Here is a 67,786-nt window from a genome sequence, read left to right on the forward strand (position 1 = left end):
TTTTCTTAATGTATTGTTGGATATGGTTTGCTAATATTTTGCTAAGGATTTTTACATTTATTTTCATCAGAGATATTGGCCTCTAGTTCTTTTTTTTGTAGTGTCTTTATCTGGTATCATGATAATGCTGGCCTCATAGAATGAATTTGTATGTTTTCCTTCCTCTTCTATTTTTTGGGATAGTTTGAGAAAAGTAGGTATTAACTGTTCTTTAAATGTCTGGTAGAATTCACCCCTGAAACTGTGGTCTTAGACTTCTCTTTATTGGGAGTTTCCTGATTACTGTCTCAATTTCATTGCTAGTAATTGGTTTGATCAAATATTCTATTTCTTCCAGATTCAGTCTGGGAGGTTAGATGTTTCTAGGAACTTATCCATTTCCTCTAGATTGTCCAATTCATTGGCATATAGCTTTTTATAATATTCTCTTGTAATCCTTTGTATTTCTGTGGTATCAGTTGTTATTTCTCTTCTTTCATTTCTGATATTACTTATTTGAGTTATCTCCATTTTTTCCATGAGTCTAGCTAGACATTTTTCAAGTTTGTTGATCTTTTCAAGGAACCAGTTCCTAGTTTCTTGATCTATTCTTTTTTTAGTTTCTATTTCATTTATTTCTGTTCTAATCTTTATTATTTACTTCCTTCTATTCTCTTTGGGTTTTGTTTGTTTTATTTTTCTAGCACCGTTGTGTGTAAGGTATGTTGTTTATTTGAAATTCTTTTTTCTTGCTTCTTGAGGTAGGCTTGTATTGCTATAACTTCCCTCTAAGGACAGCTTCTCCTACATCCTAAATACTTTAACTGTTGTGTTTTCATTTTCCTTTGTTTCCATGTATTTTTTTTTTTTATCTATTCATGAGAGACACACAGAGAGAGAAAGAGAAAGGCAGAGACACAGGCAGAGGGAGAAGCAGGCTCCATGCAGGAAGCCCAACGTGGGACTCCATCCTGGGTCTCCAGGATCACACCCTGGGCTGAAGGTGGTGCTAAACTGCTGAGCCACCAGGGCTGCCCTCCATGTATTTTTTTATTTCTTCTTTGATTTCCTGGTTTCATTGTTAGCAAAATGTTACTTCACTTCCATATATTTGTGTTCTTTCCAGATTTTTTTCTTATGATTGTTATCATAGTATTGTCGTCATAAATGATGCATGGTATGACTTAGATCTTTTTGAAGTTGTTGAGACTTGTTTTGTGGCCTAATATGTACTTTATTCTGGAGAATGTTCCATATGCATTTGAAAAGAATGTGTATTTGCTGTTTTAGGGTGAACATTCTGAATATATCTGTCAGATGACTCACCTGATCCAATGTAATTGGATCTACTGAAAGCCATTCTTTTCTTGTTTATCTGGATTTATATCTGTTTGGATGATATATCCATTGATGTCAGTGCGGTGTTAAAGTCCCCTACTATTATTGTATTGCTATCAATTCACTCCTTTATGTTTGTTATTAAATATTTTATATATATATGGGTGCTCCCATGTTGGGTACATAAATATTTACAACTGTTATATCTTCCATTTGTACAATAAATGCTTTTCCATCCCTTCACTTTCAATCTATATGTGTCTTTAGGTCTGAAATTAGTCTCTTGTTGATGACAGATAGATGTAACTTGCATTTTTATCCATTCATTCACTCTATGTCTTTTGATTGGAGTGTTTAGTCCATTTACTTTCAAAGTAATTGTTGATAGTAATGTACTTATTGCCATTGTATTATTTGTTTTATGGTTGTTTTTGTAGTTCTCTGTTCCTTTCTCCTCTTGTTCTCTTTCATGGTTTGGTGGGTTTCTCTAGTGATATACCTGGATTCCTTTCTCTTTACTTTTTGCATGTCTATTACTGGTTTTTGACTTGTGGTTATCTTTAGGTTTGTTTATAACGTCTTCTACATATAGCAGTCTATATCAAGTTGATGGTTGCCTAAGTTTAAACCCAATCTTTACTCTTCTCCCCCTAATATTTTAGGTGTATGGTGTCATACTTTACATTTTATTTTGAGAATCTCTTGATGGATTCTACACATAAACTTATTTTTACTACTTTTGTGCTTCCAACTTTCCTTATTCCTACTTAGGATCTTTCCTTTCTACTCAGTCCCCTTTAACATTTCTTGTAGGACTGATTTAGTTGTCATGAATTCCTTTAATTTTTGTTTGTCTGGGAAACTATTTCTTCATCTATCCTGAATGACTGCCTTTCTAGATAAAATATTCTCGGTTGCTGTTTTTTTTTTTTTTTTTTTTTTCGTTCAGCACTTTGAATGTATCATGCCATTCTCTTCTGGCCTGCAAAGTTTCTGCTGAAAATCAGCTGACCTTATGGGAAAATCCCATAAGGGGGATATAATCCTTGTATGTACATGTTTTCTTTTCTCTTGCTGCTTTTAAAATTCTCTCTTTATCACTATTTCTTGCCTTTTTAATTACTATGTGCCTTGATGTGGACCTCCCCAGGTTGATTTCATTGAGGGATCTCTGTGCCTCTGTGCCTGGATCTGGATTTTTGTTTCCTTCCCTAGATTTGGAAAGTTTTCAGCTATTATTTCTTCAAATGAATCTTCTGCCTCCTTTCTTTCTCTTCTCCTTCTGAGATCCTTATAATATGAATGGTATTACACTTAATGGTGTCATTGAATACTCCGAGTCTATTTTCACTTATTATTATTGTTTCTCTCTGTACTGTTCAGTCTGATTGCTTTCCAGTACTCTGTCCTCCAGGTCACTGATCCATTCTTCTGCTTCCTCTCATCTGCTATTTATTCCAACTAGTGTATTTTTAATTTCAGATTTTGAGTCTTTCATGTCTGATTTGTTCTTTTATGTTTTCTATCTCCTTGTTAATAGCCTTCCTGAGGTCCTCTGCTCTTTTCTGAAGCCCAGTGAGTATCTTTATGATTATTACTTTAAATTCTCAATCAGGCATATTACTTATCTGTTTCATGTAGCTCTCTTGCTGTGATTTTGTCCTATTCTTTCTTTGTGGACACATTCCTCAGTCTCTTAATTTTGTCTGGCTCTCTTGTCTGTTTCTGTGTGTTAGGAAAGTCAAGTATGTCTTCTACTCTTGAAAGTAGTGGCCTTATGGAGCACCAGGATGGATCAGTCAGTTGAGTGTCTGACTATTGGTTTCAGTCAGGTCAAACTTGACGCCAGGCTCCATGCTCAGCGTGGAGTCTCCTTGGGATTCTCTAACTCCCTCTCCTTCTGCACTTCCCCCCACTCTCACTCACACATGAACTCGCACTCTCTCTCTCTCTAAACTAAATAAATAAATCTTTAAAATAAAGAATATTGGCCTTATGAAGAAGAGGTCCTGACTGTCCTGCAGTGTAATCTCCCCTATTCACCAGAACCTGGTGCTTCAAGGGTATCTCCTATGTGTGCTGTGTGTGCCCTACTGCTGTGGCTGAGCTGCTTTTGCCTTCAGTCCAGTAATCTGCGTTGGTTCTTTTTGAATTATGTGGGCAGTGTTTTGTCCTGGAGTTGCTGGTAGGCCAGTCTGAGACTTCCCTGTGTTTGAGTTGAGACAGACTAAGTGTTTGCCAGAGAGACAGTAGTGCCAGATTACAGGGTCTTTCCCTGTATTGTCCCCTTAGAAGCTTTCTTGGTGGGGGGGGGGGGTAGGGCTTGTAGTCAGACCAGCTGTCTTCCCACAGCCCACTGCTATAGACAGTCCAACTGGTGTGTGTGTCTGTGGTTATCTTCCCCTCTTCCTGGGGTAGAAGTCATTTTGGAGTAATGCTGGCCTGTCGGCGTTGCTCACACACTGTGAAGCCTGTGGCACCACTTTGGGTGGGCTCTGGCCAAGGACTTGTTAGAAGGAACAGACCCATAGGAGAATGCAGAGGCAGGACATGTAGTATTAGTAAGGTTCATATAGGTCTGCTACAGAAGGGGACTTGATGCCTCAGAACTCCTGCCCAGGCCAGCCAGGTTGGAGGGCACAGATCCACGGAAGCATATAGTGGCAAGCATTCTGTTAAACTGTAAGTTAGGTAGAGTATTTGTGTTGCCTCAGTTCCTGCAGGTGTCCATGTGTGTAGGCTAAGAGGCAGGAGGGGAAACAATGCCCACCATCTCCTTTATTCCTGGAGAAATGTCAACAATCTCTGTTCTTCCAGTGCACACTCAGAGATTAGCAAATAAATCTCTCTCATGTATACCACAGGCATTTTTACAAACTGCTGTTTCTATGCTCTATCTCTGTGGGGCTGTTTGCTGTGCTGTCGCTTTAAGGGCAGGGGCTCAGTTTCCTCTCACCCTTCCAGCTCTCCCAGAGCTAAACCCACTGATTTTTATGGTTCAAGTGTTAAACCCTGCTGATTGAAAGAACTTATGATATTATGCCCCTTTGGTTTTCAAAGCCAAATGTTATAGGAATTCATCTTCTCATGGGGGTTCCCTGCCTTGGATGCCTGATGTGAGGGTCTGTTTCTCTCCTTTCTCTGAGCCCACAGCATCCCTCCCTCCCTCAGATAGTCATGTGGGTCCATTTAGCTCCCCACTGTATCTCTGTCCTCTTCAATGTGGTCTCTTCTCTAAGTTAACTGTGGAACGTCTGTTCTGCCAATCTTTGGGTCATTTTCTGGGTTAACATGCACTGATGTGCATGTTATCTACTGAGATGTTATCCATGAGATGAGGCAAGTTTTGGATGCTCCTATACCCCCATCTTCTCTGGAAGGCTTATTTTGGCAAAATGCTTAAAGATCATGGAACAATGGTAATTTTTTCCCCACTGATTAAGATTGCTTTGCACAATTTCATTTTGCATGATCTTTTTTTTTTTTTATAGTCTCACCTTACTGGGCAAAGACTACCTATATATTTTCACTAGTATAAAATTCTAGGTTGACAGAGCTTGGCTTTTTTTTCTTTCATTAGTTTAAAAATATTGTTTCACTATCTTCTAACATGCATCACTTCAAACAAGAACTCTGTCATGCATATTTTAGTTTCTCTGGCTCCTTTTAAGATTTGTTCTTTTTCATTGGCTTTACAGAATTTGCATATTATATCCTCTGATGTAATTTTCCTCATGTATTTTGTGCTTGAAGTTTACTGAGTTTGTTGGATTTGTAAGCTAAGGATTTTCATCACTTTTAGAAGACTTTTGAGAATTATTTTTTTTCAAGTATTTGTCCTGTTCCCCTCTCTTTTGGGGACTCCCTTTTCATGCATACTTAGTTGTCTGAAATTGTTGCAGAGCTCACTGGTATTCTTTTAACTATTTTTGTCTTTTTTCTTTCTGTGTTTCATTTGAAAAGTTTATATTACTCTGTATCCAGGTTCACTACTCTTTTCTTTTACAGTACCCACTCTGCTACTAATCCTATCCAGTATCTCTCTCATCTTAGGCATCATAGCTTCCTTTGCCTTGGCTTTTTTACTTTATTTTCCTTGTGTCTACCTAACAGGTCCAATCTTTTCATTAGCTCCTTAAACACAGAGAATCATCACAGCAACTGCTTTAAAACCCTTTCCTACTAATTCTATCATCTAAGCATTTCTAGTTTCATTTTAATTTTAATTTTTTCTTATTACTGGATCAAAGTAGCATTTGCTCTAGGTCCAATTTTTTCCCACTACTGAAGCAAAACTCTTCTTAGGACTCTACCCATGAACCTATGAATTATTAGGTTTTCTGCTCTGGCTGTTGAGAACAGGTACTATTCCCAGTCTTGTGTCAGTTCTAAAATTTATTCCCTCAAACTCTTTTGGGTGGTTCTTTCCTCACCCTTGGGAAGTTTTTTACCCTATACAATAATTAGTAATCAACTGCATACTCAGTTGGGACCCTCTGCCATTTTCTAGGGGTTCTCTCTGTGTAGCTCTCTCCTCTCTAGTAGTTGTCCTGAAACTCTATTTCCTCAGACTCCCAGATCCCTTTCCTCAACCCCTTGTGAATGATAGGCTCTCTCTGGATCCCCCTTCCTGGGAATATGCTCCAGGCAAAAAGCTGAAACAACGGTAGTATTCACCTTATTTGTTTATGTTTTAGAAATAATTGCTTCACTACTTAATACCCAATGTCTTCAGAAACATTTTGTTTTATGTCTTTTGATATTGGTTTTTGGTTACTTCAATTAAGAAAGTAAATTCAGTCTCCACTAAAGTCACAAAAGAAATCCAAAATACCTAGAATTTTTATCTGAAATTTTCTAACAATATCTCAGTTCTTTTATTTCTTTTAGAGGAAAAATTCCTTCATCTCTGTTATTCATTTTTTAGTATACCTTTTTGTTAACTAAATAAACTTTAAAACACTATTTACATATAATATGCACAAAAGCCAAAATAAGGACAGGCCCAAAATGTAAAAGAAACTAGTAGAAGTCCTGAAAGCAATGATGCATGTAAAAGATATGAATTAAAACATTAAGTGCCTTGCTTTAGACATCCCACATTCATTACCAGCATGTACATTATCATTTGATTATTGAAGAAAAATTTATAGAACAATAAATATTTGTTTTACTTTATTTATTTATTTATTTATTTATTTATTTATTTATTTATTTATTTAACATTTTTTAGTTTAAATTCAATTGGCCGGTTAAACCTAGGAAGCTGGTGGAGGAGTAGGGTCTTCAACTCACCCAGCCTCACCAACATACCTAGATTAGTTTCAAACCATCCTGAAAACCTACGAATTCGACCTGAGATTTAAAGAGAGAACAGCTAGAACACTACAGAGAGAAAAGTTTTCGCTTCCAACAAGATAGGAAGGGGGAAAAAAATAAAAAAGAATCAAGTGTGGGAGGAGCCGCTGCGAGGAGCCGGGCTAAGGCCAGTAGGCGAACTTCCTGGACAGGAAAGCTCAGCCCCAGAGAAGCAGGAACTTTAAAAATCCGCACCGGATTCTTCCTGGATAGAAAGTGCTCAGCAGGGAAATTGGCAGAACTGCAGGAGGGGCGGTGGGGCCTCCAGTCTCCCACGGTCACTAACAGAGAAGTGCAACCGGGGGGGAGAGCGCACTGCCCCTGGCGGCAGAGCTGGGTAAAGGGCTGGAGCGCCCCGCGCGGCCTTGGGGAGAAGCCGGTGGGTCAGGCGGGGGCTCCACGCAGAGGGGGCCGTGCCCTGCTGCCTTCGGAACCCGTGGCCCCAGGAGGGCGATTCCAGCAGCACAGGCCCCGGATCCCAGGGCCCTGGGGGGACACAGCTCAGGATCCTGTGCACCCCCCGGGACAGGCAGAGGCCGAGAGGGCACAGAACGGCGATGACACTCCTGCCACCGGGTGTCCCCGAGCTGTGCAGGTCAGCACCCCCCACCTGGGAGCATCTAGGCCAGTGCAGACTGGGAGACTGGGGGTGGTTACTTGGGGAGCTGACTCCAGGGTGGGCGAGCTGGCCGCTGCCAGTAGTGTCATTCCTCCTGGTGTCACCCTGTGCCTGGGAGAGGGCGAAGCCACCAGGGAACAGGAGCCTCACCGGGTAAACAGCTCCCAGTGAGCCCGGCACCTGGCAGGGGGTGGGGCAGCTCCCCCGGGTGCACACACCTGAGAATCAGCACAGCAGGACCCTCCCCCAGAAGACCAGCTGAAAGGACAGAGGAAGAGCAAGTTCTTGGCCGAGCAGTGCTGGAAAGCTCCAGGGGAAGTCGAGGGATTTATAGTATATAGAACCAGAGGGTACCCCTCCTATTTTTTTCTTCCTTTTTCCAGTACAATTTGTTTTTATATCAGACTGTAAATTTCCCTTTTTTTTTCTCTTTTCCCACCTTAACTACAAAATATTTTACCACCTCTTCATTTTTTAAGATTCTTCCTTTTTGACTTTCATATTTCTACAATTACAGGTCCTAGATATATTTTCCACTTCTAGATTCCCTTCAACATACTCAACTTAATTTTGGGAGATATACAAGATATGTTTTTTTTGTTTTGTGTTTTTGTTTTCTCTGCCTCATTCTGTTCTACAATGGCAGAAGTTAATACCTCCTAAAACATGACCAGCATGCACCCAGAACCAAGTGGTACACCATGCTGGTTCATACTGTAAGATTCCTCATTCCCATGCTGCCCCCCTCTTTTATCTCATTTGTTTTGGTCAATGTTGGGGCCCTCTACAAGTATTTCTGGTTTATATAAATTTGGGACTGAGTATCTTCTAACATACAGAACTTAATATCCTCAGAAACAAGAGGATCACCCTCTAGAAGCCCTCAGGTAGACTACATTCTCCCCCCACTACAACTTCATCACCACCACCATCTCCCAGTCCCCCTGCCTTTTTTTTTCTTCTTTTTCATTTTTTTTCTCTTCTTCTTGGCTTTTATTTTTTACTACTTTGTTTTAAAATTTGTTTTTCACTTTCATGGTCCTTTTGTGTTACATCATTCTGATCTTTCTTTTCAATTTCTGGTCTATGACCTCCGCAGAAGCATCTAGGTTGAAATTTACTTAGGTCATGGTTGATATTCTTGACTCAGCCCACTCATACAGCCACCCTGCACTAAGCAAAATGACTAGAAAGAAGAACACACCACAAAAGAAAGAATCAGAAACACTACTCTCCGCCACAGAATTACAGAACTTGGATTACAATTCGATGTAGAAAGCCAATTCAGAAGCACAATTATAAAACTACTGGTGACTCTGGAAAAAAAGCATAAAGGAATCAAGAGATTTCATGACTGCAGAATATAGATATAATCATGCCAAAATAAAAAAGCAATCAAATGAGGTGCAATCCAAATCAGAGGTCCTAACAATGAGGGTCAATGAGGTAGAAGAAAGAGTGAGTGACATAGAAGACAAGTTGATGGCAAAGAAGGATGCTGAGGAGAAAAGAGAAAAATAATTAAAAGACCATGAGGAAAGGTTAAGGGAAATAAATGATAGCCTCAATAGGAAAAATCTACATATAATTGGGGTTTCAGAGAGTGCCGAGAGGGACAGAGGGCAAGAAAGCATATTTGAACAAATCATAGCTGAGAAATTCCTTAATTTGTGGAGGGAAACAGGCATTCAGATCCAGGAGATAAAGAGGTTCCCCCCAAAATCAATAAAAACCATTCAACACCTTGATATTTAATAGTGAAACTTGCAAATTCCAAAGATAAAGAGAAAATCCGTAAAGCAGCAAGAGACAAGAGATCCCTAACTTACATAGGGAGAAATATAGATTAACAGCAGACCTCTCCACAGAGACCTGGCAGGCCAGAAAGGGCTGGCAGGATATATTCAGGGTTCTAAATAAGAAGAACATGCAACCAAGAATACTTTATCCAGCAAGGCTCTCATTCAGAATAGAGGGAGAGATAAAGAGCTTCCAAGATAGGCAGAAACTGAAAGAATATGTGACCACCAAACCAGCTCTGCAAGAAATATCAAGGGGGACCCTGTAAAAGAAAAAGGAAGCCCAAAGAAATAATCCACAAAAACAGGGACTGAATAGGTATTACAATGACACTAAATTCATATCTTTCAATAGTAACTCTGAACATGAATGGGCTAAATGATCCCATCAAAAGACACAAGGTTTCAGACTGGATAAAAAAGCAAGATCCATCTATTTGCTGTCTACAAGAGACTCATTTTAGACGTAAGGACACCTCCAGCCTGAAAATGAAAGATTGGAGAGCCATTTACCATTCAAATGGTCCTCAAAAGAAAATAGGGGTAGAAATCCTTATATCAGATAAATTAAAGTTTCCCAAAGACCATAGTAAGAGATGAAGACGGACACTATATCATACTTCAAGGGTCTATCCAACAAGAGGAACTAACAATCATGAATATTTATGCCCCTAATGTGGGAGCTGCCAAGTATATCAATTAATAACCAAAGTAAAGACATACTTAGATAATAATACACTAATAGTAGGAGACTTCTCATAGCACTTTCTGCAAATGACAGATCTTCTAAGCACATCTCCAAAGAAACGAGAGCTTTAAATAATACACTGGACCAGATGGATTTCACAGATATATACAGAACTTTGCATCCAAATGCAACTGAATACACATTCTTCTCAAGTGCACATGGAACTTTCTCCAGAATAGACCACATACTGGGTCACAAATCAGGTCTCAACAGATACCAAAAGATTAGGATTGTCCCCTGCATATTTTCAGACCATAATGCTTTGAAACTTGAACTCAATAACAAGAAGAAACTTGGAAGAAACTCAAACACGTGGAGGTTAAAGAGCATCCTGCTAAAGGATGAATGAGTCAACCAGGAAATTAGAGAATAATTAAAAAGATTCATGGAAACTAATGAAAACGAAGACACAACCGTTCAAAATCTTCGGGATACAGCAAAAGCAGTCCTAAGAGGGAAATACATCGCAATACAAGCATCCCTCAAAAAATTGGAGAAAACTCAAATACACAAGCTAATCTTGCACCTAAAGGAACTGGAGAAAGAACAGCAAATAAAACCTACACCAAGCAGAAGAGAGTTAATAAAGATTCGAGCAGAACTCAATGAAATAGAGACAAGAAGAACTGTGGAACAGATCAACAAAACCAGGAGTTGGTTCTTGGAAAGAATTAATAAGATAGATAAACCATTAGCCAGCCTTATTAAAAAGAAAAGACTCAAATTAATAAAATCATGAATAAGAAAGGAGAGGTCACAAGCAATAACAAGGAAATATACAAATGATATTAAAAACATATTATGAGTAGCTATATGCCAATAAATTAGTCAATCTAGAAGAAATGGACACATTTCTGGAAAACCACAAACTACCAAAACTGGAACAGGAAAAAATAGAAAACCTGAACAGGCTGATAACCAGGGAGGAAATTGAAGCAGTCATCAAAAACCTCCCAAAACACAAAAGTCCAGGGCCAGATGGCTTCCCAGGGGAATTCTATCAAACGTTTAAAGAAGAAACAATACCTATTCTACTAAAGCTGTTTCAAAAGATAGAAAAGGATGGAGTTCTTCCAAACTCATTTTATGAGGCCAGCATCACCTTAATTCCAAAACCAGACAAAGACCTCACCAAAAAAGGAGAATTATAGACCAATATCCCTGATGAACACAGATACAAATATTCTCAACAAGATACCAGCCAATAGGATCCAACAGTACATTAAGATTATTCACGATGACCAAGTGGGATTTATCCCCAGGATGCAAGGTGGTTCAATACTCATAAAGCAATCAACATGACAGATCATATCAACAAGAGAAAAAACAAGAACCATATGATCCTCTCAATAGATGCAGAGAAAGCATTTGACAAAATACAGCATCCATTCCTGATCAAAACTCTTCAGAGTGTAGGGGTAGAAGGAACATTCCTCAGCATCTTAAAAGCCATCTATGAAAAGCCCACAGCAAATATCATTCTCAATGGGGAAATACTGGGAGCCTTTCCCCTAAGATCAGGAACAAGACAGGGATGTCCACTCTCACCACTGCTATTCAACATAGTACGAGAAGTCCTAGCCTCAGCAATCAGACAACAAAAAGCAATAAAAGGCATTCAAATTGGCAAAGAAGAAGTCAAACTCTCCCTCTTCGCAGATGACATGATACTGTACATAGAAAACCCAAAAGACTCCACCCCAAGATTGCTAGAACTCATACAGCAATTCAGAAGTGTGGCAGGATACAAAATCAATGCCCAGAAGTCAGTGGCGTTTCTATACACTAACAATGAGACTGAAGAAAGAGAAATTAAGGAGTCAATCCCATTGACAATTGCACCCAAAAGCATAAGATACCTAGGAATAAACCTAACCAAAGAGGTAAAGGATCTATATCCTAAAAACTACAGAACACTTCTGAAAGAAATTGAGAAAGACACAAAGAGATGGAAGACACAAAGAGATGGAAAAATATTCCATGCTCATGGATTGGAAGAATTAAAATTGTGAAAATGTCAATGCTACCCAGGGTAATTTACACATTCAATGCAATCCCTATCAAAATACCATGGACTTTCTTCAGAGAGTCAGAACAAATCATCTTAAGATTTGTGTGGAGTCAGAAAAGACCCCGAATAGCCAGGGGGAATATTGAAAAAGAAAACCAGAGCCAGGGGCATCACAATGCCAGATTTCAGGTTGGACTACAAAGCTGTGGTCATCAAGACAGTGTGGTACTGGCACAAAAACAGCCACATAGATCAATGGAACAGAATAGAGAACCCAGAAGTGGACCCTGAACTTTATGGTCAACTAATATTCGATAAAGGAGGAAAGACTATCCACTGGAAGAAAGACAGTCTCTTCAATAAATGGTGCTGGGAAAATTGGACATCCACATGCAGAAGAATGAAACTAGACCACTCTCTTTCACCATACACAAAGATAAACTCAAAATGGATGAAAGATCTAAATGTGAGACAAGAGTCCATCAAAATCCTAGAGGACAGGCACTGAGGGGGGCACTTGACAGGATGAGCACTGGGTGTTATATGTTGGCAAATCGAACTCCAATAAAAAAATACATAAATAAATAATAAATGGGAAAATTGTAAAATAAATAAATAAATAAAAATTAATTCAATTTGCCAACATATACTACAACATCCAGCGCTCATCCCATCAAATGCCCTCCTCATTGCCCATCACCCATTTACCCCATCCTCTTCCACAACCCTTTGTTTCCCAACCTAAGGAGTCTCTCATAGTTTGTCTCCCTCTCTAATTTTTCCCACTCAGTTCCCCTCCTTTCCCTGTTAATCTCTTTCACGATTTCTTATATTCCACGTAGGAGTGAAACCATATAATAATTATCCTTATCTGATTGACTTACTTCACTCAGCATAATACCCTCCAATTCCATCCACGTTGAAGCAAATGGTGGGTATTCATATCTTCTGATGGCTAATATTCCACTGTATATATATACCACATTTTCTTTATCCATTCATCTGTCAAAAGATATCGTGGCTCCTTCCACAGTTTGGCTATTGTGGACATTGCTGCTATGAACATTGGGGTGCACGTGTCCCAGCATATCACCACATCAGCATCTTTGGGGTAAATCCCCGGTAGTGAAATTGCTGGGTCGTGGAGTAGCTCTATTTTTAACTTCTTGAGGAACCTCCACACAGTTTTCCAGAGTGGCTACACCAGTTCACATTCCCACCCACAGTGTAAGAGGGTTCCCCTTTCTCCACATCTTCTCCAACATTTGGTGTTTCCTGTCTTGTTAATTTTCACCATTCTCAATGGTGTAAGGTGGGATCTCATTGTGGTTTTGATTTGTATTTCCTTGATGGCAAGTGACACAGAGCATTTTCTCATGTGCTTGTTGGCCATGTCTATGTCTTCCTCTGTGAGATTTCTCTTCATGTCTTTTGCCCATTTCATGATTGGATTGTTTGTTTCTTTGCTGTTGAGTTTCATAAGTTCTTTATAGATCTTGGAAACTAGCCCTTTATCCGATACGTCATTTGCAAATATCTTCTCCCATTCTGTAGGTTGTCTTTGAGTTTTGTTGACTGTTTCTTTTGCTGTGCAAAAGCTTTTTATCTTGATGAAAGTCCCAATAGTTCATTTTTGCTTTTGTTTCCCTTGCCCTCATAGATGTATCTTGCAAAAGTTACTGTGGCCAAGTTCAAAAAGCGTGTTGCCTGTGTTCTCCTCTAGGATTTTGATGGATTCTTGTCTCACAATCAATGTGATAGATCACATCAGTAAGAGAAAAAACAAGAACGATATGATCCTCTCAATAGATGCAGAGAAGGCATTGACAAAATACAGCATCCATTCCTGATTAAAATTCTTCAATGTGTAGGGATAGAGGGAACATTCCTCAATATCTTAAAAACCATTTATGAAAAGCCCGCAGCAAATATCATTCTCAACGGGGAAACACTGAGAGCCTTTCCCCTAGAATCAGGAACACGACAGTGATGTCCACTCTCACCATTGTTGTTCAACATAGTACTAGAAGTCCTAGCCTCAGCAATCAGACAACAAAAAAGAATTAAAAGGCATTCAAATTGGCAAAGAAGAAGCTGAACTCCCCCTCTTTGCAGATGACATGATATTGTACAAAGAAAACCCTGAAGACTCCACCCCAAGATTGCTAGAACTCATACAGCAATTCAGCAATGTGGCAGGATACAAAATAAATGTACAATAAATATTTTTAATGTTTCCCAAGCCTTTACAAATAACATATGCCAGACTCAAATATATGCATATTTCTGCACACCCACAGTCAACCAACAATTCCATATGAGGTAGTTACTATAAGCCTGACAGCCCACAGTAAGCCAAAGTGCATTTTCCCAGCCATCTAGGAACTTCAGGGCCTGGCACATAGTAGGGAAACAATGAGTCCCTTTTGAATGAATAAATGAATGCAGGAATCAATAAATAAATCTATTAAGATGGGAAGACCAAACTGTGCCAGTTTAGGTGAGGAGGAGTCTGGGGAGAGGGCAATTCACTCAACCCAGAAGAAAAGAAATGATATCAAACAAATAAAAAGAACTCTAGAGATAGAAAGTAAAATGATGGTTTTCAGTGGTGGGAAGTGGAGTAGGAGTGGAATGAGGAATTGTTTAGTAGGTATAGCTTAATTTTGCAAGACTTAAGATGTTCTGTGGATAGATAGTGGTGATAGTAACACAACAATATGAATATATATATAATGCCATTGAACTGTATACTTAAAAATGGTTAGGACAGCAAATTTTATGTTATGTGTATTTTACCACAATTAAAATTCTTAAATAAATACATATAATGATCAAAGTTGAGAAGTTTTTTTTTAATATAGAGAATTAACTATAGAGGAAGAAAAAAAATCTTTTCCTCTACTCATCTGAGGTTTCCCAGCTGGGACCCTCCTATGAATTAGACTGGCCAATGACAAGTTAACAAGAGAACAACAAACAGAAGTTTATTAACATATACATTATGCATGTACACATGGGAGAACCCAACAACGAGTAACTCCAAGGAGTGATTAGAATTGAGGCTTATGGAATGCCTGGCTGGCTCAGTTGGTTAAATGACCAACTCTTGATCCTAATTAGCTCAGGTCTTGATCTCACATGTAAGTTCAAGTCCCAGTTTTGGCACCATGGTAAAAAAAAATAATAATAATATTAATTAATTAATTAATTAATTAAATTTTTAAAAAGAATTAGTGCTTATATGCCATCTAAGGTAAGAAAAACATGTTTTGGGCTTCTAGGCAGGGCAAAGTGACCAGGAAAAGGTATGGTAACAAGGATGTCTGGTAAGGTTTATTTGCAGATTCAAGTCAGTGCCTTCTCCATTGATAGCATTTAAGTGTCTTCCTCTGGTGCTAGAGAAGGAGACAGATTTTCTTTACAAAAAGAAAAGAGATGCCCTGTTTTTAGAGCTTTTGCTGTATTTTCTAGTTCTCAATATCCTTTCACTCAAAATAATCCATATGCCTCCAAAGAGGCCTATTTTGGGGTGGTAAATTCTTATACCTTTAACACTGTTAGCAGATAGCCTTCATGTATCAAGAGTGTTTTCTTCCTTATTTATAATTTACATTTTACATGAGGAAAACAACATGTGTTGGTCCTTGGCTTACCAGTAAACTGGCTTATGGATATAGCCACTATCAAACTTTATCTGAAGCAGCCATGTATCAACTACTCTCTTCACCCTAACATCCCCAAATTACAGTTTTTGAAAAGTAAGAACTGTAAGTTTACATGTTGATTTACAACAATATCCATCTATGCCATGTGGACTACAAGTGACTCCCTGTACACTCCAAACATGATTCAGTGCTTACTACATGCCAAACTGTGAGACAGGCATTCATCTGTCTTGTCTACTTTAGTCCTCTCAACACCATTTTGTAGAGTAATACTATTTCAGGCGAGGAAACAGTTATAAAGACTTTTTATAGAACTTGCCTTATATTTTGCAGTTTAAATGGAGAAGCCAGCATTCAAGCTAGTTCTCTATGTCTCCAAAGTCCATATTCTTTACTCTCATTCTGCTATTTACTAGGCAATGTGTTTCAGTATTGCTGTGGTCCCCAAAGTGTGACCCTGAGACTAGCAGCATCAGCACCATCTAAGAACTCATTAGAGATGCAAATACTTGGCTCCTTCCCAGACCTACTGAATCAGAAATTTTGAAAGTGGAGCTCAGCAAGTGATTTTGATGCCCACTCAAGTGTGACAGCCACTGAATTATCGGATGACCAGTGGCAACCAGAGGAAACTTTAGAAGATAAAAGAGTGGGATGAGAGAGGAATAGTGGGTATAAATTAGCCCAAGACTCTGATAACATCCTCCATTAGGTGATCATATCTGCAGCTTCAGGAACTCACATGAAAAGGGATATGCCAAGAATCTGTTGACCAAGATGGTGATTAAGTGAATCCCAGGTATGGTACACTAACTTCTTCCAACACAGTCTCACTGCCTAATAAAAGGACTTCCAAAATGATGTGGGAAACAAAGGCAAAAAGAAAAATTAAATTTCCTTACTACTTACAGTCCGCTGACAAGTTCTTGAAACAGGCAGTGACATTCATTTCTCTAGGAACTCAGCTGCCTTGATGTTAATGCTTTGCTAAGGGCAAAAGGCAATCTGAGCCTCCCATCCACCCACCCACCCCCCAGGATTCTGTAAGTCTACTTTAACATATAAAAATTCTTTTAGAAACTTCCTTTATCTCTACCCCCCAAGATATATCTTAGCAGTCATCCACCAAGCTTGAGACCCACCAATATACATCTGAAAGGTCTAATGACTGAGTTTGTACTAGGAAGTAATAAATGATATTCTCCTAACAATAGCTAGGCCCCTCAAGGTCCTGGAAACCTTGCTTCCAAAATTCCTTAGAGACTTACACTATGGCTAACCCCCTATGATCGGCCACTCCTCACAACCCCCAGGGCAGCTCTTTCTGCCAATGGGCCCTGTCCTGTGCTTTAAAAGAAACACTTTTTTGTACCAAAGAAGTCCCAAAAATTCCTTCTTGGCCATCAGCTCTGAACCCCACAACTTCTAACCACATCACAAAACAATGAGGTGAAACATCCATCCAGAATTCTTAAGTCAGTATTCTCGAAGTCACACTTGGACCACAAGAATCCACAGAAAAGGGGAACCAATAAATTAGAAGATTTATTTCTACCTGTCAACCGTTCACAAGGCAACTTAGCATCTTATAGCTCGAGAAGCTGTACATACTTCCCCAAAGACCCCTTTTGACAGGTAAATACCTAGTAAGATCCCACTGAACTAGAGCTATTGGAGGAAATAGCTCTCCAAGACACCAGAAGTGGAGACACAGATGTTTTTTAGGGAATTTGACACTGGATTCTCCCCATTCTGACCTCAAATGAGGATGCAGCTTTGCTGATTCTAGATGGGCCGACAACTAGAAGAGCCCAATATGTTCATAAATATTCTTTAATTTTAGTTTGTAGATAACTCCTGAAGTTCTTCTATAATAAAAGGTCAGTAGCATAGTAAGAAATGAACTTTTCATAACAAATGAGATCTACACAAGCACTATCTCAGGCAGCAATTCTTCCTTCTATGAGGGACATGGTTTCTGGGAGAAACCATGGCAAGACATGCCTCATCTACTTCTACCTTGTGTGATCACCTTGCTTCTAACAAGACTTTATTTTCTTGAATAATTAAAGCACCATCTGGGTTAGTTAATAAAAATATGCCAAGTCTGTATTTTTTTTTAAATGTGACCCTTGTAAATAAAACAAAAAATAAAGAAATTAAAATTGTAAAAACCAGCCCATTAGGCAGTGGTACTCTTTTCAGGACTTCTAGCATTGGGAGCTCAGAGCCATGCAGGACTGGGCAGAGAGAACAGCCAGGTAGGGCTGCCTGGGCTGGGAGTTGGCTCATAAAGATGCAGTAAGTGTAGGAAGCTAATCTCTAGTTAGATTTCCACATCTTCCACAGAGGGGCACGCAGTATTGCCAAGTATAGCCTGGACCTAGACCTAACCTAATGGGAAGAAGCAATCAGCGCAGAGATGGAAGAGAATGTCACAAGAGCTGAGAGCAAGAGGATGCAGGTTTAGGCAAGACCTGCTCAAAATACCATACAAACAAAAAATATCCACAGGAAAAGCAAAGGGGCTGTCTCCTCACCTCCTCATCCTGGAAGACCAATACTCTTTATTTCTGGAAAATAATAATCAATGATCCGAGTGTGAAAAAAGCACTGACTACCAACTACCAGATAGTTAACATAAAGTCATTAGATTTCTAAATATCACTGCAGGCGGGCAATTACAAATGAATGACTGATCCTGGTCCAGCACAGGTCTAAGCAGGAATTTCAATATCTAGTTAGAATTTTGGCCAAATCAGTTTCCATAAATGGAGGATCTTGTTAGGCAATATTCGCCAATTTATTTGCTTGGGGGAGAAATGTTTCTTCTTAATGGTAACTATAATGTTACCACAGAATGTAAAAGTGGGATTAACAGGATGTTACATTTTAATCTATTATAATTTCACGCTTGTACATAAGAATATTCTATGGCTGCCCTGAAAAAAATTTCATTTTATCCTAATTCAATTAAAAATTAAGACTAGACTATGCCTCTTTCCTATTAGTTTTAGAGTAACTTAAATGTAACATAGATGTATTAGTAAGGGTCTTGGTACAGAACAAATGGCATGCTCCTAAGGTTTGACTTAGAGTTTTTGAGGTTGTGAAGAGAGCTAAAGGAATTCAAAAAAGATGGTGAAGCCTCCCACAGATTATGGTGAAGCCTTCCTCAGGTTAACAATCCACTCCATTTGGTCTCTCAAGTGTAATAGGTAAGAAGAGGGAAAAGTTTCCAGAGGCTGGAGAAACCTGGAGCCCTGACACAAGCGTCAACTGACAAGCACTGAATATGTTCTAAAGTGTTTCAATCTGAGATTCTCTCCTAGTTCCAGTTAGAGGGATTGCACTGTGATCAATATTAATACTATGAACAACTATAGCTAATATTAATCAAGGTATTACTATGTGGCATCCACTGTTATAAGCATCCAGCATGCATGTTCTCATTCAATCCTCAAACAAGCTATATAGGATGCATACTGTTTCTATCCCCACTTTGCAGAGATTAAATAATGTGCCCACTCACACAGTTTATGAGAAGCTGAATCCAAATGTAAACCCAGGAAGCCTGACTGCAGAGGCCAAATGATTAAGCACAAGAAGAAGAAAAAAGAAAAAGAAAAATATTTGTGTAATTAGAATCAAATGACAATGTAATCCTTACAGTGAATCAAAAATCAGGGAATTTGCTCCAGACTCCACTCTCTGATTTGGTTGGCTTCCTTTAGGCAGAGAGATTTCTTTAATTATGTAAAACCTATTTAAGGAACTGTTTTCTGATTCATCCCATGAGGAAAGAAAAGAAAAGGGCGTGCGTGCGCACACACACACACACACACACACACACACACAATATCTTTGCATCTTGAAATTGTTGAATATTTTGCCTTTTCAAAGCTGCTTGTTTTTCTGTGTTTATCTGCAGGGATGTTATGCCCAGTTGGACCAGAGGCAGCCAGTTGGCATTCAGCCCAGCTAGGTCTTGCCATTCACACCATGCCTGTATCCAAACCTTCTGTTAACTCTGAGAGGGCATTCAGAGTATTGTTTCAGGAAAGACTTTCCATACAAGATGGAAGGCTAAGTCTCTTAGAAAATGCTAGATTGTATTTACTTCCAACTTCTCACTATCCTCAATTTTCATTCCCAATATCCTTTTGTTTTTAAGAAGGGAAACCTGTATATTCTTCTAACTTGAACTGTTTGTTAAAAACAGACTATAACCCGGTTTTGGTAAATTCATCACTGAATATGTTCTATCAGATTTATAGCCAAATACCATTTTTCTTTACTTTTTTGCAGAAATACTATTTTATACAGAACAGTACACAAAGGTTTGCAGCTCAGCTAACTCCCCAAAATGAATATATCTGTGTAGCCCCTACCCAGGTCAAGAAATTGAAAATTACAGCATTTCAGAATCCTTCCTGTGTCTCCTCCTACTCATTGACCACCCTATCTCTAAAAGTAACCACTTCCTTAACTTCTAATGCCAGGGATGAGTTACCTGTTTGGGGACTTTATAGGCAAATGAACTTTATATGCAAATAGAGCCATACAACATATACTCTTCCATGTCTAGACTGATCCATATTGCCACACAAGGTTAATATTGTATTACCATACAATATTCCGTGATATAAATATATTGCAATTTATGTAAATATTCTACTGTTGATAGATATTTGTAAATTGCAATACATAACTGACCAAAGTCTTAATATATAAAATATGAAGAGATACACTACACAATAAAAGTGCCAATAGTCCAAAAGAAAAAAGTTTTAAGAGACACTTAAAAAAAAAGCATATCCAAATAATCAAAAACATGAAAAGACCCCCAACCTCATTAATCATCCAGAAAATGTAAATTTAAGCTATGGTGAGACACCACTACAACCCACAATTTCAGCAATGGCTACAAGCCCTTTCCAATGTGGAAATGACCTATTTGTCTTCCTTCTTCAAGCCATTCAATGGTTTTTCATCATCTTTAGCACAGAGCATAACCCACACCATCTCAGTTTATGTTATAAAAGAAGAGAATATTCAGAAACAGTAATTGTGGTTGTTTCTAAAAGAACTACCAATGCCCCAGACAAGTCAAAAGCATAACCCCAAAACACAGTTTGGTAAAGCAGTTCTCCCGCAGACTAACCATCTCATTTTGATGGTTTCAGATGCTCCATTCAAATTGGACCTCATAATGTGACTGTACATGATAACAATATTTTCCTTTAATAATATATATGAAAGAACTTCACACAAGCTTGGCCTGCCAGGAATGAAATAGTCTGATCTGAGGTACAGTAGTCCCCTCCTTATCCACAGGGCTCCCTTCCAAGACCCTCAGGGGATGGCCTGAAACCACAGTACCAAACCCTATATATGTTTTTTCCTTTACATACACACCTTGATAAAACTTAATTGATAAACTAGACACAGTAAGAGATTAACAACAATAATGATAAAATAAAACAATATACTATATTAAATTATGTCAATGTGGTCTCTCAAAATATCTTATCATACTGGACTCACCCTTCTTTTTCTTCTTGTGCTGATGTGAAACGGTAAATGCCTATGTGATGAGATGAAGTGAGGGGAATGACGTAGGCACTGTGATGTAGCTTTAGGCTTCTATTGGCCTTCTCACAATTTGTCAAGAGAATCATCTGCTTCCAGATTACACTTGACCACAGGTAACTAAAATTGTGGAAAGTAAAACTGTGGATAAGTGGAGGGGAACTTATCCCTTATAATTAGCTTATCTTCAATATCAGGGACATTACAGAATAGATTCTTGCCTTGCAAGAAGTTTGGAGGAGATAACTTCTAGGATGCCCTCAAATGTTAAGATTCCACAAAGTGGTACATCCATGTGTCTTGAAATTACCTCTTTAAAGTTTCAACACATCTCTATGCATTAGGAGTTACCATTTAAATAGATTTATGAACTACTGCCTGCCTGGCTCGCTGGGCTGCTTTGTATCCAGAAAATTCTCCACATAGAATTACAGGTGCCATCAGCAGTAGTTTAAAGGAAGCCAAACGCTAAGTTTGTAACTAGTGAAACATTTAACAAGTCCCAGTTGAGGAGTCCCAAGGCCCAGTTCCACGTGTATGAGCCACCCTCTGTGCTTGATAAGGTTTAGTAATCCTCCAGAAACAAACAGCACAACTCCACCTCTTGCCCTAGATTTCCGTACATCAGGCAAGGAGAAAGTTCTCCACCTGGGCCTGCGTAAAGAAAGCTACAATAAAAATCGGAGGACCAATCCCTCTTTTAAACACACATGCACACTCCAAAATGGAAAAATCCCTTTATTTAAAAGGAAAAGGGGAGGGAGGAAAAAGAGCAGAAAGGGGGAAAGAAAAAAAAAAAAAAGACGAGAACTTATGGACCTAATTTGCAAGGAACAAGACGGGGAGGAACGTCCTTTCCACCCAGAGTGACTGAAGCCTGGTGCTGGTTTGCCAAGACTCACCCCATCTCTGTTGCCACATTCCACTGGCACCTAAAAGGTAAGTGCCACTCCTTGGAGCCTGTGGCTGAAGGGAAACGGGGAAGGGAAGACGGTTGGGCCCGGCCGGCTGGCTGGGAGTGTATGCAAACTAAATCAAATGTATTGTTCAAAATTTACAGTGGGTCATCTCTTCTTTTTTCTTATTTCTTTTCAATATCGAATGAAGGGCTGACCAGCAAGGTCAAACTCCCCTTATTAATGAGGCATTGCTGGGGCTCTGTCTCATTAGGGCACTCAGAACTGTGCATTTACTGCAATTTGCAGCACTTAATAGAGAAAGGTCAGAGCGGGTCACGTTCAATTTCCACTTGGCAGAGGGAGGAAAAATGGAAGCAATTCATTTGCACAAATTTGAATAATTCTTCTCAGTCTCCTTTTCTTTATCTACGTGTGGATAATTCCTGCATCTTACCTCACTCACAATCATTTCAGAACTGCTGGCGGCCGGATTTCTATGAAGGCTGTAATGGAGCTGACAGATTCTATGAATCCAGGTGTCAAAATAAAGCCTCTGGCTCCTTCCCCCCCCCCCCCCTTCCCGCAACAGGGAATAGGAGCTGCCTCTAGTGAGCTCTTAAACTTATCATAAATGTATCAAGATTGCTGTGGGCCATGAAACAGCTGTAGACAATTAATCTTTCCACAATTCTTCGGCATAAGAATTGCTTTCCCCGCAAAGTAACATCTGCTGTGCCGAGGTGATTATTCACGGCCGAGGGGCGCCACCATAGTTTTATGCATAGAGCCATCAGTGGCAATGAAGCAAAATTTATAGTTTTCCCTGGTTCAGTAAAAATAACATTTCAGCTGCATTAAAACATCATCCATCAGCATTGTCCCAGAGCGCTGAGCCCCATCTCATCTAAAGAAATTAAAAAGTATTCATTTTAATGCTAACTTCTGAAGCTTGCAATGACATTCCTGCCTTCTTTCGGAGGGGTTGGGGGAAGTAATATCCCGGAGGCAGAAGGCAGGGAAAGGTTATGTAGCACAGGGAAGCGGAGTATTAAATGCGCTGTAGGGGTGCCTGGATGGCTCAGTCAGTTAAGTGTATGCTTTGGGCTCAGGTCATGAGCCCAGGGTCCTGGGATCGAGTCTCGCTTCGGGCTCCCCGCTTAGTGGGAGGCCTGCTTCTCCCTCTGCCCTTCCCCCCTGCTGGTGATCTCCCTTCCTCTCACTCTCTCTCTGAAATAAATAAAATCTTCAAAAAAAAATTAATAAATGTGCCACTAGGGAGTCATGCTATCCTGATTACCGGACTGCTGGTTCTTATTTGTTTGTAACCCCTGAATGCTTAGTCAAAAATCCCTGAATCAAATGGAACAACTAAAGAAGGAATGTTATTTCATAGAAGCAAATAATTCCTTGGCTTCAAAGGAAAGGCTACCAAGACGATGACTGCCTTTTCCAATGCAGCAGGCATTTGCTTCTATAAAACAGTTGTTTCAGGGATCCCTGGGTGGCGCTGGCGGTTTAGTGCCTGCCTTTGGCCCAGGGTGTGATCCTGGAGACCTGGGATCGAATCCCATGTCGGGCTCCCGGTGCATGGGGCCTGCTTCTCCCTCTGCCTATGTCTTTGCCTCTCTCTCTCTCTCTCTGTGTGACTATCATAAATAAATAAAAATTTAAAAAGAAAAAATAAATAAATAAAACAGTTGTTTCACATTTGTCTGAAGGAGTAAAATTCTACCTGAGGGAAAAAACTGGGTATTTGCTTTTGAACCTCCCTCAGCCTTAGGCCAAGCTCAGCCCTTGCTCTCAAAAGTGAAAGGGTCTCTTGGTACTTTGGAGCTCTGTCTATAGGAAGCTACCAGTTTTAAACCTAGGTATGTGGCTATTTGAATATAGTAAAATAGAAGAAGAGAAAGAGGGATCCCCCGGGGTCATCTGGTTTACACAGATTTTATACACAGTGCATGTCTCCGAATCCACCAATTTGCAAATAAAATATAAATAATATGTTATATCCACACTCACACCCAACACATTCCACTGAACTGCCCTTATAATACTTACACTTTAAGAATTTCAAATAATGAGCCTTTGCGGTCAGTATTTAATTCCAAGTTCTGTGCTGTATAGCCAGAAGTGCACAAACTTGTAAAGGAGACATCCTGCCTTTCAACGGCTTACAGTCCAGAGGGAAACATGTATACAACTGAAATATAAGTGATGAATGATATAATAAAAGCATAAACAAAGTGTTACATTTGCACAGAAAATATAATTGTTCAGCTGGGGAGAATGGAAGATATAAGATGCCAACTGAAATACAGTTCAGAGAAATAGAGGCTATTTGAATACCCACTATTTAAAGCATTAGAAAATATCATCTGGCAATTGTGTCCTCATACCTAAAAATACTGCTATCCAAGATCATAAATAAATTGACTTAGAAAGTCACCTAAAAAAAAAAGAAAAAAAAAAAAAAAACGGAGAGGTAATGAACTGGAAGGTGAGATTTTTGGCTCCAGTGCTATAGCACTAAAATATCAATGGTGCTGCCCCTTGTGAGGTTTTATAAGGTGCAATGCTCTATAAAGGATCTCTTAAAATCAATGTTTGTCCTTGGCATGTTTTCATCCAAAAGTGAAAGCTAATCATTTTTCACTCATTGGAGATTCTCCTAATTTCACAGTCAATGAAACACAGATTTCACTGCGAGCCAAAAGTTGAATTTCACAAAGGTCAAAGGGAAAGTTCAAGTTGCTGTGTCAGTGAGTCTCAACCCACAGGATGAGATGTGCTGATGGTCACAGAAGAATGCCCTTGTCAAAGGAGTGACTCCTTGCCTGACAGGTGGTGTTCAGGACCCAGATCCCAAGTATATGTTCACAGTACAGCAAGGTTCTCTAATATTTTTAAGCTAATCCTTTGTGTTTGTTTGCTTTCTAATTTAAAAATACTAATATTTTTGAAAATTTTGGAAGAGCTTTGTGCCCTTCAGTGAAAGAACTTTTAAATCTTTTCAATAAACTTATGCTTAGTTAAGTTTAAGGGTGAGAGAGAAATTTGTTTAATATAAACTTTAAAGTTTTATATACAAGTATTTAAATTGGTATACATTTATATATCATAAATTTAAATATATAAAATTTTTGAAGTACATTTTTTTAAAAATACAACTATATACATATACACATAAACAACTTTATATAGCTAGATAGATATCCAAATATATATGTTCAGTTCTGATCACATAATTTTTCTGTAACACGTGTCTCTTCAGCCCTTCCTGAATGTTTTTTTTTTAAGATTTTATTTATTTATTCATGAGAGACACACAGATAGAGAGAGAGAGAGAGAGGCAGAGACACAGTCAGAAGAAGAAGTAGGTTCCATGCAGGGAGCCTGACGTGGGATTCAATCCTGGAACTCCAGGATCAAAGGCTGAAAGCAGGCGCTAAACCACTGAGCCACTCAGGGATCCCACCTGAACATGTTTAAACAGGAACTTGATGAGGGAGAATGGTTTGGAAGGATTCAGGACTTTCATTCAAAAGCTGACAATACAATACAAAATAATTCTGATGAAAAAGAAAAGTTAGCTAAATAAGGAGTATGCACTAATAAACATAGATTTATCACTTCATGTATGATAAAGGAAAATAAAAAGAAGACACATAATCTAGAAGGAAGTTTTCTAAATACACAAAGCAATAGGGATATTGTTTCAAAAGCTAAAATCCAGAATGGATTGAAGATAGAGAAAAACTCTGGAAGCAAAAAGTACTTTTTCAAGCTGTGCTTATTATCACAATAACAAAGAAAGCATAATGGCCAACTCACTGTGTGGAGTCAGAATTAGTCAATACCTATTTTGTTTCAATCTTTTCTATTGGAGCATGACCTTCACTCTGGAGAGGAAGGCGCCAACGTGGTTTAAGAGAAATGAAAGCCGGAGAAAGGTAGAGGACATTAAGAACACACCCAGCTGTTCTAAGCAAATTCAAGTGTCAGGACCCCAAATAACTACATTTCAGAGTATTAAACAGATCATAGTAGTGGTCCCACCATCACAGTCAAAATCTTTAAAAAAGGGAAAGGTTCCCAAAGATCATATGGGAACAAATGTCTATTCTTTAAAAGAAATGAAAAGTGGATTCAAGAAACATTCCATATTGAATGTCAGGATAATTTTAGATGGTATGTGAACATTGGAAAATGAAAACTGGGTTCACGTGGATATCTAGCCTCATTTCCTCTGGGATTACTAGACTGGTAGGCATGAGCATACCAGAGGTTTATTCTATCTTGATTTCAGCAGAGCATTTACTAAGATGTCTCCAATCTCTGTATTCAAGATAGAGAAATGTGAGCTGAATGAAGTGGAAAATGCAGAATTCATAGCTGCTGAATAGTGTTAATTGAGTCACAGAAAGAAGCTAGCTAGTGTGCCAGGGTACAGGTACAGGAATCTATGTGTTCAATAGTATCCTCTTGAGTAGTACCTGTGTGGCTCACTCAATTGAGCCTCCAACTCCTGGTTTTAGTTCAGGTCATGATCTCAGGGTCGTGAGATAAAGCCCCACTTCCACTCTGGCGCTCAGCAGGGTAACTACTTGAGATTCTCCCCTTCCCTGCTGCCTCTCCCCCAACTCATGTGCACATATTCTCTCTCTCTCTCTCTCAAATAGATAAATAAATAAAATTTTTAAAAATAAAAAAAAATAATATCTTCTTGAAAGAAGACATATCTCTTGAGCTCCAAGTGGCCCAGATTGACAAAAGGGGCTAATACTGCATTAGGTTGCCTGCTTCACCACCCGTAAGTAAGTTGAGAAGCTGGCCCATGGGCCCAAAATAAGTAGATAATGTGTATTAAAAATTAATCTAAAAGGGAATCCCTGGGTGGCTCAGCGGTTTAGCGCCTGCCTTTGGCCCAGGGCGTGATCCTGGAGTCCCGGGATCGAGTCCCACATCAGGCTTCCTGCATGGAGCCCGCTTCTCTCTCTGCCTGTGTCTCTGCCTCTCTCTCTCCTCTGTGTCTTTCATGAATAAATAAATAAAATCTAATAAATAAATAAATAAATAAATAGCCTGACATCTACAATCAGTTGTAGCCCACAATCTATCCTTAAGCTAAATAGTGATCTAATAAAAGAGGTTCCATTAAATATAGGAGTAACATGGTTGTCACTTAATATTCAACAAAGTTATGGACTTAGCTCTAGCCAATTTAATAATGCATTATTAAGGAACAGAAAAGTACAAAGAGAAAGAAAAGATTGTCATCCATGCTACAGGATTAGGTACTGCCAAAAGTCCAAGAGAGTCAAACCATTAGAACTAGTTCTAAAAATTAATAAAAATGGTAAGACAAGATGAAGTTTCAAAAATTGAACGTTTGTCTATATGTCTAGAAAAATCACTTTGAAAATATAAATATTTTAAAAGATATAAAAATAAAATATCAAGGAAAAACACAAAAAGAAATGGCAGGACTCAAATGAAAAATCTAGTAAAATTTGACCAAGAGTTTTTTTTTAAGTGCTTGAGAAAGTAAAAAGATATAAGATATTCCTGAATATTAATAAAATTCTAATAAAAAACTCAGTCAGATTTTTTGAACTTAAAACAATTTTAATTCATTTGGAAGAATGAAGAAGGAAAGCCCACTAAAAAAATGGGCACCACGAAGGGGTGTAGTCCCATGAAGTATTAAAACAAACTGTAAAGCTGTAATAAATAAACCATATGGTACTGACTTGAGAATTGTTAGATCAATTGAAAATAATAAAGCTATGATATGTGGTGAGGACTACTTCATTTAAAAAATAGCTTTTTAAAAATATGGTGCTAAAAAAATAATAAATAAATAAAAATATGGTGCTGCTGAGAGTTTGTCAATTGTTTCAAAGAATAAGTCTAGAGCAATTCATATTGTGGCTATAAAGAAATTCCAGGAAGATTCAATAGTTCAGTACATCGAATTATAAGAAGTTAGAGAAATGAAGGTATTTTTCAAATTTCTTTATGAAGAAAGACTTTCTAAAAATAAAAGAAATAGAAGAAAGCATAAAGGAAAAGAATAGTTGAAATTGAAAATAACATAAAACGTGTTTTATGTCTTTTTAATATAAATTAGCATCTATATGGCAAAAAAAGAAAAGCAAACAAAAAACTGGGAAAAATATTTGTGTCAAATATTATAGACAACAGGTCTAAGTCCTTGAAGAAAAAAATTTCACCAACGAATTGATTAAAAAATTTAGGTTATAGTAAATGAACAAACAATATTTATAGGTAATTTATAAGAAAAAAGAAAACTGAATAACAAATATTTGAAAAACAAACTTTACTAATAACCAAAAAATAAAATTAAAATGCTATATCACCTTTGCCTGATAATTTAGTAATTATTTTAAAATAAGGAAATCTAATATTTATGAAAGCACAGTGAAGTGGGTACTTTAAAAGAAGAAAGTATAAATGGGCACAGTGTTTTTGAAGAGAAAGTTGGTAATATGAATGGGGAACCTGGATTATATTTTTTTCTTTGATCCTGTTATTCGACTTTATGAATAAATTCTAAGAAAAATAATCCAAATTAAGGGGATTAATTTTTTAAAGTCTGAAAACATGATAATATTTATTATCTAATAATTTTATATAATAAATATTTAATAAAAGAATATAAACACACAATAGAATGGTATGTACACTGATTCTAAATATATAGGTAAATAAGCGATTCAGATGAATTATGTCTTTTCCAAAATTTTTGTGTTGAAGCTGTCACCCTCAATATCTCAGAATGTGATTGTATTTGGAGATGGGCATATAAAAAGGTAATTAAGTTAAAATGAGGCCATTAGATTGGGTCCTAATCCAATCTGGCTGATGCCTTTCTTTAAAGGAGCAATTAAGACACAAAAAAAGGGACACCAGGAATGTGTCCTGGTACACAGAGGGATGATCATTAAAAAGACAGCAAGAGGGCAGTCCTAAAAACCCAAGGAGAGAAGCCTCAGAAGGAGCCAATTCTGCTGGTTCATCTTGGACTTCTAGCCTCTGGAACTGTGAGAAAATAAATTTCTATTATTTAAGCCACTCAGTCTGATATTTTGTTATGCAGCCTTAGTAAACTAACACAATGTTCTAAAGTGTTAGAAGAGAAAAGAATATACATTTGTATATACATTAAGATCCCACAATGTTCAAAAAAATTTTTAGACGAAAAACTGAAAGAAAATATATACCATAATGACAATGGTTGCTGCCTTTGAGTGGGAAAATTATGAGTCAATACTTTTATTCTTCTTTATACTTTCCCTAAGTTTCAAGTGTTCTACAAAGAACCTATATTGCTTCTGAAATCAGGGGGAAAATATTGTTCTAATGAAACTATAAATAAGTAAAAAATAGGAAAAGTTTGACTCAATAGAAAAATTCTACACAAAAATATGAGTTAATGCATCTTGAGGACAGTCTGTTAAATGAAAGAAGGTAGTTACAAAAAAATAAACACTGTATGATTTCACTCATATGAGAAATCTGAAGTAGCCAAACTCATAAAAACAGGAAGTAGAATGGTGGTTACCAGGGATGGGGAGAGAGGGAAATAGATGATGTTCAATGGCTATAGTGCTTGAGTTCTGCAAGACGAAAATGTTCTAGAGATCTGTAATATAAGAATGTGAATATACTTAGTACGACTGAATTGAGCTATAAAAAAAAAACAAAGGTTAAGATGGTAAATTTAATGTTATTTTTTTATCACCATTAAGAATTAAAATAAATAAATGACCTAAGGATTAGAGTTGACTAAAACACATTATAAATCAACCTTTTGACCTAATTATGATAAAGCTTATATTTATTTATGATATCTTTATCAAAAGAATGAAAGCACATGGTTATAATAGAACATAACTTACAGTTTAAATTTGCCTACTCTAATTCATCCTATTCTTCTTTGCACTCCCTCATCTCTCTGTATTGTAGACTTTATACTTTTTTATTCTCTGGTTTTAATGGGAGCTATGGAAGGAGAGAGAATAAATGAGTGTGTGCAATCTGCCATCTTGAACCATTGGACTAAATGGTTCATTTTAAGTTGTAATCAAAAGTCCAAGCAAGGAGATACTAGTACTACTCTTAAGAGAATGGATTTTAGTGCTAGACCAGATTAGTTCTTGCACTCTAATAAATAATATAACCTCTCTGATCTGAGTTTCCTTGTATGTGAAAAAGAAGTTATAATCCTCTGGTTTGTGTAAAAATTAAATGAGTGGATAGACAGAACTTGACGTGTAGTAACCTCTCAATACATGCTGCCCATTATTGTTGCAATTTTTGAGGTTGTTATTCTAGAATGAATGGACAGCCTCCTGAATATGGTGCTTATTTCTGGGTGCCATGTATATTTTTTAAAGGTTTTATTTATTTATTCATGAGAGATATACAAAGAGAGGCAGAGACATAGGCAGAGGGAGAAGCAGCCTCCCTGCTGGGAGCCTAACGCATGACTCAATCCCAGGACCCGGGGTCACAACCTGAGCAAAAGGCAGATGCTCAACCACTGAGTCACCCAGGTGCCCCCTGGGTAACGTATATTAAGGAAAACATTGACAGCTAGAAATAGCTAATAGTAAGAGAGGTCAAAATCACATTAAGAACCTGGGAATAAAAAAAAAAAAGAACCTGGGAATATTCTGCTTACAATGGAGACTTTGGTGCATGGGCAAGCCATCTTCACATATGAGATTATTACAGACCTAGAACCAATGATAAAAATTATAGAGAGACCATGGTTCAATATCAGGAAGAACCAACCAACGGTTGGAACATTCCAAATATGTGATGCTGAGATTAACATGTTTGGAAATTTTGAAAGAAGATATATTATTCAGAGTTCTCTGGAGAAACAGGACTAATGGGAGACAGAAAGAGAGAGAGAGATTTTTTTTTTTTATTTTATTTATGATAGTCACAGAGAGAGAGAGAGAGAGAGAGAGAGGCAGAGACACAGGCAGAGGGAGAAGCAGGCTCTATGCACCGGGAGCCCGATATGGGATTCAATCCCAGGTCTCCAGGATCGCGCCCTGGGCCAAAGGCAGGAACCAAACCACTGCGCCACCCAGGGATCTCAGAGAGAGAGATTTTATTTCAAGGAATTGACTCCTACAATTGTGCAGACTAGCAAGTCCCAAGACTATAAGGATGAGCTAGCAAGCTGGAATCCCAGGAGAGCTGATCATAGAGTTCTAGTTTAAGTCCAGCAGACCCAAAACTTAGGAAGAGCCAAGCTTGCAGTCTGTGTCCAACACAAAGAGCTGCTATCCCAAGTAGAAGACAAGCAGGTGGAATTCTCTCTTACCTGGGACAGAGTCATCCTTTTGGTTCTATCAGGCCTCAAATAAATGAATAAGACTCACCCACACTGCTTTACTCAGTCTACTGATTTAAATGTTAATTTCATCTCCAAAGCCCTTACAGACATTCCCAGGATAATGTTTAACCAAATATCTGGTGACCTTGTGGCCCAATCAAATTGACACAAAATTAACCATCACAGGAAGATTCCAAAATGGTGTCAAAGGTTGGATTGATAACCTACATAATCCTTCTGCAATGAGACCAAGGATACCAGGTCTACCAACATAGTCAGGATTTTTACCTCATCTATAAAGTGCCTCAGTTTCCAGGAAAATTGAGGCTAATAAATCATTTTGGTGTGTTGATATTTAAAATCATGATATCTATGACACTTGAGAAACATAAAAGGATGCAGTCACAGAAAACTCAAAAAATGTTAGTGAACTTAAAAACTAATGAATCGAAATTTGCTTTTCTGCATGCTGCTTTTCTGTAAGTATAGCTATTCTTAATTAAAACAGAAACATAGCAGGGGAGCTTGAGTGGCCCAGTCAGTTAAGTGTCTGACTCTCAATTTCCACTCAGGTCATGATCTCAGGGTTGTGAGAGCAAGCCCCAAGTCAGTGGAGCCTGCTTAAGATTCTCTTTCCTTCTCCCTCTGCACCTTCCCCCCACTCCCCACTAAAAAATTTAAAATAAAAACAAAAACAGAGCAACAATGAGGAACAGTTCAGAACTCCCCTTTGGTGTCCTATCTACAACAAAATATACCAGATTTAGATCCGTAAAATCTAAATTAAAGTTCCTGCTCTGTCTCTAATATCATGACTTTGAGCAAATCACTTAGTCTCTCAAGACCTTTTTTGGCTTTATCTCTTTCAAAGGAACATTTTCAAAATGCTAGAAATATTACTCTTATACAAATATATATGAATACATGTTAAAGATTTATTTAACTCCCTAATGAGGGAAACAGCAGAACAGTATAGTTATTTCAGAGAGTGATAGAAGAGACAGTAGTAAAGTTTGCTGAAATCAAATTGCTAAAGAAGATACTAAAATGGAATAAGATACACAACTTAGTGTCTTACAGAACAATAAAACCTTTATATCAGACAGCTAAGAATCATTTGCATCTCTATTGATTTTCTACCAGTTAACATCTAGCCTTCAAGTAGTTTAAAAAATATCCTAATCAAAAGTAAACAGTAAATCAAACAAAGATACCCACCCCAGGAGAATTAGATAATCCTGCTAGGCACTGTGACACGGAAATGGCATGTACCCATCTTTTCGTGTACTTCCAAATTTTGAAAATTGTTCTTAACATCTAAATATTAGAAATAATTATGTCTACCTTCTAGTTTGTTATGAGGCTTAAATGAGAAAATATATGTGGAAGTGTTCTGCTCTGAAAAGGATCCCCTAAATATAAAATATTATTATCATTATCAGGGGTTTTCTACCTGAATCCACCTCTGCCAAAGACTTTCAACCTACTCACTGCCTTTCCCTCTCTTTCTCTTTCTGAAACTCATTCACTAGCCACAAGTCAGTCAGCAACTTGAATTTTATTTTTTTTCTTCTTACCACCTCCTATATCTTATCAACCACGAAGCCTTGTCTATTCACCTAAGTATCTCCCATCTGTTTAATTATCTCCTACTTAACGTTCAAGCCTCCACTTAAATGCTACATCTCCAGATCTCTTTCCTAATCTCCAAGAGCAAATGCCCTGTCCCTTCAACTATTTGATCCCATGATACCATGTACCTCCCCATTCCTATAACATCACATAACATAACAAAATATTTTACTCTTTTTGTCTTCATTACCTCTTCTTTGATGAGATTCCTCCCTCACTGTCTTCTTCAGTATTTATATCTCAGGCCTTGGCACATTGTAGGAGCTCAGTAAATATTTAATTAAATGTATATGTAGAAAGAAAATGAGTCATCCACCAGAATAAAGCGTGCACATATAAAAATAAATAAATAAAAGGCTATCACAAAAGGATATCAGAGAAGGGAAACCATAGTTCAGGAAGGAAGGGAGGTGATGAAAAAGTGTAAGACAGTCATAAAATTTGAGAGGTGAGTGGACCTTAGAAATCAAGTTGATTCCCCTGCTCGTTTTACACATGAGGAATCCAAAAAGTTAAAGTAATTTGCCTAAACTCAGACAAGTTAGTAAGAAGGACACCAGCATTGGTCCCATGACTCCCTGGTACAATACCACCAGACAATAACTGTCTGCAGAAGGAGAGAGGGGAACTAGTGGAATCTCTTCTCTACTCTTGGCAATGATGCTGGCACTCAGTCACTTATTCTCTGTAAGAGTTTCAAGGTAATAATATGAGCTAGACAGATAATATTCTGATTCATTGTTTCCTGGGCCCATGCCCATTCACCTTACATCTGAGGAATAATGTATCCCTAAAGTCTGTGCTGTAAGTCTCCTAGGAGTCCTTGAATACTCTCAACGGTCTTGTGGGAAATGGAGGGTTAGGGGTTGCTTTTCCAAAGAAGCTGCAGAGTGGCTAATTTCCTTCTCTCCTCGCCCACACACCCATTTCAAACTCATCCATCAGATCTCAAGAAAGTACGATACATGAAACAACAAGAATAAAAGCCTTTATATTAAATTCCTTGTGGGTGAACTTTGCAGATAAAGCAGAACAATCTGATCTTAGCAAGTTAAATGGTTTGCAAATCACAATGTGCTGCACCCTTCAGATGCATCCTTATGTAAAATAAATCACCTAGTATTAACATAACAGTATTTGGGAAATTTGCAAGTGCAGTGGAGTAAGAGGGGTTGGCTTCAGAAAATCTGCATATGTATTTACATCTGTATGTATTTATACCAGGGGTCTCCAGCCATTTGGGAAGAGAAAACTAATTTTTCACTCATCTAAGGCTATAGTAGCTTGATAGAAATACTGAAACAAGGGAAGGGAGACTAGAATGGAAAGAAATGGAAAGGAAGAATAGAGGATGTCATCATTGAGTCCTTGAGTATATAGAATCACAGACAAGGGCAGAAAGGAGAGGGCCTGTCACTCCTGAATCTATGCCACTCCCTTATGGAAAGAAACCATAGTAAGTCCTAGAAGAAGATCACAGGATGGGATAAGGCTCTAAGAAATTCTGGTTGATACTGATCTGTGAACTGCAGACCATATACACCAAATATACATATTTTCTCACACATTATGCAGTGGCATGCCTGTGTGTGTTTATATGTGTGTGCATTCGTGTATATACATAAATGTACATAAAGTTTGTTAAATAAACAAAAATATTAGCAGCTTGCTGTTGGAGGACATCTACTTTCATGTCATGCCTTGACACTACCATATATTTTCCTAACTCTAGTGTACATTTGAAAACAACTGGAGGAGGTTAGAACTTCAACTTGCACTTGAAAGACACAAAGATACAAAGCAAATTGTACAACAATTGAATCTACAAGTTAAAGTAACATAGGAGTGTTTATGTGTATGTGCATATGCACAAACAAGCGTAAAGGCAACTCTCATTCCTTCATATAAATGAAGGCAGTACTTGTTAAAAAATTATCTGCCCAATTGCAATCTCCCATATCTTTGCCAGGTAGGTTATACTCCCAAACACAAAAAACTAATATTAAGAGTCTTTTTTTTAATTGTGTAATCAACTAAAATAAATCTTAGAGTTTTAAAGTTATATCATTGGAATGATAATAGCTATCACTTAGTAAATGTGTCCTATGCTGGAAACTATGCTTAAGCAAAAACAAAACAAAACAAAAACAAAAAAATAGCTCTATCCCAACAACTCAGGCATAAGCCTTACTGAAGAAAAGTTAGTAATATCACCTTTATTTAAAAAGACAGTGTGTATATTGCCGACTTTAAAATACAATGATCACACATGAAAAATTCCCCAATGCTGATAAGACAGAAGTTGATTTATTTTACTTAGGTATGTAACTGAAAAGTGCAGCACATTGCAATTTGCAAATCATTTAATATACCAAGTTCAGATTGCTCTCTTCTTATTGCAAATTTTAATCAGATAGTATATATTAGAAAAAATTATTCACCAGGTTTCTTGTGCTATATTTTCTTAAAGTCCACTGGGAAAGGTAAAATTTTTTTAAAAAACAGAGGTTGAAAAATTAAGTTAATTGAGATGGCAATATTTTTTTCAGATAAAACTTGATTCAAGATGAACAATGTTCATTCCGTAAAACAAAGAATCTTCTGGAAGGCTGTAAACTCTGTGAGGAGTCTGAAGTCACTGTAGGTCAGTTAGACAGTCAAGAAAAAAAGTTGGATGAAAACTGGGGGAACAAGGGCAAATCAGAACCTGTCCCTGATTCCCACCATGTGAAGCCCCATCAATGAAGGTGACTTGCAGAAAAAGCTGGTGCCACCCAGCTTTGGGTCCCACACCTGCCTGGCTTGCATCCAAAGAAGCTGAAGTTGCTGATGCAGTCAGAGCTGGAGGAGCTCTGGGCCCAGCTGCTGGCCTGCACGGAGGAACAAAGCCAACAGATCAGTGGTCTATACAGACCCTTCTAGCACATCAGTAGCAATGACTTTCCAAGTCACCAAGCAGGTGACTTTCCAAGTGCAGTGGCTGCTGCTATGCTTGTGCCTGCAAATTCTCACCCACATCTTTCTCCTGGTGAACCCTAATCCAGAACCACAGAGGGAAGTGAATTCTGGGAGACATAGTTCCAACCTAGCTAAACTGACACAGAACAAAGCCAATACAATGAATTAATAAGAATTATTTTTTTTACTACCTTGTTAGTTTCCATGATATGTTTCTGCTCATCATGAACCGCGTCACTGAGCCCCTGCTGATATACCTTTGTGTGCAGATAAAATCAACGATTTGGATTTCCAAATCCCAAACAAATGAAAAAAAAATTTTTTTTTTGCTTTGGTCCCCAATTCTACTGCATTTTAGCGCCAAAAATATCTTTCTCTAATAAAAAGATTAGCCATGCCTCATCTCACAACCTTGAAAACTCCACCAAGAGCAAATGTACCTCCATTTTCCAGCAGCAGAAGAGGTAACAGTAAGCAGTTGGGGTTGGAGCACTGAAGGGGCCATCTTAAATCTTTAGAATCATTCCTATAGTTAAAAAATTCACCTTCTTTTTTTTACAGTTCTTTGCTGTAAATTAAGTTTATTAGTGTAAAATATATTATTTCATTTTTAATATTGAGGTCTTTTAAATACAGAAGACTCAAAAATAGATGACAGCCTTTTTTTTTTTTTTTCCAGACACATTAAATCCTTATCTCTCTTTGATTTTTTTTTCAAAACTGTGAGGCACAAATTGTCCAGAGTGTAACACTCTGAGTCTCTTTCCTGGCCTGTAAAGTCAACAGTTATGGTGCTAAAGTTTAATCAATCCCATAAAATGTTACTCAGAAAGTGACCTGGTGTTATGCCTGAAGTACATCTCCTACATTAAAAAGCACTTTCAATGCAGCCAGAACAGTGTTACTGAAAGAGATAACTAATAGATACCTGGACAGGGATAGGGAAAAGGGAGGCAGGAGGGAGGGAGGAAAGTCAAATGGGAGAGAAGGCCACGAAAATCCCATTTTCAAGCATTTCCCTAAGGAGATGTGGTTGCATAGATGAATGCACAGGTTGAATAATAAAGGTCTTTTATATTATTTCAAGCAGAGAGCTCCATGAATTTCATTGTGAAACCATACACAAGGTTTCCTTCTGGTACAAACTAGAGATGCCAACACACAAGGCAGTAGGAGCGCCTGAACAGAGGTCACTAGAATAGCCACAAAATACAGCACTGCTCACACCAATGATTCTATATTTTTTTAAACAAATAAGGATTTATATAGTCGTATACACATACCGGGAACACAACCCCTTTAGTTCTGAAATCACACACACTTATTTACTCTGTGTGTGTTCAGTGTTGGTTGATTCAAATAAATATGCATGCCTAGGAACATAAAATGTGTTCGACTTTGAAAATGCAAACATAAAAAAATAAAATTAATTCAAACTCTGCCATTTTGGAAGGGAAACACCCATAGTGAAATATGAAGCTACCTCCACTCCCTGTATCTCCAGTTCTACTTCGATGAGGTAACTCCAACCAACAGTCAAATGCTTATCCTTTCAGCTATTTTTCTACACTTGTACAAATACATGCAACCCATGAATCTTCCTCTACCCCAGAATGAAAACCCAAGCAGGCCCTATGAATTTGCCAGTCTCTCTCAGATAGCAGCCCCTCACTCCTATGGTCACTTTTAATCTTTACAAAAAAGGCTCAAATCCGTATTTAATACATGTAAGCATGGTAATCATCAATCACTTCGTTCTCAGCCTAAAGTTCAAGCTCCTCTCCTGCAGATATGAGGGTGCTGCTCAGACTTGAACTGTATTTAGGGAAGAGAGTGTAACTGATTTCTTCTCTCTTTGCCCACCCAGCCTTCCCACCCATACTCCTACACTGTGCTTTTTCATCTCCCCAGGTTATTGCGTCAGGAGAATGAGAATCTGTCTTGATCACTTATGGTTATAAGCCAACTTTGGGCTTCCCAGGCCTGCAGAAACCTGAAGCTGGTTCTCCTCCACCTATACTGTAGCAACTGTCTCACCTACAGTTCCCTTACGTTGGTAAACTCATCTCTTCCTGCCACTCAGGATTCTCTTCTCAGCCCTAGGGATCCAGCTGTAGGTGCAGTTTCTCTCTGCTGCTCTGACTGTTCCACAGGTGTTGCTCTTGGGCAGGGTCGAAGAACAAACCACACCAGGGCTTGATCTGTGTGTGCATATGTGTGTGTTTCTCTGTCCCTCTCATGATGGCCCACTTTCAGTTAACCAGAAACACACCTGGATCTTTTAGCCACTAACTCCAGGACTGAATGCAGCCCAAATAGCCACTTTCCCTCTGCTTCTACTCCCAGATATCTCCTACTGTTTCCATTTCTCAGATGGAGTTCAGACACCAGTCCACCACGACCAATTGCAGGGTTTACATATCACACTTTCCAAGTGGCCCCACTGAAACCTCTCTCACCAAGTTCAAGATGAAGGACATGTGCCCCATATACCCTCTTCTAGGGGAAAGAGAGGGGAACTCAGCACATCTACAATTCTAATCAAATATCCTCTTCATAAATCTACTTTCAATTTCTACTCCCCTGGATTTTTTACATCCTCAAGGTATGAAGGGTTTAAGAATCATCCACCTGATTTTCAGCCTATTTTGTTAATCCTATGGGTCTCATCAGTCACTTTAATTTTTTTAAGTTCTTTAATAGATTCCATTTAATTGGTTTGTGTTTCAGCAGTAACTTTAATATCTGATATCTAGGGATGCCTGGGTGGCTCAGCAGTTGAGCATCTGCCTTTGGCTCAGGGCATGAACCCAGAGTCCCAGGATCAAATCCCACATCGGGCTCCCTGCATGGAACCTGCTTCTCCTTCTGCCTATGTCTCTGCCTCTCTCTCTGTATCTCTTGTGAATAAATAAATAAAATCTTTTTTAAAAAATCTGATATCTAGCTATCTTGGTTGAAACTCCTATTTTAATATCATTTTATACATATACACAGATATGTATGTGCATTCATGAATATGTGTATAAACCATACATATAAATATTACTTGTTATATTTATACCCCAACTTTATAGAATGTTTTAAAAATGGGCAGTCTGGGGCAACCCAGGTGGCTCAGCGGTTTGACACGGTCTTCGGCCCGGAGCACGATCCTGGGGTCCCAGGATCGAGTCCTGCATCGGGCTCCCTGCATGGGGCCTGCTTCTCCCTCTGCCTGTGTCTCTGCCTTTCTCTCTCTCTCTCTCTCTCTCTCTCTCTGTCTCTCATGAGTAAATAAGTAGAATATTAAAAAAAATGGGCATTCTGGTTAACCTGGAAATTCTTGTCACTTTGAACACTGTTAAAAGATAAAATGTTATAATTATTTAAATTATTTGATTCTAATAAGGTGACTAATTATATATGCTTTTGATTTGTCTGTTTCTTCTTTTTTTAAAAAAAAATTTTTTTTTTCATTTATGATAGTCACAGAGAGAGAGAGGGGGGCACAGAGACACAGGCAGAGGGAGAAGCAGGCTCCATGCACCAGGAGGCCAACATGGGATTTGATCCCTGGTCTTCAGGATTGCACCCTAGGCCAAAGGCAGGTGCCAAACCGCTGCGCCACCCAGGGATCCCTGTCTGTTTCTTCTTAAGTTGAATCTAAAATCTAGTTAATTCAGGGCACCTGGGTGGCTCAGCTGGTTAAGCATCTGCCTTTGGCTCAGGTGGTGATTCCAGGGTTTTGGAATCGAATTTTGCATTGGGCTCCCTGCTCTGAGGGGAGCCTCTTTCTCCCTCTGACTCTCCATGTATCTCTTATTCAAAAATAAATAAAATCCTTAAAAAAAACTTTTTAAAGTCCAGTTAATTCAGAGCAGAAATTAGCCAGATTCAAATTAATCTAGATTTTGTTCTACTTCTCCTTTTCAAACTCTTTCCCCTTCCTTTTTCTAAACATATCAAATGTCTTTTTTGTTGTTGTTACATAAAGACAGCAACAAACTGCAGGTCAGGGTTTGGTCCACTCTGAAGAAAGCCTCTCCCCAACATTTGAGTTCCCTGAAAGGTGACACAAGAGAGAAAAAATATTTTCCCAACTTTTAAGAAACTCCATCTGTTATTCTATTTTCATCATGAAAAAGATAGTGATCAGAAGATAATTATGGTTTCTCTAAATAAATCAATACATTGTGAGCTTTTCAACTTCTCATAGTGTACTCATACACTGTTCATAATACAAAGGACTAGGAACCTCCCTCCTATAACCCCAGGAACAGAAGGGATAGTAAGCAGCCTCCATAATATTCTGCTCAAGAATGTTTTAAGGCATCCTAAAGGAAACATTCTCCAACAGAGTCTGTTTTGTTATGTGTTCAATAACCATATGTTCATTTCTATGTGGATAATGTGCAGCATAATAGATACCTGCAATAATTCGAGAAGAAAGCAATTATTGACTCAAGGGGGTTTTACTGATTAGACTCTGAATGGCTCAAACATGACCAGAACTCCAATTGGGCATTATTAAAAGTTTGCTTTGATTCTTGGGTATTTGTCCTTTTGTGCATAACTAGCTTCTAAAAAGCACATACTACCTCCCATGTTCAATGGGATGCTATGATTAGTTATGATCCAAAAGCACAATGTCATTTTACATTTGAATAAACCTTGCTAAACTTGCTCCCAACTGAATACTTTTCACACGTGAAATCATAACTTTAATTCAAAAGAAGTCCTCTGAGACATTTACAGGGCAGTAAATGAGGCTAGTGAATGTAAAAATGAAAAAATGAACAATGCAGTCCTACAATGCAGGTAGATAAAGAGAACCTGAAAAATAAAATGGGAAAATACATTCCCGGGCAATCCCTCTGTTCCAGGGGAAAAGGGGGGGAAGGGGAGTTAACCAACAATAATAATCTCATCAACTGTTATAGAAAATTCTAGCTTATTTGGTTCTCACAAAAGACTGTGTAGTAGGTGGGGGTAGAAGATCATTAACCACAGGCAAAGCTTCTCAAGTTTAGAGAGCATATCTTTTCCCTAAGGTCACATAATTACCAAGACTCCTTCATTCAACATATATTTATGGGTCAGACACCTAGAATTAAAACAATGTGATAGTACAGAGAATGACTAGGAAATTATTAAATATTGAGTGATCAAGTGAAGCCCTCTCTAGAGCAATGTCATTTAAGATGAAATCTAAAACAGAGGTTCATCCAAGGAAGATTAATAGGAAAAGCATACCATGGAGAGGCCACATATACAAAGGTGAGACAGAATGGGCTAGGTTCAAGAACCAAAACGCTGGTGGGCTGGAGAGATTGAGCAAGGAGTTCTGGAGAAACTGTCCCCCAGGATGAATCCAAAGGATTCCCTTCCCTGGCATTCATACCCTTATGTAGTCCTCTCCCACATTGTACCAGAGTTGGTCTGCATTACCAATGGAATATAGCAGATATGATGGTATATCACTCCTGGGATTAGGTTATGAAAAATTACATCTCTCTCTCTCTCTCTCTTTCTCTCTCTCCCTCTCTCCTCTCTCTCTCTCTCATCATCCACTCTGGGGGAAGCCAAGTGTCATCATGAGGTCACCCAAACTATGGAGAGGCTCATGTGGCAAGGAACCAAGGCCTATCGACAACACATAAGTAGGCTTGGAAGTGGATCTTTCAGCCCCAATGGAACCCAATAAAAATGCAGCCCCAGCCAACATCTTGACTACAATCTCATAAGTCTCCCAGCTAGGAGCATCTGGGTGGCCCAGGGGGTTAAGCATCTGACTCTTGATTTCAATTCAGGTCATAATCTCAAGGGTGTAGGATTGAGCCTCCCCCCCAATGGATTCCATGCTCAGTGGGGAGTCTGCTTGAGATTCTCTCCCTTTTCCTCTACCCCTGCCCCTGTGCATGCATGCATCTGTATGCGTGTGCTCTCTTGCTCTCTTAAATAAATAAATAAATAAATAAATAAATAAATAAATAAATAAATAAATCTCAAAAAATAAATTCTCTCAACTAGAACTATTAAGTTAAGCTGCTTCTAGCTTCCTGACTCACAGAAACTGTAAAATAACAAATGTTATTTTAAGCTGCAAACCTAGGGTAATTTGTTATACAGCAATAGATAACTAATAAGAGTTCTAAATCAGTGGTCTTTTCACTAGCCTATGCTATTAAAAGAATCTTATTAGAAATTCTTTTATACTATAAATCATTAACCTTAATTTAACTACTATTAAGACTAGATTTTCATTATATTGGCTTATTTGGTGAGGCCCACCTCTAACAACTGCAGAGCCTGGGATAAGACTACAAATGACAGTCCACAGGGCACCAGGGTAGCTCAGTGGCTGAGTGTTTGGCTTCAGCTAAGGTCCTGATCCCAGGGTCCTAAGATCAATTCCTGCATCAGGTTCCCAGCGGGGAACCTGTTTCTCTCTCTACCTATGTCTTACCTCTCTCTCTGTGTCTCTCATAAATAAATAAATAAAATCTTTAAAAAAGAAAAGGAAAGGAAAGTCTACATACAATATGTCTAAGTATTTAAAATTTCTAACTAAGCTAATTGCTAAGTAAAATGTGCCATATCCTTCTATACTGACAAACACATGGAAGACCATGTTCCCAGACTTTTAGGAATTCAGTATATGAATACCATAGGCCCCAGCCCCTGGACACAGGCTAGTGGTATGCCACCCCTTTTTTCTTGCCTCAGGCTCTATTCTACACCTTAAGGAGCTAGTTATACACACAAGTGATATGCCCTCAAACTACAAATCCACTCAGTTCACATCCCACCATAAAGAGCTATGCTGTAGCTAACCCTTGGGAACCAGGAGAGGTACACTCGACCCAGAAAATGTCAGCAGAAGTCCTAGAAATAGGTTTGGGACTTTTGGAGCAGAAATTCCTTGATCCCATATATCCAAGTGCATGGTCTAGAAAACAAAGCATGGCTCTTGATGGGCATATCCCACTGACTCTGCAAACTCTGTCCCATTGAAGGGGATATAGAAGGAGGAAAGCCTTCTAAAGTATGAGGCCTTTGGAAGTGGCCCCTCCTGTCTGAGTTGAAGCAAAATAATGATTAGAAATGGTGGTTTCTACCATTTCTTTCTTTGGAGAAGAGAAGAGTTCTCTTCTCAGAACTCCAAAGAGAAATGCACCACAGAACTTCAAAAAGAAATGCACTAAGCGTCAAGAAGCACCTCAAACCAGAGATTCAGAACATTCTCAGTTGTGTCTGTCCATCTGTAACCTGTGATTTGATTTGCATTTTCTGTATGCATCTCTTGCCCTCTCTCTCTGGACTCAATTCTTCTGCTTTTTTGGTCAATATAGCAGGAAACAAGGCCACTAGAATTGTCAGCCACCCAAAGAGAATGCTCTCATTGGCCCATTTGAGCCAGATTACAACTCCTAGACTAATCACTTGAGTTAGAGGGTAAAATTACATTGTACTAGTATATGGCAGCAATGGCTGTAACCTTGAAGGCAGATGTGAGAGAGTATGTCCTAAAGAAAGAGAGCCCTTCCTTTATATGTGCTCAACATGTTTATATAAAGAAGGATTTTATTTATTGAAATTATAAACAATTGCAAAGTTTAAAAATTCAGAGTTTTCACAAATAAAATCAAAGCAATTAAAAATAACCCAGAAAATGGGCAAGAAGTCTTCAGGAGACTAGAGGTCCAAAGAGAATAGAGTGGGGTTGTCACATACAATTTTGCAGTTGTGCAATGTTCAACTTCTAGGATGCACCATTCATGATGACCCTTTGTGACAGCACAGTCAATGAAATGTTCAGGGAAAGAAACTGGCTTTCTTTGGCAGAGATTGCTTGTTTTTTTTTTTTTATTCACAAATCTTTTGCATAAAAATCATTACTTTTTTAAAAGCTTATAGTTTCAAAATTTCTAGTTGCTTATAGTCTGCATACTACAGTTATCTGTATCAAAATGATCATTATTAAAATTATTTGCTAATTTAGATTTACATAAAATGGCACAAATGACTTTTTTCAGATCAGTCTAAAACAAAACTAGAGTACTAATTTAAATGAGATTCTGATAAACAACCAGAATATACATCCCTTTGGTTTTTTTTTTCAGAGACAAGGCAGAGGTTTCTTGGGAAGAAATACCATTGATTCATTTTTGTAATTTGAGCTGCTGAAGGATGAAATGCATGCATTAGAACTCACCAAAAAGTCAAAGCAATTCACAGAAAACATATCAACTCACCATAAAGTTACAGGAAAAGTTTGTATATTTATAAGAAATTTAATTGGTAAACTTAGTCTATCCTTCTGGGCAATTTGAGCATATGATTTCAAGCAATTCACTGAAAACCCAATTCAGCATAATACTCAATTATTGAAACATTTCACAATACAAAGCTTTCAAAACAAAGAAGAAAAAATAGTCATAGGAATATAATATATAACAAAAATCTCTCCATAAAAATAATTTTTCCACTGATAATAACCTCTTATAAAGCTCTCCTATGCATATTATGTTTTGAAAACTTCTGTGTTCCAAGTTGTAATTATTAAATATTATTTATTTAGTCTGTGATCATAGCTGTTATTCTAAGTTTCTGATTTACTGTATAACAAAATTATGGTCAAAAGCAAAGAATTTAATATTTCAGTTAATTTGGACAACCTCATAGATGTTAATATATAGTTCTATCACATTTTTTAAAATAGAGAAAATAATTCACTGATGCCCATTATTATATTTGAACCCATTAGAGTTCAAGGATCTCAGTCTAGAAACCAGAGTTCTAAAATCATCATAAATTACATTTACTCTCTTAAACTTACACTCATAAGTATATATTAGATATACATATGTTGAAAATGTTCATGATAGAGACCATAATGTAATATTGGAATAGTCAAAGATTAAAACTGTTAGTAACAAATATATATATATATATATATATATATGTGTGTGTGTATATATATATACACATATATATATATAATTTGCAAAGTTTCTCAGTAATCAAGGAATATAAAAGCATAATATATATTCTCTCAATAAGCTTGGAGGACACTCGAAGCTATAAGACATTTATTCACTTATCCAATCAACAAATAAGCAGTGGACACCACTGGTGCACCAGACTTTGTTAAGTACTTGGAAATTAAAGACAAATCCCTGCCCTCAAAGTACTCACTAACCAGTGCAGTGCAGGGTATGGGGGGGTAGGGGGGGTTGGAGGGGAGGTTGTAAATAAATAAGTGCTACAATAGGCATTGATACTGAGTAGACTAGAGGCAGGAGGGAGAAATAGTCAACAACATTTGGAGTTTTAAGAAAACTCAGCCCCCCAAAAATAGAGGTTATTAAGCATATAGATTTGAAATAGGATATTCCTGGTCTTACAAGAACGGTTAGTGAAAAAACTGAGACTGTCACAGTCTGGCATGCTTGGGGAACTGCAAGCAGGATATCAGGACATCATAGACCTGGAAACTGAAGTAGCAGAAAGGGTACAAGTGACAGGAATAGAAAAGTTTACAGACTAAGACATATACATTAAAAAAAATTTTTTTAAATAAAGATTTTATTTATTTATTCATGGCAGACACAGAGAGAGAGAGGCAGAGACACAGGCAGAGGGAGAAACAGGCTCCATGCAGGGAGCCCAATGCGGGACTCGATCCAAGGTCTCCAGGATCACACCCCGGGCTGAAGGCGGCACTAAACCACTGAGCCACCCGGGCTGCCCTACGTTAAAAAATCTGATGTGAGATAGAATACTATCAAAGTTATTATAGACTTACTCTATTAGACAATGGAAAATATTATAGATTTTTAAATGTGTAACTGCCATGATTACTATGCTATATTTTCTAATAAAATAAATGTAAATTAAAACCCTTGATACCAAAACTAAAGTACAAAAGAAAACCACAGAACAAGATTCCTCATGAATACAAAAGTTATCAAAAAATTAATAATTTAACCCTGCAATATTAAAAAAAAATCATACCCCAAAACCATTTGGAGTTTATCAAAGGGATGCACAGGTGGTTCAATATTTGAAAATCAATCATTCTAATTTGCCATATTAACACTCTAAACAAAAATGTATGATCATATCAATTAATGCAGAAAAAGGATTTGACAAATCTCAACATCCATTTCTGATAAAAATTGTAGCAAACGAGGATATAGAAAAAACCTGATCCTCAATCTGAAAAGAGATATAGGGATCCCTGGGTGGCGCAGCGGTTTGGCGCCCACCTTTGGCCCAGGGCGCGATCCTGGAGACCTGGGATTGAATCCCACGTCGGGCTCCCGGTGCATGGAGCCTGCTTCTCCCTCTGCCTATGTCTCTGCCTCTCTCTCTCTCTCTCTCTCTCTCTCCCTGTGTGACTATCATAAATAAATAAAAATTAAAAAAAAATTTTTTTAAAAAGAGATATCTGCCAAAAAAAAAAAAAAAGAACAAAACAAAAACACAAAAACTACACTAAACATCATATTTAATGTTGAAAGACTGTTTTCCCTTAAGATTGGGAGCAAGGCAACAATGTCCAATCTCATCATTCCTACTCAACATATAGAGTTTTAGCTAGTGAATAAAAGGAAAAATAAATAAAAGTCATATAGATTTAAAAAGAAGAAATAAAACTGTCTTTATTAACAAATACTATGATTGTCTATGTAGAATATGCCAAAAAAAAAAACCCTAAAAAGTTTAGTTTAATAAACCCCCTACAACTAAAATGTTTTGTAGGATTATAGCATACAAGGTCAACAAACAAAAATTAATCATATTTCTATATATTAGCAATGTACAATTGGAAAATGAAATTTAAAATGAGTAACATTTACAATAGTTCCAAAAAAAATTAAATACTTAGGTATAAATCTATCAGAACATGTACAAACTTGAGCCCTAAGCTTAAAAGAAATCCCTTTAGGGATCTGGAAAAAGGAGAAAATGACACCCAGGGGAGAGAAAATAAGATTTTCAGACATTTTAACATCAAGCCTCATTACAAAAATAAGTCTGAGTAATATATTTAAGACACTTGTATTAGCCAGAGTTCTCTAGAAGTGTAGAGAGAGAGAAAACTTATTTTAAGGAATTGGTTCATGCAACTATGGAGGCTGGCAAGTCTAAACTCTGCAGGGTAGACCAGCAAGCTAGAGACTAGAGAAGAGCCAACATTGCAATTCGAGTGCTGCAGAATTCCCTTTTGTTTGGAAAACGTCGGTCTTTTGTTTTATTTAGGTCTTCAACTAATTGGGTGAGGTCCATTTACATTATGAAGAGCAATCTGCTTCACTCAAATTCCACTGATATAAATGTTAATCTAAATCAAAAACACCCATACAGAAACATCCAGAATAATGCTTGATAATATATCTAGGCATCATGGCCCAGTCAAATTGACACAAAAATTAACCATCACAACACTTAGGAGAGAAAATGTGAACTAAAAATTTTATATAAAAAAAATGATTTTCAAGTATAAATGGCACATATAAAACGTTAACAATATTAGGAACTCAGAGAACAGTGTGCTCATGAATCCCTCCTGAGGAATCAATGGATAGTCAGCTTCAGAAAATCAAAATAAGCAGAGAAACATTAACATAAGAATTGGTATAATTGAGGACTAGTGGGCTTCCAACAGCACAAAAGGAAAGGCAACCTGACATGAGGTGCTTCCTGAAGGAACACCACACCACTTACATAATATTGCCAAAGGGATTAAACTCAAATTAGGATCAAACCTCTGGATCCAGCTGACCATTTACAGAAAATATAGAACACAGAAGAAAACTAAACTGACCCTTGAGTATGCAATGAACAAGAGCCAGAAAGTGGAAAACTATAGGTCACAGGACTCAATTTTTCAACAAATCAACGTTGGATAAAATAAGAGATGAAAGAATCACCTACCAAGTAAAGAAATTAAATTTATAACAGATTTTTACATGCCAGATAAAACTAGTATTTAGGGATGCATACTGGAGTAATAAAGATATAAAGAAATACAATGAGGGGCATCTGGGTGGCTCAGTCAGTTGAGTAACCAACTCTAGATTTCAGATCAGGTCATGACTTCAGGGTCATGAGATCAAGCCCCATGCCAGGATCTGTGCTGGGGGCATGGAATCTGCTTCAGATGCTCCCTCTGCCTGTCTCTTTCCCTCTCCCATTCTATCTCCAGCCCCCCCAACTCAAATAAATGAATGAATAAATAAATAGATAAATAAATAAATAGATAAATAAATAAATAAATAAATAAATAAATAAATGTAATGAGAGATTATAATAAAAATTAAGATATTGATTACTTTTGAGAGTAAGGAGATAGTGATTAGGATGCTTGTGAGCAAGAACACAATATGATGTTAGTGGGCCTGAGGAACTTTTTGCCTTCCCATTTTCCTATTACCATAAAAACTTTCATAAGTTATAACTTATGACTATGTTGTTATAAAGGTAAATACATTCATATATTAATGTTGTGTGCTAAAACATTTCCCTTTTTTTCTTAAAAAAATTAAAGCATCTTCATGAGCCCCTAAAATAAATCAAAATATCTTAAAAGAAATTATTTTCTTGAACCCTACAACAATTGTGGGTCCAGGTACTTTGCCTACTGGACTTAATGAATATGTCAGCTTGTTTCTTTTTTGTTTTTTCCTTTTTCTTTTTTTTATGGAATGCTTCACGAATTGTGTGTCATCCTTGCGCAGGGGCCATGCTAGTCTTCTCTATGTCGTTCCAATCTTAATACATGTGCTGCTGAAGTGAGCACACATTAGCCTTGTCTCTGAGTTGGCTGACCAAGTTATATTTCTTGAACTGGCTCATAGTCACAGGAGTATTTTCCTTGTTCATTAAGATATTTTAAAAATATAAATATATTATAAAAAGAAAAACTTATACACTGAAAATTGTAAAGCATTGATGGAGGAAACAAAAGAAGACTCAAATAAATGGAAAGACAGCCCATGTGTTAGAATTGGAAGAATTAATATTAAGATGTCCACACTACCCAAAGTAATGTCCAGATTAAATGTAAGACCTGAAACAGTAAAACTACTAAAAAATAACATAAGGAAAAAGCTCCTTGAGATTGGGCTGGGCAATGTTTTTTTAGGATATGACCCCAAAAGTACAAGCCACAAAAGCAAAAATAGATAAATAGGATTGCATCTAACTAAAAAGTTTCTTCACGGCAAAGGCAATAATCAACAGTGAAAAGGCAAGCTATGAAATGAAAGAAAATATTTGCAAACCACACATCTAATAAGGGATTAATATTCAAACTATATAAGGAACTCAACCAATTCAATAGCAAATACATAATCCAATTCTAAAATGGGCAAAAGATCTCAAGACATTTCTCAAAAGAAAACATATAAAAGGCCAACAGGTGAAAATGATAAGGTACTCAACATCATTAATTATCATAGAAATGCAAATTGAAACTATGAGATATCACTTCACATCTGTTAAAATGGCTATTGTCATAAAGACAAATGATAATAAATGTTGGTAAGGATATGGAGAAAAGGGAAACCTTGTACATTATTTTTGGGAACATAAACTGGTACAGTCATTATGGAAAACAGTATGGAGGTTCCTCAAAAAAATTAAAAACAGAACTCCCTGTGATCCAACAATCCCACTTCTGGGTTATCCAAATAAATAAATAAATAAATCAGTACTATACAATCTCATATTCCTTGTAACATTAGTAATAATAGCCAAGATATGGAAACAACCTAAATGTCTGTTGGCAGATGAATGGATAAGGAATATATATATATATATACACACACACACACACCATGGAGTATTATTCTGCCTTAAAAAAAGAAAGAAATTCTTTCATTTGCAAGAATATGGATGGACCTTGAGGGTACTACACTAACGGAAATAAGCCACACAAAGAAAGATAAACACTGCATGATCTTACTTATATAGAGAGCCTAAAAAAATCAAATTCATGGAAGCATAGAGAAAAATGATGGTTTCCAGGGTTAGATATTGATCAAAGGGTACAAAGTTTCAGTTATGCAAGATAAATAAGTTCTAGAGATCTGATGTACAGTATGGTGACTATATTAAACAACACTATGTCGTATACTTAAAATTTGGTGAGAGTAAATAAATCTTAAGATTCTTAGGATACACACAAAAAATGTCAACAACATAAGATGATGAATTTGACTGTGGTGATTATTTAAAAACGTATATTGGGGTACCTGGGTGGTGAAGCCAGTTAAGCATCTGCCTTCAGCTCAGGTCATGATCTCAGGGTTCTGGGATCAGCCCAGCATCAGGCTCCCCTGTTCAGCAGGGAATGTTCTTGTGTTCTCCCTATCTCAAATAAGTCTTTTTTAAAAATCTTTATATATATATATATATATATATATATATATATATATATATATATATCTCAAAACATCAGATGATATACCTTAAATATATATGATTTTTGTCAATTACACTTCAATAAAGCTGAAAAGAAAAAGGAAAAAGATTACAGAGCCATAAATAGACTGAGGGATGACCTCTTGATGGAAACCTGGAGGCCATGGAGAGTAATTTCAAATTTCTGAAAAGAAATAACTCAAAATCTAGAGTTCTATACACAGCAAAAATGACCTTCAAAAATGAAAAAAAAATATTTTCATGCAAATTAATCTCTAGTAACAAAAAGATGATTGGTGGTTGGGGCAGTGAGAAAGATAGAGGGATTACCAAGGGGCAGGAAGAAGGTAGGGGCTATGAATGTGTCCACTATTTTTTATTGTGATAGTTTCACATCTGTATGCATATGACAAAACTTCCTAATGTGTACACTTCAAATATTTCCTGTTTATTGTATGTCAGTTATATCTCAATAAAGCTATTTTTTAAATAAATAAATAAATAAATAAATAAATAAATAATAAATAAATAAATAAAACATTTTCAGACTAACAAAACAGGGAATATATCACCAGCAGACTCACCCTAAATTAAATTCTAAGGCTTAATTAATTGAATGTAAATAATTTTTTTAATTCTAAGGCTTATCACTACCTGTTTTTTCAAACTTTCATGCAAATCTGTTGAATAGGGAAATAACAGTTAAATTAACTTCTAAATTGATTTTAATTGATCTTTTATTACTCTTTTTAATAAAGTAATAGCTGTTTAAGCATTCTTGCATGTGTTAAAACTTTAGTTTTCTACAAATTAACTTTTTATAGTAACTTTTAAAGTAAAACTAAATCCTACCTGGTGAAAATCCATTAATCTCATCATGTTCTTATTCTTACAAGTAAGGAAGCAGGGTTTCATATAGGGTGGCAAGAGGTTAAGGTAGTCCTTTTTGGAAGAGGAAAGGTGAGGTGAGGTAGTTTGTGTTGCTATGCTCTGATTCACAATCTTGGAATCTTTTGTTCAGAGCTACAATAACATAAACATTTAAATAATCATCCTTCTTAGACTAAACTTTTGGTATGGAATTGTCATTTTGCTTGCCAATGATCTACATGGTGACCTATACCAAAAATCATAGAGAGCATTGTATGTTTTCCTAGGGAAGTATTAAAAATATTCATAGGCTTTGCTTGTTCTCGTTCATGGTTTCCACCATGCTCTATTGGCTTACAATTGGAATTCTAAGCACCAGAGGAACTTGGAACCTTGGAAATACCACAGAAAAGGAAATAGGCGTTCAAGAAGAAGGAAAAGATGAGAACCAGGTTACAATTTATCAAGATTTATGTAAAGCAAGGAGAAAGACTATTATTTTAATGTTTGTCACCAAGGTGTTACTTCGGGAAAAAAAAAAAATGTCTTTATGTAAGGAAACACTTTGAATTGCCTACTAACATGTAAAAAATAAGACCCCGAGATTAAGGATTGGCTGGAGAAAGTGAAAAGATTCTCTCAGCTGGAAAAAATAGGGCATATTTGAGAAGCCTGTAGAGCAAGAAGAAGAGAAAAGGGAAGAGAAAGGGAGAGAGATAAGGAAGCTGGGCAAACTGGCAGGTGTCTGGGGCCTACCTAAGAAGCTGATTAACCAGGATATCTAAAGGATTTTAAAAAATAGGCTGTTCGTGCCTCTGAGCTATAAGCCCCTTCCGACATTCTAAAACCTTTAATACATTCTGCTATCAATACAAGTTCCCCGTGAGAGTTATTTGAGGAAAAATCCATGAAAAGGGGCCAGGGTCCATATTTGTCATTGGCAGAAAAAGGTGTAGAAGATTTAATATTCATGAAATCGAACATTCAGAGAGGCCAGGATGATAGTCAAAAGTGAGTTTGATAATATAAACTTATAGGAATTTGCTAAAATCATGACAAAGTGCCGAGCTTCTCACAGAATATTGGAAAGTCTATATTTTATATAATCTCATAGACAAGGTGACTACAGTTGACATCTGGGTCCCATGTCTTTTTTTTAATCCTTTCTACCATCAAAAACATTGAAAAGAATATCTGATAAACACAAGCTTAATTGAAGATAACAAAGTAATCCTATAATGATCAAAATAGAGTGCTCTCATGAACCAAATCAACATCCAGAAACTTTCAATGAATATTTTCTGGCTACCAACTTTGCCTCCCGCTTCAGCTTTGACTCCATTCTCTAATACTATGCTTCACACAGAGCAGGGACCTGAAAATACTGCTGAACCAAATAAATATATGGAGTAAGAGCTTATTCTTATTAAGATCTTCTCTTTAATATAGAGTATTACCATATTAAAGTTCTCATTAGACAGTGGCTATCCACACAAGCAGGCACAGCTAGGACTTTCAAGCAATGTATGGCATAAAAATATCACTTTAGAAATTGCTTGTTCCTAGAATAATACATATTTTTAAAGAACTGTCATTGGAAGTTTGGGGAAAAAACACACCCAGTGTTTAAATGCCTCACTGTGTAGAGTTTGAATGCTTGTGAATTCACACATGTGCACAGTGAGCAGAATTCCAGAAGTGGTAACCACTCCTTCTCACTAAATAACGTATTGACTGCAGATCATATAGGTAAGATTATTGAAAAGGAAAGAGGCTGAGTAGGTCATTGTATAACTGATATAGAAACAAACAAAAAATACTGAAGAAAATTTTAGAAGAGAAAAAAATAACAGAGAAAAGCTGTTTCAACCACTGCTAGAACAATTAAATTTACAGAGAAAAAAACAAAAAACAAAAAACCTGTTCCTCTCCCAAATACCTGCTCATTGAAACACCTCAATTATGAAGGAGTAGAATGAAAAATATACAACCTAATGAATAATTTATTTCAAAAAGCAATTTCCTTATATAGCAGGAGAAAAAAATTAAGAGTTCGCAGCTCTATAGAAAGGAAAGATCACGTTAGTTTATAGGCCCTCGTTCAACTGAGCTACTTTGTAGAAAAGACAGAATTTATATCTGGAAGTGGAGAGAGAAGGTCACTATTCTGGGGGAAAAAAATGAGAAAGAGAGAAGGAAGGCAAAGGGAGGGAGGGAAACCAGGCAAATGCTAAGAGCCCATGTATTCTGCAATAATTCCCCGTTTCGTAACATCTCCTCAAATACTTAGTTATTGCTGATGAAACTTACTAGATCTCTGTTGAATGTCACCTTCTTAGGGAGGGGACAGAGTGAACTTTGTGCTCAGGTTGTAAAAGTATTATTTTCCAAAAGTTTTTTTTCAATTCTCATAAAACATTAATAACTTACTCAGTTTATCAGTAAGAGGAGCAGCAGGATGGAAAACTGGTTCAGGGAGCACTGGAGGAGCTGGGTATCTGTAGCCACGTGAAAGGGAATATCAGAATAAGATTGTTAGATTAGGTATAAAACCTGTTAGTGTCCTACAGGGTGATAAAAGCTTAACCTTAAGATAGAAACCATTTGTATTTCTACTAGAAAAAAAATTCAGAAGCTAACATTAGTTTCACAGTCTGGGCTCTGAATCATAGCAAATAGTAAGCCAAAAAAGACATAATCCCCTTTTGGGGAGAAGGACAGGACTATGGCCTGAAGGCTAGCCACTTGGTTTTTGGAATACAGCTACATTCATCAGTTTATTTTAATCACAGCATCTGCCTTTTACCAATTTAAAATTGCAAGTTTCCACTTCGAACTAAGGCCTATTTGGAGAAAAAAATATTTAAAAAAAACACACACACACAAAACAAGCAAAAACTTTTAAAAAAGGGCTCAAAGGGCTCAGCTCAAGAATATTCAATGAGAAGAGAACAAACAGATATGAAACGGGATTTGACAGAAGATCCTATAGCCATTAAAAGGATACCATTAAAAGTATTCTAAACATTATTAAGATACTATGAACAACTTTATTCTCACAAATTTGACAACTTGAAAGAAACGGACCTATTCCTCAAAACCCACAAACCACCAAAAATCAGCCAATATGAAATAAGCAACCAGAATAGTCCTATAATCACTGAAAAGAACTTGGATTCAAAATTTTAAAAATCCTGAAAGAGAAATCTCTAAGTCACAATGTTTTCTCTTCAAATTTTACCAAATGCTTAAAAAATTAACTCCAATTAACACAATCTCTTTTAGGAAAGTGAAAAAGAAAGAATACCTTCAACTTCTTTTATGAAACCAATATTACCTGGAAACCTAAACCACATTAAAAAATAGTTCAAAAAAAGAAATATGTAACCCAATATTTGTCATGAACTTGAACACCAAAATCCTAACAAAATATTAGTAAATGAAATCCTATAATTTGATTTGATTTCATTTAATTTATGACCTAGTGGGAATTATTCCAGGTATGTAGGCTGGTTCCCCAATGTTTATAGCAGCAATGTCCACAATAGCCAAACCATGGAAAGAGCCCAGATGGCCATCAACAGATGAATGGATAAAGAAGATGTGGTATATATATACAATGGAATACTACTCAGCCATCAAAAAAGGAAATCTTATTCATGCGCAACAACATGGGTAGAACTAGAGAGTATTATGCTAAGTTAAATAAATCAGAGAAAGACAAATATATGATTTCACTCATATGTGGATTTTAAGAAACAAAACAGAGGATCGTATGGGAAGGGAGGGAAAAATAAAATAAGAGGAAATCAGAGAGGGAGACAAATCATAAGAGACTCTTAACTACAGGAAACAAACAGGGTTTGCTGGAGGGGAAGTGGTTGGGGGAAGGAGTAACTGGATGATGGACATTAAGGAGGGCACGTGATGTGATGAGCACAGAGTGTTATATGCAACTGATGAATACTGAACTCTACCTCTGGAACAAATAATACACTATATGTTAATTAGTTGAATTTAAATAAAATAACTTTTTTTAAAATCCAAAAATCAATCCATGTGATTTGCTATATCAATAGGTTAAGGAGGAAAAATGATGTGATCATATCTATTGACAGAAAAAGCATTTAACAAAATTCAACACTCATACATGATATTTTTTTAAATAAGCACACTAGGAATAGAGAGAAGCCTTTTCTATTTCACATAGATTGAGTCATTTGTCTTCTCTCCAACAAACCATACCCAACTCTTACCCCATGACCATTACTACTAAAGAGCATCTCCAAAAAGCTCACAGCCAACATCATACTTAATAGTGATGGTAAACTACCTGATTATGGTGGTGGTTACATGAACCTATACCTGTGAGAACACTGCATGGAGTAACACACACACACATACACACACACATACACACACACAAGTACATGTAAAAATTAGAGGTGCAATTAGAATAAGCTCTGTGGATTGTACCAATGTTTATTTCCTACAATTATTGCCACAACAGTGTTTCTCCACATATTCATGAACACTTGTTGTTTCTTGTGTTTTTTTATATGTTTAGCCATTCTGACAGGTGTGAGGTGATATTTCATTGTAGTTTTGATTTGCAGTTTTTCTGGCGATGAGTAACGTTGAGCATCTTTTCTTTTCTTTTTTTTTTTTTGTATTTTTTTATTGCAGTTCGATTTGCCAACATTTAGTATAACACCCAGTGCTCATCCCGTCAAGTGCACCCCTCAGTGCCCATGCCCCAGTCACTCCATCCCCCTGCGCAACCCTCCTTCCATCACCCCTTGTTCGTTTTCCAGAGTTAGGAGTCTCTCATGTTCTGTCACCCTCTCTGATATTTTCACTCATTATCTCTCCTTTCCCCTTATTCCCTTTCACTATTTTTTATATTCCCCAAATGAAAGAGACCATATAATGTTTGTCCTTCTCCGATTGACTTACTTCACTCAGCATAATACCCTCCAGTTCCATCCATGTTGAAGCAAATGGTGGGTATTTGTCATTTCAAATGGATAAGTAATATTCCATTGTATACATAAACCACATCTTCTTTATCCATTCCTCTTTCGATGGACACTGAGGCTCCTTCCACAGTTTGGCTATTGTGGACATTGCTGCTATGATCATTGGGGTGCAGGTGTCCCGGCGTTTCACTGCATCTGTATCTTTGGGGTAAATTCCCAGCAGCGCAATTGCTGGGTCATAGGGCAGGTCTATTTTTAACTCTTTGAGGAACCTCCACACAGTTTTCCAGAGTGGCTGCCCCAGTTCACATTCCCACCAACAGTGCAAGAAGGTTCCCCTTTCTCCCTATCCTCTCCAACATTTGGTGTTTCCCATCTTGTTAATTTTCTCCATTCTCACTGGTGTGAGGTGGTATCTCATTGTGGTTTTGATTTGTATTTCCCTGATGGCAAGTGCGTTGAGCATCTTTTCATGTGTCTGTCATGTTGGCCATCTGTATGCCTTCTTTGGATAAATGTCTGTTCATGTCTTCCGGGCAGTTTATTTTTTTAAGGTTTATTTTGAAATAATTGTAAGGGGGATCCCTGGGTGGCTCAGTGGTTTAGCACCTGCCTTCAGCCCAGGGCATGATCCTGGAATCCCAGGATTGAGTCCCGCAATTAGGCTCCCTGCATGGAGACTGCTTCTCCCTCTGCCTGTGTCCCTGCCTTTCTCTCTTTTCCTGTGTGTCTCTCATGAATAAATAAATAAAATCTTTTAAAAAAATAAATAAATAATTGTAGGGCCACAAGAAATTGCAAAGAAATGTACAAGGAAGTCCTGTACACCCTTCATCAAGTGTCCCTCAATGTTAACATCTTACATAAGATAATATAGCACCCATCAAAACTAGGAAATTAATGTGTAACCACCACCGTAATATCCCCTGGAAACTACTCATTTGCCCTTCATTTTATAATTATAAGAATGGAATCATACAGGATGTAACACTTGCAGCCACTGTGGAAAATAGTATGGAGCTTTCTCAAAAAGTTAAAAATAGCTGAGGCACCCACTTGGCTCAGGTGGAAGAGCATGCAATTCTTGATCTCGGAGTTGTGAATCCAAGACCCACACTGAGTGAAGAGATCACTAATAAATAAATAAACTTTTTTTAAGTTAAAAATAGAATAACCCTATGATTCAGGCATCGCACTACTGAATATTTACCTCCAAAATACAAAAATCACTAATTCAAAGGGATATATGCACCCCTATGTTTATGGCAGCATTATATACAATAGCCAAACTATGGAAGAAGCGCAAGTGCCCATCAATAGATGAATGGATAAAGAAGATGTGGTATGTATGATGGAATATTATTCAACCATAAGGAGGAATGAAATCTACCCGTTTGCAACAACATAGGTAGAGCTAGAAAGTATAATGCTAAGTGAACTCAGTCAATCAGAAAAAGACAAATACCATATGATTTCACTCATGTGGAATTTGAGAAACAAAACAAACACTCAAAGGAGAAAAAAAAGAGAGAAAAAAAACAACAAAGAAATGGACTCCTAATTATAGAGAACAAACAGATGGTCACCAGAGGGCAGGTGGATGGGGTGATGGGTGAAATAGGTGAAGGGGATTAAAGAGGACACTTATCATGATGAGCACTGAGAAATGTAAAGAATTGTTGAATCACTATATTGCACAGCTGAAACTAATATAACACTATATGTTAACCATACTGGAATTAAAATTAAATACTTAATAAAAAATAATAAGTAAAATAAACTGTCCTAAAGATGGTGCTCAGTTGTCTAAAATAGAGCAATACAGCGAAAATTCAAAATGCATCCAATCTGGAAAAATAGAAACCTAATGTTTTTGGTTTTAATAAACACATCTTATTAGAAAGCTATGATTGCCATTTATCTCTTAAATATACTGTATTCCTTATAGTTTCTTTAACTCCAGGGTTAAGTTTTTCTAAATCTATATGTGGGATAGGCAAATTACATAGTAAAATTGTAATGTGTCTTTGGCCACTGTTCGTACTGAAAGTAGGTAGAATATAGTGGTTTTCAGCAGAGCTCTAGACCTGTATCACCAGGGTCCAAATCTGGTTGTGATATGGAGAGAGTTTTAGTTCTTTTCTGCCTCAATTCTCCATGTGTAAATTCAGTAACAATAGTATCAACCTCAAAATGCAGTGTGATTAAACGGGTTGAGGCATGTAAAAAGCTCTGAACAGTGCTATAATACTGTTGAACTCTATTACTTCTGTCCTTATTAATATTGCCACAAGGAGAATTTGCTCTATCTCTCTTTCAATATCCTTTATCCCATGACAAGGGCAAAATAATGGGCCATCATAAATTTGGAAGAATAAATAAAATCTCATATGATTTTCACACTGAAAATTTCTCACTTTCTGTATAGTATTTCTCTACATGGTTCTACTTAGCAGCGTAAAATGTTTCTGGGTGAACAGTTGTCGTCAAGATTCCCAACTGAACCAGAAGTGGGAAACATTGGGAAAATTCTAAGAAAATTGCCTAGAAAATTGGCCTTATTTCTGCTTTCACAAGTTTTGGATAAGGCACCAGGCTTCTGGACAGTTATTGGCTCTAAATATCATCTCTTTGGATCTTTATATTTAAAGAAATGACTGATTTTTATAGAAGGACAATTGCAACCTGGAATGGAGATTTTCCTTCTGGGAAAAAAAAAAAAAAAAAAAACTTAATGGTACCTTCCTCTCCTACCTGATCATGACCTGACCTGATGTCACTTGATAAAGCACTCACCATGTCTTTTCCCAGTCAGAGTGATGAGGTGAGCATGAAACGATAATTCCTCTGGGAGTGGAGGTGGAGGTAAGATAGCAGAGTACAACCAGATATAGCATGTTAGCATTATTACAGGTAATGTCTGCATCTCTTCCTCTTTATTTAATCCATTAATTCATTCACAAGTCCTTTAAAAGTCCCGCGATATGGCAGGCACTCTTTTGGGTGCTGGGGAAACAATAAAGAATAAGTGAAGATAAGATCCCTATGCTCCTATAGCTCACAGCCTGTGGAGAAAGAAGACAACACAAAATAACACTGTTGTACGATGCCATCCACAAGCAGGAATAGCAGGATGATAAAGAAGCACATAGGAGAAGCACCTTACTCTAGGTCTGTAGGATCAGAGCATGCTTTCTGACAGCAATGGTATCTATGCTAAAAGTGAGGTGCCCAGTTGAGCATTTTTTTAATTATGGAGACTCCCACTTTTTAAAAATAACATGTTGAAACATTCATAGGAAGGAGCCAATGAAGAAAGACAGGTTAAAACCTCAGAACAAAAAGGAAAAAAAACCAATAGACTAAATACCCCCAAAGCAGATATAGGGGTAAGATGTAGAGAACATGCAGGGATTTGCCCCAAAAGTGAGAGGAAGAAGAGTTTAAAGGATCTGGGTGAGGGGTGGTTGAGAGCAGCCTAAAGGAACATACAAGGATTTCTCAGCAGCAGGGAACACAACTGGGGTTGGAGACCATGAAGAATCGAAATGAGAGGGTTTCTCCTTTTCTGTGCCCCTATGAGAAGCAAGGAGAATTTGGATGCTATCTGCATCTGCGGTAAGGTGTTGTTTGAAAACACATTTAGGAAGCCAACCAGTAAAGACTACATGCTGTATGAATCCAACTGTGTGAGTTCTGGGAAAGACAAAACTATGGAAATAGTGAAAAGATCCATGGTTGGCAGGGGTTAAGGGGAAGGAATGAATAGGTGGCATACAGGGGATTTTCAGGGCAATAAAATTACTCAGCACGATACTGTAATGATAGATTATACATTTGTCCAGACTCACAGAATAGGCAACTCTAAGAATGAACCCTAAGGTAAAGGATGGACTTTGAGTGACTGTGATGTGTCCATGCAGGTTCATCGATTTTAACAAATGTATCACTCTAGTGTGGGGTGTCGATAATGGGAGAGGCTGTGCGTATGGGGGTAGGAGGATACGGGAAGCCTCTGTGCCTCCCTTCTAACTCTGTTATAAACCTAAAACTACTCTAAAACAAGAATATTTGGTGGGGGGCACCTGGGTGGCTTAGTCAGTTAAGTGTCTGACTCTTCGTTTCAGCTCAGGTCCTGATCTCAGGATAGAGGCCCATGTCAGCTCCCCCTCTGCCCACCCTCAGCTCTCTCTCTTTCTCTCTATCTCTCTCTCAAGTAGATAAGTAAAATCTTTTTTAAATGTCTAACAAAATAAAATTAAAATTAAAAAGAATATCTTTTAAAAACAAAAATACCTTGAGGGTTCTGTACCAATGCATAAACAATGAGAAATCCAGAAAAAAACCTGAATACATCCTGACACTTCTTTTAAAGAAAGCACTAATAAATCATCTGGCTTAAAAATCACTAAGCAGAACTATAAATGGGTTGCAACCAAGGCATCTCACTTCTGCATTGAGATCCAGAGAGAGGTTCCATCTGCCACACAACACGTTAGGGTGGAGCCTGAACACACAGTCTGTTGTCTCCTAAATTCCAGTCTGGGATGCTTCCTATTACGCCATACTTTTTATTTTTTCCATTAGATACTTCAAGAGATCACCTCGTTTCCATTTTTCTGTTCTACTACGCAACACCAAAGCAACATTATAAGACTTTCTAATTTAGTTAGCCAGTTGCCAAGGAATATGCTGAACTGATGGCTGGTTTTGGTGTCATGCAGACCCAGCTTAAGTGCTGGCCATCAGTGGCTCCTATACAATCCCTAGAAATTAAAGCACAGACATCATTTGTCTCTCCAAATCCTAGTTATTGGCATCCTTGGATAAAGAAGGAGTGAAAAGGGGGAAAGGAGTTCTCACGTCAGATTAAGCAAAAGTTTCTGGAAAGTGAAAGGGTGAAAAGTTGTTCTCAGATCCACAGATGGTGCTGCCTTCCCAAGCCTGTAGAAGCAAACCTCAACATTGAGATGACCATGTTCTAAGTCATGAAGCCAACTCATGCCTCTACCTCTTCCTCTTTATTTCAGACTTTCCAAGACAGATTAATAGGAAGACAGAGCCAAGAGGTGCTCCTTCATCATACATCCTAAAGACAAGACATCTTGAATGAAAGATTCTATTTCCTATCTAGTTTGCAGGCAGAGTTAGTGCTAACCCTCCACCAAAAAAATGTGACCACAAGGTTTAGCACTAGCACTTCACACATACTTCCATTTCCTCACCACATCAGCAACCCCACTCTGAACCTCCACCCTCTAATGCTCCCCTGTAATATTCTCATCTCTTCCTTCCTCTCCCAAAGCATGTCCAGATCAAAGCCTTCCCTCTCTCCATATATGACATCCAAGCCAAGTATTAAGCAAGAGCAATATGTAATTAATACATTATTTCATGTGCACTGTTATCTATCTTTTCTTATTTGCAGTTTTGCACAATTGCTCTGTGTACAATTTTGGAGCTACACAGTCCTGGGCCCAAGTCCTGGCCCTGTCACCTTGCTAGTTTTGCAACCATGGGCAAGTGACTCCATTTCCTTCTTCATCAATAAAAGGGAGATAGATACAAGGATATCTGCCTCAACTCGTCACAGCCTGTGCAACCAACAGAAAGAAGGAAAATAAGAACTATTGTGACAAGGGAAGAAATTTTCACATAGGAATTTTATCTCCTACTTTTAAGAAAAAGAAAGAAGACCCCTCACTGCCCCAACAACAATGCACTAACCGCTGCTCACAGCCAATGAAACCCACCGCTACTCTTGTTCTTCTCCGATGAAATTCGTTCAAAACAACCCTCCTCGATTTCTTCCTAAAACCTAATAAAAGCTGACCTTCCCCCAAAGTGTGTGTGTATGTGTGTGTATCTACTTCATGTGAATGTTATGAGAATTAAATGAGTAATGTGCATAAGTGCTGAGACGAGAGCCAGGCACATGAGAAGTTTAATATGTGGTAACTATTGTTTTTTCTGATTCTTACTACATTCCTGTGATACAAACGGGGTTTCTAATCACCATTTTATATAACAGTCATGTGACTTGCTTGCCCAAGTTCACAAAGGAAAGCTTGTTGCTTTGTTTTCCACCAAAACCCTCTAACAATATCCCTTCGATCTTCCTCAATCATTTAAAAATGATAATGATAATAATAATAATAATAATAATTAATAATAGCTAACACAGCTACTTGAGGAAATTGAGACACAGAAAGTCCAACATCACCAGCTGATAAGTGGCATAGTCAAGAACCAAACCCAATTAATCTGGGAGCAGAGTCCACCCTCTTAATTACCACACTATAAAAGAGGTACTATTTTATTCATTCATTACATACACAATTCCAAACCTGTGCTAGATTCCAAAACTACAGGATGCTTAAAATAGTCCTTGACATAAAGTAGCCTACAATCCAGTAAAGACAAATTACCATACAATCTGATTAATGTTGTTTTAGTGGCATGAATAAGGTGCTTCAAAATCACAGTGCAACAAATGGTGTCTGGCCCAATCAAGGAAGACTTCATATGGGAGGTGCCCTTTGAAGGCAGGGTTAAGAAGGAGCAAGGCAGGACTTCCAGAAAAAGGAAACCATTTGTAAAGGCTGGAAACTCAAATGTGCAAAGGTGCTGGGACCAGTGAGAAGTTCAGTGTGGACAGATTAAAAGTGCATGAAGGAAAGACAGCTAGAAAGATGGACAGGCATTGCATTGGAGAAGCCCCAACATACTAAACTAAGAAGTATGAATCTTATCCTCGAAACAGGAGAGAAGAAAAACAGATTTTTAAACAGCTGTGCAGAGTACTGTGACTTGATCATTTTTAGAATAACCCTGGAAGATGATGCGCTGGACTAGGGACACATTGGCAAGACATTGATTTAACAAATGGTTGAAACGGTCTAAGAAAGACAATTTTAAATATTGTCGACTGTTAGAATAACCCAGAAAAGTGTTTTTTAAGTACAGATTCTTAAGCCCCACCCAAATGAGTCAAAATTAACTAAGATAAACTTGGGGAATCAGTGCATGTATTTTGGCGGCAGTGGGGGCACGGTGTTTCTGTGTGTATGTTTTACTCCCCAACTAATTCTGAAGGCAAGCCTGATTTGGTAAACACTGATCTTTAAAGAGACCTAGTAAGAGTCCAAACAAAATGGTAGTAGGGAGGATAAAAAGAGGCTAGATTAAAGATATAATTCTATATTAGAATTTTCAGGATTTTTATGGGATTATAGCTGATGCAGGATCCTCCTATATGAGTCCCAGGAGATAAAAAGGGAGCTGCCTCTTGGGACCCAAAGTAAGACAAAAGGAGCCAGTCAACCAACATGATATCCCTAAACTATTACCCAGACACTAATAACATACACTAAAGAGTTACATCTAATAGTAGAAGAAACATGCCTTGCCCTACCTAACACTTGCCCTTCACTCACACTTCCATCCTTTCTCCTGCTCTCCGCTCTAATTCCAAATCAGTGTCCCTACTCAGACCCAAATCTTGTCACTGAAATATCACCATGGCTGTTAAAATTTTTTTTTCAAGCCTGTTGATTAAAAAAAATCCGAGTTGGAATGAACATATTGTCACCAGTAAATTAGCTACTTACTATTCCCTGACCTATTTTTCCTATCACAGCCTCATCTGATTATTCCAAGCAGACAAGTCTATTTTCCTCTTTTGGCAAGCAGATGAAGAGAGTGGGATGGAAGTTATATTAAGAAAAAAGTAAGTGCACTGTAGTGCATACTTGAAAGCCTTTTTGCGATAAAAGGACGGAACTTAGCCCGGGAAAGTCACAGTGTCAAGCTTAAATGCTTTCTCTACCGGTGTGCTTTGGGGGCGGGGGGGTGGGGTGGGGGAGAAACACATAACCTGGAAAGCTGCTTTGGACAATTATATTACCAACAGGGAGTTTTATGAGACAATATCAGAGGGGAAGTGCAATGAGGCACTAGACTGCAAAAAGAAAAAAACAATGGGATCGTAGAAACAGGGACAGATAAAGTTGGCAATGAAGAGGGCATTTAGTTTAATTGCTTAACCTTTCCTTTCCACTGCATCTGTAAGTGGAGCAAAATGTCCCCTCCAGTCTCCAGAAGGCACCTGGAGGCAACAGCGGGCAGGAGAGGAGGCTGATGGCCCACGGAGATGCAGGACTAGTCAGTAACGGGTGAGGTAAAGTGTATAACCCCTCAAATGATGTACTTCAGCCTTCTGCCGAGTCCAAAATGGCAGGTGGCAAAGCTTTGACCCCAAAAGAAAACAATTTGCACTGCTTGCAATGGTGGGAGAATTCACGGAAGAATGGTTCCCTTTGCTTCACGCTCTGTAGGCACCACTGGGAGGAGATGTAGGGAGGGGGAAGCTGTGTTTGCTGCAGGCTGTGAATTCTAATTCTGGCTCTGCTGCTGATTTCCCATGGGACCTTGAAAGGAGGCACTTGATATCTTAAAGCTTCAATTTCCTTCCCAGAGAGGTGGGCCTCAACCTTATCAATAAATGATTATGAAGGGAGCATTTCATTCATGCCCCCAGGACAGCCTAGCACATAGGTGATTCCCAAGAGTAGCAAATTAAAATGTTTCTAAGCACTAGTTGGCTAGAGAAACCAAAATACTAACATGATGGCAAATATACGTCTTACTTAAATCTAATCTTAAAAGAGTGGCATATCCCCCCAAATCATCAAGCATTAACTGAAATACAGTATCAAAGCTCTTTGAAGACACATTAAGTGCTATTCGAATACAGAGCCATGTCATTATTATTACTGACCAAAAAAAATTGCATTAAATCCTGGAGGGGTATGCTATTCCCATCCTCTACTAACATTTCTGTTTATTCCATATTTATATTTTTATTTACTTATATATTTATTCCATACTCCATATTTATTTTCAAGTGCCTTTCTTGTGCCTGGCATTAACTAGGCACTAAGAATGTAAGAGTGAACTGTAGCCAGACACAAAAGGACAAGTTTTATATGATTCCACTTATAAAAGGCATCTAGAATAGGCACTCATAGCAACTGAAGGCAGAAAGGAGATTACCAAGGGCTGAAGAGAGAGAAAATGGGGAGTTACTCCTCAGCAGTTATAGCTTCTATTTCAGGTGACAAAAAGTTTTGGAAATGGATATTGGTGATGGTTACACATGTTGCAAACATACTTAATACCACTAAATTGTACACTTAAAAATGGCTAACATGGTGGGGTGCCTGGTAACTCAGTGGGTTAAGCGTCCTATTCTTGATTTCTGTTCAGGTCATGATCTCAGGGTGGTGAGATTGAGCCCCTCTTCAGGCTCTGTGCTGGATATGGAGCCTGCTTAAGATTCTCTCTCTCTCTCTCTCTCTCTCTCCCTCTGCCTCTCCCTCCCCAAACTAAGCCCAACCACCCTCCTCCTCAAGCACACTATCTCTCTCTCTCTCTCTCTCTCGAAGAAGAAGAAGAAGAAGAAGAAGAAGAAGAAGGAGGAGGAGGAGGAGGAGGAGGAGGCGGCTAACATGGTAAACTTCACATTATACATATTTTGCCACATTTTTTTAAAGAGTTGAAACAAAGAAAAGAAGTGAAATGCAAGTTCTTTCTTCCTCTGACAAACACAGGACCCTTCCTTCCTAGTCAGAAAATTCCGCTGTTGTGAATCCTGTTGCTTTCTGCTCCCCAGGAAGTTTTTCAAGGTTCTTTATCATCTTGTGTCCTGACATTAAGAACCTACTCGATTTGGGTTATTTCCAGAATATTGAGTATTATCAAACTTTCATTATCTTGGATGTTCACTGAAGTTCTCTTCTCACAGCTGAGTAAATATTCTTCCAACAGGAAGCCTGACAGATGAATTGTCTTGGCCCCAAAATGTATTTTCACATCAGAACTCAGGCAACTGTGACACTTTCTCCCTCTAAGCTCCTCTTTTGAATAGTTTAGCATGATTCAAGGCTTTTCCACCTTCCCTCACCTTCAGGATATTCTTTTTCAAGAAAATTTGTCGTTAATAAAGACCATTCCCTCACAAGAATGGGAGCAGCGTTGTGGCCTAGGAAAAGAAGGTGGATGGTCTAACTTGGAAAATCAAGCAACACACTCAGGAAAGCTGAATTCTGGTTCTGGTTCTGTTCCTAATTTAACCATAAGACCACAGCCTAACCTTCCAATTCAATTCCTCTCTCTGGAAAAGGAGAGATTAAAACACCTCCTAAAATCTTCACTGCAATTTAATGAAATCAAATCCTAAGGGAATACATTATGAAAAAGATTTAAACAGAGTCAAATTATTTTGGTAGTTCATGAATTAAATCACTTTCGCCGGGATCCAAGACTAACCCAATTTCCACTGTATCCTACTTACAGTTATTAGTGTTAGAGTCAAGTTATTGAATTTAGAGTTTACTTGGCATAGTATTGGCTGATGTGTTGATTGTCTTTCTTTAAGAATATAATTTAGACTTATTCTTACGTGTCAGTTCTGTAATTCTCCTTGAATCTCAACTTCACTGGCTCACCAATTTCACTAATTTGTCAATTCTTTAAATACATGCCTTACCCTTGGAACAGAGTCATTCAACCTTATTTCTAGAGACATTTTGAACTAGATAATTGGAATCGTTCTTTGTTGTGATGGGCTGTCCTGTGCATTGTGGGATGTTTAAATGCATACCTAGTCTTTACCCACTAGATGTTAGTAGCACCCCTCTCCTAAAGTTGTGACAACCAAAACCATCTCCAGACATTACCAAATGTTCCCCAGGGGACAAATTTGCCACCAAGACTACGACTACTCTTTCCCCTTGAGAACCTCGTCCTAACTAGACCTTGTTTCTAGCCATAGAACTAATACTTATGACAACACCACCATTCATTCCCTTCATAACCTCTAAATGGCCACTGTCTATCTCACCTTCTATCTTTTGGAACACTTTCCCTGCTCTGAGAAATAGGGCAGTGCTTGTCTAAAAGCCTCACCTATGCGTATAGCCCACACATGATATATTCTGAACTGTATCTAAAAGAGATTCAGCCCCTTCAATCATTCCTGAAAATATTAAGCTAGGAATATTAAAGTTGATTTGGACATAGGATTTATAGATGAGGAATAGATAAAAACCGACTCAAACCTTCACCACAACTCAAAAATGAATCTTAGCAAAATCCTTTTAGGAAACAAAACAAAAAGTCGTGGGACCTTTTCAGAAGTCATCACTCACTTCATATTGTCTTAATCCAACTTCAGTGAGAATTAAATATTGCTTATGTGTCAGATCCTGTATCATGAACGTCTTTAACTTATTTAACAAAAGCATATTCTTTTTGAAATACCATTCCTGACTCTGCGTGGCAAACTTGTCTAATTCCAGTCTGACTGGAAACGTTTTCCACATGCTCACTTTCTTTCTGTCCCCAAGTCCAGCTTCAAAAATATCTGATGTTACTTGAGAGACTACAATGTAATTTAAAATATTGGAAAATTTGAGATTTCAGGAAACTGATGTAAACCATTTAATATTTACTTCTCACTTTCAAATTTCCCAGATCATCTAAT

The 67,786-nt window shown here is 37.6% G+C and overlaps 1 non-coding gene across 1 annotated transcript; it reads right to left on the reverse strand.

Annotated features, from left to right (window-relative positions):
- Window positions 1-48,661: 48,661 nt before the first annotated feature.
- Window positions 48,662-48,767, reverse strand: LOC119867256. Its single transcript, XR_005382991.1, has one exon. It is a non-coding gene; the product is annotated as a U6 spliceosomal RNA (small nuclear RNA).
- Window positions 48,768-67,786: the final 19,019 nt, after the last annotated feature.

This window comes from Canis lupus, chromosome 32 (assembly GCF_011100685.1).
Source record: "Canis lupus familiaris isolate Mischka breed German Shepherd chromosome 32, alternate assembly UU_Cfam_GSD_1.0, whole genome shotgun sequence".
NCBI classification, from domain to species: Eukaryota; Metazoa; Chordata; class Mammalia; order Carnivora; family Canidae; genus Canis; species Canis lupus.